The 66,226-nt window shown below is 35.9% G+C and overlaps 3 protein-coding genes across 3 annotated transcripts; 1 reads left to right on the top strand and 2 right to left on the bottom strand.

Moving 5' to 3' along the window:
* Nucleotides 1–6,411: 6,411 nt before the first annotated feature.
* On the top strand, nucleotides 6,412–6,945 carry LOC117905556. The gene has a single exon (XM_034818454.1). It carries the CDS (start codon nucleotides 6,412–6,414, stop codon nucleotides 6,943–6,945), a length of 534 nt encoding a protein of 177 aa, XP_034674345.1.
* A 7,739-nt stretch (nucleotides 6,946–14,684) lies between these two features.
* On the bottom strand, nucleotides 14,685–18,555 carry LOC117906115 (probable LRR receptor-like serine/threonine-protein kinase At1g34110). The gene is made up of 2 exons (XM_034819070.1): nucleotides 15,532–18,555; nucleotides 14,685–15,263 (listed from the first exon to the last, which is right to left on the bottom strand). Exons 1-2 carry the CDS (start codon nucleotides 18,395–18,397, stop codon nucleotides 14,881–14,883), a joined length of 3,249 nt encoding a protein of 1,082 aa, XP_034674961.1. The 5' UTR covers nucleotides 18,398–18,555; the 3' UTR covers nucleotides 14,685–14,880.
* Nucleotides 18,556–22,429: 3,874 nt separating this feature from the next.
* On the bottom strand, nucleotides 22,430–45,962 carry LOC117907215 (protein PIGMENT DEFECTIVE 338, chloroplastic-like). Its single transcript, XM_034820673.1, has 8 exons — nucleotides 45,020–45,962; nucleotides 44,714–44,788; nucleotides 44,566–44,637; nucleotides 37,566–37,646; nucleotides 37,312–37,409; nucleotides 30,984–31,109; nucleotides 23,088–23,136; nucleotides 22,430–22,970 (listed from the first exon to the last, which is right to left on the bottom strand). The coding sequence occupies exons 1-8, from the start codon at nucleotides 45,881–45,883 to the stop codon at nucleotides 22,794–22,796; spliced, it is 1,542 nt and encodes a 513-aa protein (XP_034676564.1). The 5' UTR covers nucleotides 45,884–45,962; the 3' UTR covers nucleotides 22,430–22,793.
* Between the last annotated feature and the right edge of the window lie 20,264 nt (nucleotides 45,963–66,226).

The following is a 66,226-nucleotide window of genomic DNA, read 5'->3' on the forward strand; positions in this document are numbered from 1 at the left end:
ACTATAAAAATAAAAACCATTAACGGGTCACAACTTCTCTTCATTTAAAACTGAAACAAGGAAAACTCCCACTTTTGTATCTGGATCCCTTACCTAGCTTCCTTTAGTCCAAGAAACAAAAAGCCTACCCACTCATCCTCTGAGAAAACAACCTCAGAGGTTGTTTGGCTAGAAAGAAAATAAAATCAAAATGAGTAGGTAAGGTAGGGCAACGCTCTGTATATTTCTTACTAAGATAATTTACAAGTGATCCTTTGGAATTTCTTTCGAGATTTTGAGATATTACAAAAGATATATTTTAACACATATATAGAGAGATATTTTTAACCCCTCAATTAGATATCCAAAATATCTAAAAATATCTTTAGCTGATAACAAGAAGAGAATAGGTAATTACACAAAATATCTTGAGATAAAAATCTAACGGAGTCGGTGCAAAAATATTTGAAGATTACTCATGAAGATTTCACAATGCTTGCGAAAATTTCGCAAGGGGTTGCGAAATTGATTCTCTTCAGCTTTGGTTTTGCAAGGGTGTGAAATTCATTCTTCATAGCCTTGCTCTCTGTCCTACAGCTTGTACTCCTCTTAGGCATTTCGCAAGCTTGCGAAATTGTTGGATGTTAGATTCATTCTCTGATTCTCTTCCTTGCATACTTGATTGATTTAGCAAAGGCTTCAAAGCTCTCCATAACTTGGATTCTTCATGTGTTTGAGCTTCAACTTGCTTTGTCATGGACTACACAAAGTTCTCCCTCATTCTTGGCCCGTTTTAATTATCAAAAAGTTACAAAAAACACCAAAACTTGCCAAAAACTGATCAGTAACACTTGCAAGGGTCCTTAATGTGCCAATTCAGCTAAAAGGTAATAAATACTACTCAAAAGTGTTTAAAAGAGTTTATAAGAAGCTATAAAAGAGCACTTTTTGAGTAGTAATCAAGCATCCCTACAGGATCATGCAAAAGTGCTGATTTTCCTTTGTCATCATCTCCATGAATGTTTAAAAAATGAATATCTTACGATAAAAGACCCTTTTATTCTATAAAGTAATTTGAAGGAAATATATGACCACCAGAAAACTGTGATTCTCCTAAAAGGACGATATGATTGGATGCACTTGATGTTATAGGATTTTAAAACTATTAGTGAATATAACTCCGCACTTTTCAAAATCAACTCTCAATTAAAGCTATGTGAAGAAAAAAAATCATAAAAAAAGACAAGTTAGAAAAAACTTTTACTATATTTCATGCCTCGAATGTTCTCAGCAAGTAGCAATATCAAGATCGTAGGTTTACAAAACACTCCAAATTAATATCATGTCTTGTTGTTACTGAACATAATAATGAGCTTTTGATAAGAAATCATCAGTCTCGTCCAATTGGATCTGAACCATTCCCTGAAGTGAATGCAATATCATCCCAAACTCGTGGACGAGGATAAGGACGGAAATGTACTCATGGTTGTGGAAGGAATCCTTGATACCATGGTTATTATGGTAATAATTCCTTAAATTCACAGAAAAAGAAAACCTCATTGCACCACCAAAAGTGAAATAATACTAAGGCAAAACAAGAAAATAGGAAGTGTATACAAGATAAACCTCCCAAGAATTATGAGAATAATTGTTATAGATGTGGTATAAAGGGGCATTGGTCGCGTACCTATCGGACACCCAAACATTTGGTCGACCTTTACCAAACATCAATAAAGGCAAAAGGAAAAGAGATAGAAATGAACTTTACCAGTGGTGATGGATTGGACCTAACTTACTATGATATTGATTTCTTTGGAGGTCCCAGTGAAAAAACAGACCATTTAATAAATGATGAGAATGTTAACATTGATTGATGTTACTTCATATATCCAATAATATATTATTATATCTTATATTTATATTTGATTATTATATATATTTTTATATTGTTATTTACATTATGCCTTGTTTTTTTTTAAATATTAGTTATATTTAAAATCCTCATGTTATTTGCTCTCAAGATGAATGAGGATGATGTATGTCTCGTAGACTGTGTAATCGTGCACACAATTCTTCGAGATAAAAAATATTTCCTTGAATTGACATTGATAAAAGCTAATGTAAGTACCATATTTAGTACTACAAACTTAATTAAAGGCTCTGGAAGAGCAAACATAATGCTACCAAATGAAACTAAATTTCATATAAATGATGCTTTATATTTTTGCAAATCTACAAGAAATTTGCTATGTTTTAAAGATATCCATAGAAATGGATATCATATTGAAACTATGAATGAAGATAATGTAGAATTTTTACATTATTTCCATTATATCTGGCCATAAACTTATAATGGAAAAACTTCCAGTTTTTTTCTTTAGGTTGTACCATACAACTATAAAGCCTATTGAATCATATGTTGTTGTGAACCAGAAGTTCAATGACCCAAAAGTTTTTGTCCTTTGGCATGATAGGCTAGGTCACCTAGGGTCTTCAATGATGTGTCAAATAATCGAACACTCACATGGGCATCCAGTAAAGATCCAAGATATTTTTTTTGCCTAATGAATACTCATGTGTTGCTTGCTCACAAAGTAAATTGATAGTCAGACCATCTTTTACTCAAGTCATATCGGAGTCACCAATCTTTTAGAAAGAATACATGGGGACATATGAGGGTTTGTCCATCCACCATGTGGGTCATTTCGCTATTTTATTATCTTAATAAATGCTTCTACTAGGCGGTCATATGTTTGTCTCCTTTCTACATGTAATGTTGCCTTTTCTAGGCTCCTTGCATAAATGATTAGATTACGAACACAATTTCCAAACTATCTAATTAAGACAACATGTCTTGATACTGCTGATGAGTTCACTTCTCAAAAATTCATTAACTACTGCATGTCCGTAAGAATAAATATTGAGCATCCTATTGCTCATACCCATACCTAAAATGGTTTAGTAGAATCATTTTATCAAATGTCTCCAATTAATAACTCGACCATTACTAATGAAAACCAAGTTACCTACTTCTGCCTAGGGACATGCTATTATGCATGCTACAACTTTAGTCCGTATTCGACCAATAACTTACCATGAATACTCCCCTTCACAACTTGTGCTTGGAAAACAACCAAATATCTCTCATTTATGGATCTTTAGTTGGCAGTATATGTACCAATTACACCTACACAACGCACTAAAATGGGTTTCCGATGAAGACTTGGGATTTATATAGGTTTTGATCTGCATCTATCATAAGATATCTTGAACCTTTGACAAACGATGTTTTTATAGCCCACTTTGTAGATTTTCATTTTAATGAGAGTGTTTTCCCGTCAGTAGAGGGAGAAAAGCTGATTCTTGAAGAACGACAAGAAATTACTTGGAATGCATTTAATATGTCCCATCTTAATCCTCGTACAAATCAATGTGAATTAGAAGTTCAAAGGATCATTCATTTGTAAAATCTTGCAAACCAATTACCAGATGCATTCATTGATATAAAGAAAATGACAAAGTCACATATCCCAGCTGCAAATACTCCAACACGGATTGATGTCCTTGTAGGATAGTTAACAAATGAATGTAAGATATGCTTGAAGTATGGTAGAATTGTCGGCTCAAAGGATATAACTCATCGGAAAAGAGAACATAAGAGAAACTTGACACTTTAGAAGATGCCATCAAAATGACTGATTAGTCTAAAATTGATAAATCTATAGCCCTAGAAAAGACACAAATAATGCAAAAAACCCTTGAAAGGTACATATTGAACAAGAAGCCCTTGAAGAGACATAGGTACCTAAAAATTGTGAGATATCAGTAAGTTATGTACACATGGAAGAAAAATGAGATCGAAATAATATTGTTATTAACAATATTTTTGCTTTCCAAGTGGTCTCTGATATCATAAGAAATGATGAAGATCCCAAACCACGAAATGTGAAAGAATGCTGACATAGAAATGATTGGCCAAAATGGAAAAAAGCTATGTAGGCAGAGTTAAACTCATTAACAAAACGAGAAGATTTTGAACTTGTAGTCCAAACACCTGAAGATGTAAAGCCTGTTTGATACAAATGAGTATTTGTACAAAAACGTAATTAGAATAATGAAATCATAAGATATAAAACACGATTAGTGGCATAAGGTTTCTTGTAGAGACCTGGTATTGACTATGAGGAAACATAATCTCTTGTCATGGATGCAATCACATTTTGTTTCTTAATTAGTTTGATAGTCTTAAAAATATTGGATATGCGTCTCATGGATGTTATTACAACATATGTATATGGATCCATGGATAATATACATGAAAATCTTTAAAGGATTTAAATTACCTAAAACAAATAGTACAAAGCCTCGTAGCATGTACTCAATTAAGTTGCAACAATCCTTGTATGGATTAAAGCAATCTGGATGCATGTGGTATCATCACCTTAGTGAATATTTGCTAAAAGAAGGGTTTGTGAATAACCCTATATGTCCATGCATCTTCATTAAGAAATCAGAAGCCAAATTTGCAATTATTACAGTGTATGTTGATGACTTAAATCTTGTTGGAACTCTTGAAGAGCTCACAAGAACAACAAATTACTTGAAAAAAGAATTTGAGATGAAAGATCTTGGAAAAACAAAATTTTGCCTCAACCTACAGATTGAGTATTTTCCAAATGGAGTTTTAGTACATCAATCAACATACATTAAAAAAAAAAATTGAAGCGTTTTTATATGGATAAAACACATTCTTTAAGTTCTCTAATGATTGTCTGATCACTTGATGTGAAAAAAGTCTCATTTCGTCCTTGTGAAAAGGGTGAAGAATTACTTGGTCTTGAAGTACCATATCTTAGTGCTATTGGTGCGTTTATGTATCTTGCCAATTGTACACGTCAAGACATTGTTTTTTCTATCAATTTATTAGTAAGAGAAAGTTCCGCTCTAACTCGAAGACATTCCATATCAAACATATATTACGCTATCTTCGCAAAACTACTGATATGAGTCTATTTTACTCAAGGGTATCAAAGCAACAATTGTTTGGATATGTAGATGCAGGATACCTTTTAGATCCACATAAAAGTAGGTCACAAACAAGGTATGTGTTTAATTGTAATGATACTGCTATTTCATGAAGATCTGTTAAACAAATAATGGTGGCCACATCATCAAATCATTCAGAAATACTTGCAATTCATGAAACAAGTCGTAAATGTATATGACTAAGATCGATGATCTACCATATTTGGAAATCAAGTGGACTTTCCTCTATTCAAGGTGACACGACAATATTATTTGAAGATAATGTTACATGCATTGCATATATAACAGAGGGTTATATTAAAGGAAATAAAATTAAACACATTTCACCAAAATTCTTTTATACACATGAACTCCAAAAGAGTGGTGAAATTGATGTTCAACAAATACGTTCAAGTGATAATCTAGTAGATTTATTCACAAAGTCATTGCCAACCTCAACATTCAAGAAGTTAATACACAAAATTGGAATGCGTCAACTCAATGATATTGACATGAGAGGGGAGTATGCTTATAAAAGGGTGTTAGTGTACTGTACTTTTTTTTCCCTATGTCCAGGTTTGTTCCACTGGGTTTTACTGACAAGATTTTTAACGAGACAATCCTAATATACCAAGAGCAACTTAAAGAGTTATAAGAATATTGTGCTCTTTTTCCTTTGCTAAGTTTTTCCTATAGGGGTTTTTCCTAACAAGGTTTTAATGAGACATATTCTTTTAATATGGTGGTTGAGGGAGTGTTATAAATAAGTAATGAATGACCACATTAATGTAATAATTAATTGAAGTTCATTTACTTATCTTTAAGACGAGTAAATTAGAACCTAACATTTTAGGAAAGCCTATAAAAAGGCTTTCCATCTCTTATAGAATCCATCCCGAGCAAAAGAAAGAAATTATTTTCTCTCATTCTCTCTTCTTTTCATTCTCCCAATTCTCTCAATTTTCTTTTTTGATTCCTTCCTCCCCATTATATATTATTATTGACATAATATATATATATATATATATATATATATATATATATATATATATATATATATTTGCTTTTCTACTTTGCATTGCATTTATCCTTGTTTTACAATAAATAAATTATTTTTCACCCCATTTTTTTAATATACATGTCTCAATAAATAAATTATTGATACAAATATGTGGTATAATATTGAAAAACTACACTTTCATGCTAAGGTTGATCCCATGACAAAATATCGTTCTTATTTTATTAAATGGATTTTTTTTTTGTTATTTATTTTATTTTATTTTATTTTATTTTATATTCTTATTTTAATCTAATTTTGGTAGATTAAAAAGGGTTTAAACCGAACTGCAAAACAGGGGTTTGAGATTTTGAGTTTCTCCGTCTCATTTTTGTCTCTGGGAAAGAAATATGAATCAGCATACTTGCAATTCGCTCTGTAAATTGATTCTCAGGCACCCTTTTCAGAAATCTTCAAAACCCACTTCATTGATTAGACTGACTTCCCTCGCACAAATCCCCAATCAACTCGTTTCAGGGTCCGTTCCATCTCCAAAGCCCCAGATTCTCTACACATCTGCCTCCAAGTTCCATTATTTTCGACCCCCAAATGGCTCAAGTTTTTCGACCCAGTTTATTTCGCGGGTGATTCTGAGGAATTACAGTGGCGAGTCTGCGAGCGAGTTGGATAAGGACAAGGTGGTGGACGAGATCAACCTCAAGTTTGCAGAGGCGAGGGAGGAGATAGAGATGGCTTTGGAGTCAAAGGAGACTGTGTATTTTGACGAAGAAGCCAGCTGTGCGAGAGCTGCTGTGAAGGAGGTGGTGGACATGTTTGATGGTCTTTTGGAGAAGTTGTCGGAGAGTGATAGAGGGGCGGTGCAGCGGTCGATGGGGCTGAAGATTGAGCAGTTGAAGGCTGAGGTTGAGCAATTGAATGATTAATGAATAAGGTCGGTTCATGTGGGCATTGTTTCATTTTTGCATTTGGGTTCTCATTGTTTTCTAGTTTAGGTATGTATTGAGGGTTGAACTCCAAGTCGGTGTGTATACCAGCATTGCGAGTTCTGACTAAAACAATTAATGCTAATGCATTGGGGATCATTTTTGAATAATGATTGGTATTGGTAGTCTGTTATTGATGATCTTTGATGTTGGTTGTTTTTGGGAATTATTGTAATTTTTTTTATAACTCCAAATGCATCTTCTTGCTAACTTACCCAGCATACTGCTAAGTAACTAAAGGCTGAGCTAGGCCGTTTAATGATTGGTTTGGTTCATACGGGTCCATTTTTGTCTTGGTTTTGTTTTTTTTTTAATGTTTTTTCTTTTTGTGTTTGGTCATGTGCTATTCTCTGTGGAGGATGAATCTGCCATAGAAGTGTACCTAGAATTACAGGTTATGCCTAAAACGATTAATGGTTATGCACTAGAGATGTTTCTGAATAATGACTTAGTTTTGTTTCATTGAAATTTGATTATTTTGACGTTGCTAATTAGGGTACTGGTGTAGTTTTTTTACTGCAGTTCAATGCTATATTAGAGTAAGTTGGCTTGTCACTGATAGTAATCAAATGTTCATATGGCTATTTTAAGTTTGTTTTGTTCTTTTTCAACTAGATGAAACTCATGTAGTCCATCAGGATTTGCTTGTTTGAGTGCTTCCTTTTTTTCAATAGGCAAAGCCTGGAACTTATATAGGAGAGGGATACCAAGAAAAGGGGTGTATCTTCAATGCCTATTGTGACAAAATGGTGCTCATATTTTCTTTCAAGTTGATGTGGTAGTGTCTCTTACAATGGCTGTGCCTGTTGGAAAAGTGAGTAACATCAAAGGAAGGATATGTTGTGTGTACGGGTTGCTCTGAGCTTCTTACTTTGTGGCATAATCAAATACCCTAACTAATTAGTTTCTTGAGTTGAGCAACCTGCATAAAGGCATAAGGATCTTGAATAAATTAAAGACATGGTTTGAAGGTAAAGAAAACCACCAACACTATCATTACCAAAAAATATATGTGGTTCACAGATAATGCACTCTGTTTGAGGGGCATCTAATTGGGCATAAAATTTATTATCTGATGGCAGACTACAAAACACATTAGTAATAGAAAGCTGGTGAAGCTCAACTAGTGTCTCAGCAACAATTCAACCAAGACTAAAACCAAGTGTTTGATTGAAACTATTTAACCACTTCTGTTTTGACATTTTAGACTCGTTCAAGATAGCATTGCCTAGAAGACACAAATGCCTTTTCAACTAATTTGGAATCAGGATTTCCCTTAACTTATGCAGAGATATGCTAGTTTTTATATAAGCAAGCGAAGCTTTACTATAAACAGCACCTAACAAGGACGTGCATTGAAGTACACAAGACATGTACAAAGGGTGCAAAAAGGCACAACCCAAAAAAGAGAAAACAAAAAATAACTCCCGAGGAGAACCCAACCTATGTATAAAATCTACCAAAGACATTGAACCTTCATCTATTAACATCCTAATTCACATTAAAAGAGTACTAAGAAATATGGATTTGAGTGTCTGCTCCATGTGCTCCTCATTAAAAGAGCGCAGAAAATTTTAGTTTGTGACTAAAGAATATTATTTGAGCTAAATATCAGAAGTAATTTAAATAAGTTGCTGCCAAAAGAAAGTAAGAACGTGATAGGGAGGAAACAACTGTCTTGGTACCCCTCTGTCTACAAAAATATAGCCCCTTTTTTGAGTAACTCTTTCATTATACCTCACTCTGTCTTGTTAACTTGCATAATTTAGACTTGGTGCATTCTTGAAATAACATTCATGCATCTCGGGAAGATTTAAAATTCCTGTTATCATACCCAATAAGTTAAAGACTGATTGATCTAATTACACTGTTGAAAGGCAATCAAAACCAGCATCATTTGGTTGTGATTCATTGATATGGATAGACTGGGTAGATTCTTGCTGCAAATAGTTTGGATGCAGCTCCGTTGTAATCTGGATTCTCTTGGGCATCTTTCATGTGGTGCACACTTGACTGAAGAAGAATTGAGAGGCCCTGATTCAATTCCTACCACCTCTCATCTCCTTTGCCAAGTGTTCATATTACATCATATGCTATACTTTGAGAGGCCCTGATTCAATTCTTCTTCAGTCAAGAGTGCACCGCATGTTCAACCATATTTGTCATATGTTGATATAATTTTCGTTTCTTATTTATTGAGTGATGCTAGGTTTTCCAAATAGTTTAGCCAAAATACTTCTCCAAATTGACCAAGTGTATAAATGTCCCTGATTTAAAAAAAAAAAAAAAATGGAAGAAAGAAAGAAAAAGATATTACATGTTGTGCTACTAAATCTGTTGGAGAAGCATTTGCAAGAAATATATCATTTTTCTTGTCTATTTGAGGAGGCTTTTTAATGTCCTCTCTCTCTCTCTGTTGGTCCACTAGTTTAATTCAAAGGTTGCAAATTCTCTTTATTTTATCATGCTTTTATTAAATCCTTGCTTGTTTTGGCTTATTCCTTATGAAACCACCAACATGTGAGCACCATTGTCTCAATGGATGACTAAAGCAAAAAGGATATAGATTGTCATTATTAGCTGACTGTGTTAATGAGGGTTTGACAATGCAATGATACTGACATGTTGGTCAGCTAACTTCATGTATTTTTAACCTTCCTGATTTCTATTTTAAAGAACTTTTGTTTATTTTTTATTTTTTTAAGTTCAAGAGTAAATTTGACAGTCTAAATAAAGTATGGGATTTTATAGTGCGGTAGAACAAAAAGGGTTGTTACATTTGAGCATGGAAAGCTTAATTGAAAACCTTATCTTTTTTTTTATTTTTATTCCCTCTTTCAATGGAAATGACTTGATGCTATTGTTTTATACTACTTTTTGTGCATAGTATCTTAAAGAAAAAACTCACTTAAGTTTTTGCAATTAATATTTCCTCCCTCTACAGAATCTTCCCTGTGTATATTAAGCGATGAACAGCTTGTACCTCATGGTATTTTCACATAAAGAACATAATTTTTTTTTACATCTGAAGGTCTTGTGTTGAGATTTTTTATTCTCTAAGAACCATCACCTGTTGTGATGCACCACTCTTTGCTTGCTGGAATTGAATGGACATCATTGGTATTGTTGTTAAGGTTGGATGTGGGAGTGCCTGTCTGAGCTTAAACTTACTAGATGAAATGAAAAAGAAAAGTGGATGTCTCAATACCCAGTCATGTTTTGATATGAATGCTATCAATGATGAACTGCTATGGAGGTTAGTTTTATTTTCCTTAGGTGATCAACTTAATGGTTGCCTTCAAAACCATAGTGTTTGGTTACTCCTTAGATTGCGCTGGAGTTATATGTAAGAAAGAGTTCTCCTTGGGTTCCACCAGCACAGAAGGACCCTGACTGATCTTTTTATATTGCCATCTTAGTAAGTTAACATTTGACTAGGTTTAGCATGAATGTGCCAGTAGTCTAGAGTTTGGAGTACCTGGAAAGGTTTTTAATCTCAATAAAATTTATAATCTACTTGCAGAAACTACTATTCTCTAAACATCTTTTGTTTTTTTCCCTATTTCCCAAACAAACATCTTAACTTCTCTCGGAACAACATACCTTCAGGTTTCATCCCTTTTCAACATGTTTGTCACATTTTGGTGGAACTAGAAGGTGTGCCCATTCTGCTGCTACACTGTCTCAACAGGTTCACTTATGATTTTTCTATGTTGGGCATGGAATTATTGTAAGGGAAAAAGCTGGCAGCACATGCTGCTAATGACTCAACAGTTTTTCTCAGAGCCTTAAACAGCAAGAGAAACTACAGAAACTGAACCTCTTTGATATAAACCATCCTACAAATACTGGATCTGAACTTCTTTGAAGTGTATCCTGCTTCATGCTTTTGATTTCATGGCAAACCTCAACCATTCATTTCTCTGAAACTGACTTTCTCCATAAAAGTGAAGCTAGATATGAAATGAATAATGGTGCATTTTTTTTTTTTAGAGTTTCTATTTGTTCTAGCATAGTTTTTTATTAGGATTTTGGACCAACTCCAAACTGATTCTTCCTTTCTTATAACCTGTTATTTATTAAGGCTGTATTTCCAGCATCATCTCAGTTAATAATTCTTCCTTTCTCATTTCCCGCTGTATATTAAGGCTGTAATTCCTGCACTTCTTGTATTCCAGCGTCGTGTCATTTATATATGGTACCAGCTTTACCTATCTGGATTGGAACTATGAACCAGTCATCTAAAGAAAACATTTTAGGTGTTGATTGATACACTTCTCCTTTTCTGTTTTTAAAATTTGAAAATGATAGTAACTTTTATATAAAATACAAGAACTCTTTGAGGTTATCTTAGAAAGATTATGACTTTTAAAAGAGGTATTAAAAAATTTTTACTTCCCCTAATTTTAAAAGTAATTTTTAAGGATATAAGATAAGTTAATACTTGCTATATAAAGGTTACTATATTTTACATAGAATTACTACTATTTTTTGTTTTTAAATTAGAAAACAGAAAGTGCATCCAACAAGTACTTAGTTTTTCTTTTCCCTTTTTACTGTGCTCTTAGGATGAGTTTCTATTGGGAAATAGGACTTTAAACTGATAAGTAGCACACAGAAATCACAAGTGATCAGGCTATAATGAAGGTGAAAATTCCAAGTTCATAGTGAATGCAAATTGTTCCTGTTTTCTCTTTCATTGTTTTTGTTGGTGTTGTTGTGTGTGTTTTTTGGTGAGGTCATATATTTATTGATCTGGATTTCCATTGAAGACTGGTAAAGAGTGTTGAGGAAGGGGCATAACTAGGAGAAGTAACCTGCTAAAGGAGTCATCATCTGCTGAATGGGTAAACTTGCTCTTCATTTGGTTGGCTAGAAAATGACTGAAAACAAAAAAGATAAAATTATCAGAATATGGCCTTCCCTGCAACTACAAGGAACCACCAGATTCGACTCCTTTAGGATGAGTACGTAATGAGGAGCCAAATGATGTTTCACATGTTGGTTTATTGGAAATAAGAAAAGTATGGTTCTACTCCAAAATGCCAGTGGGTCTTAGGGATGATGCCTAAAAAGAAGGTAGAAATGAGGTATGGCTTCTGGATACAAGCTAATATAATTTGAAAAAACTGATAGGCAGTTGAGAATGATGAGGAAACATCCTGGGTTGAAATTCTTGTAATTTTATGAATCCAATTTCTCCTGTTATTATGAGGGTGACTAGTTTGAGGATGTAAACTTTTGAAGCTGTTTATCTGGTAATAGTGAAGTTACAAGATTCTGATGGTTAAAAGGCCAGGTTCAAATGAAGGAACACCAACTGAACAAATCTGATTTTCTGGTTTTGTAGAAGCGAAATTTCTGGTGATTAGGAAGAACCACCGATGAATCTGTCTTTTTCGAACCGAAATCTCTGAAATAACTAGACAAAGACTGAAAGCAGTTGCTTATATATGGATGAACTTCAATAATGAAAAATGGACAGAGTTTCTGATGTGATGGGCATGGCCTGTCGAGTCCTTGTCTTTTGGAACAGCATCTGTTGGATGGGGACCTATAATTTGTCCAGTCTCCAAAACAAACTGAATCAAGGTACATTGCATTTAACATCCTTCTTTTGCTTGTATTGAGGCATGATATTAGATTGAAAGGACTGACTGGACTATTGAAAAGAACAAAAACAAAGTGAAGCTTGATAGGTCTTCCAGTGTATTATTCTTCTGAACCTTAAGAGAAACTGTAAAGAACTGAACCTCTTTGAGATAAACCATCCCACAACCTACCAGAAACAAACTTCCTACTTCAGTAAACCAAATCCTGCATTCTGCTTCTGAAACTCGTTGCGAACCTCAGGAACAGACATATACAGAACTGGTATTCTCCATAAAAGTGAAGCAAATTTTGAGGGTTACCGTTTTATTTACCCTAATTTTTTTAGGCTACATATTCTGCTTCATCTTGGTATATATCCTATCCTATCTTTTCCTAGCTGATATTTTTGTATTCTTTTTCTTTTTTATGTTTCTTAGAATTGAGTTCTCGACTAGGGAATAGGACCTTTGGACTGGAGAGCATAGAAACCACAAGTGATAGACCAACATAAGAAGTCAAATTTTTATATTGAGTGTGCAGTTTCTTTTTGTCTTTTCCCATTTGGTTCTGCTTGTGGTTGGTTTATAGGAATATATATTGATAGATTATTAAGCTTTGAAGTGGATCTTCTGTGATATCCTACATAATTAACCTTGATGCCTCTGGGAAGATAGGTACCATCTGGATACTATACTCCCAAAGGAAGTCCTCATCTACTGAAATGAGTAGAACTAAAGCTTTATTTGATTGCCAAGAAAATGGAAGAAAAGAAGGAAAAATGGGGGAAAAAAAATTTTTAACATGGTCTTCCCTGCAAGCAACAAGAGTTTTATAGTTCCTTTCAGAAGTGTAGGTGTGATAAGGGGCCAAATGATGTTTCACCCGTGCACTTACTGGAAATAGAAGTGACAGTTTTATCAGATAAATGGCAGTGGATTCTTAAAGAAGAAATATATGATGTCAAGAAAAGAGTAGAAATGATTTTTCTTCCTTTTTTCCCCAGATGTAGGCTTTTGGTAGAAAATCATAGTAACAGAGAAAAGAAAGCATATGGCACCACATTCAACAAAAGTTCCTTTCAAGGTAATAAACCTCAGAACACTGGAAAATAGGTTATCACAACTAATGGGAAAGATGAGGGAAGTTAAAAGAAAAACTCATAGGCAGTCGAAAATGAAGGAAATCTCTGGGTGAACTTAATTACTTGGATAATCTGTGGTGATTTGGAAGCAATGAAGCAATGACTAAACCTAAAGTGAAATCTCAGGCAACTAGACAACAGATATTTCTTAAGAAGGCGAAAAGCAAGGCCATTGTTGACTGTGTGGATGAGCATTGACAAAGAGAAGTTGACAGAGTTTTTGATGTGGGGGCATGGCCTGTCTAGGCCCTTTCTTTGGACTACTTCTCTTGTGGAGGGGGGGACCTCATCCCTGTCCAAGCTCCAAAACAAGCTGAATCAAGGTTCATTGCATTTAGCATCTCTCTTTTGGATTGCATAAACAATACTTTAGATTTAGAAGATTGACTAGGCTATCGAAAAAAACAAAAACAAAAAAACACTACATAGATATTCTGATGTCTATTGATCTTCTAACAAGGTTGATACTCTGCAATTATCACTCTTTATCTTTGTATTGATTTGATTTTTTTTACTATAATGGGAATGGAGAGCAACCAATATTGTCATATTGGATCTCCCTTTTGACTGACACAAGAGTATGGACCCAGTGAAGAACACTCAAACCTTGGGAAACAACACTTGTCTGGTAAGGCATGTGGGGAAGGAGAGGGAGGCATGGCCTGCTATTCTGTGTCTCCTTTTGCCATGCAATATAGGGCCTACATATGGGGTGTGTGTGGGTGTGGACTAGGTTGCTTTCTCTCCTTCACGTTAGGCTCCTAAACTGCTGAAAAACTTTATACAGAATTTTAGGTCGGTTTGAAAAGAGAAGAAAAATAAGATTCCCGCTTGGCCTCCCTTCAACTTTGCTCACTTTCATGAATACTTTTCATTATCTATTTCTTCAAAAAGGGGAAAAAAAAATTGATTCTTTTCTTAGGAAAGGAAACAGAAACAAAGGGGAGAAAAGAAAAACAAAGCAAGAGGCAAATAAACCCATTGATGTTTCTAAAACTGTACATAGAACCCAATATGACGAGCCAAAGCCAACAATGATGCCACCTAAAGCTTCCTCCTCTCATTTCCCAGAGTAGACAGGGAAATTAATTACTGATAAAATTAATTACTGATAACCTTAAAAAAGGAAAAGGAAAGAATATTCAGCTCTGGTTTGAAGACCCTTTTATCAGAGGTTGAGAAGTTTTTCCCCATTCTTCAGGTGGGCTCTTCACCTCCATCAGCAGTGCCACCACTTCCTTCATGGTGGGCCGTTCCACTGGCGAAGAGTTCACGCAGAACATTGCTATCCCGAGTGTTTGAAGCATCTCTTGTATCATCTGGTCTGGTAATCCTTGGAGCTTTGAATCAAGTACTGATGCAGCTGGTTCAAAGCTGCCCATTTTCTTTTTCACCCACTCAACTATGTGTAGCCCGCCCCCAGCCTGGGGCTCAACCGCACTGCGCCCGCTTAGTATCTCCAGCAAAACCACTCCATAACTGTAAACATCGCTCTTTTCTGTTATGTTCATCGTGTATCCATACTCTGCAATCATTATAAAAGAAGTTTGAGACTTAGAACAAAGATTTCCATGCTAAGATGAACCACTGAAACTGCATAAAATGAATCAAGAATGCCGGTTCCCTTGGCAATGGAGATTAAAAGAAACTGAAATGTTATTAAGCTTAAAGAATAAATGGCTCAAGTAATAACAACAGGCACCTATGAGAAGCAATTCAGTTAACCATGCAAATTATGAACATAAAATGGTAAAATGCAGAAGAAGAGGCAATGCTTGGTTATAATTGCTTGCCTGGGGCAATATACCCATAAGACCCGGCTACTCTGGAAATCGCCTGGTGGTAATTTGGAGAGATCATCAGCTTTGCCAGTCCAAAATCTGCAAGATATGCTTCATACTTGGAGTCCAGAAGTATGTTATTGCACTTCACATCTCTGTGGAGTATTGTAGGTAAACAATCATGGTGAAGATAAGCAAGACCTTGTGCTGACCCAACTGCAATCTTGTACCTAATTTCCCAATCCAAGTTCCTATTCCCCTGCAGCAGCTGTTGCAGATTCCCATTGGAAATGTAGTTATAGAGAAGGAGCTTAACACACTTGTTGGAACAGTAACCTAGGAGCTTCACAATGTTCCGATGTCGAATGTGTCCAAGAATTTGAATTTCTGAGGCAAAAGAGTCCACTGGGTCTCCATCCTTCATCGTTTTCCAAAGCTTTTTCACTGCAATCAACTCCCCATTGGGCATTTCTGCCTTGTACACCACCCCAGAACACCCTTTTCCAATCACATTTTCATCTTTCAGGCAATCCAGGATGTTGTCAATTGTGAAATTTAGCTTTTGAAATGGAATGAATGTCCAAGGATATGAGAAATCTTCAGCCCCTGATGAGGAAGCTGATGTGCCTGAGGACTTCTCTACCATATACTTGTGATTCCTTGTTACTAGAATCCATGATGCAATAACTGACATGATCACAGAAGCCAGAATAACACAGATCAAAGCTGCAGTTTTAGCTGATTTCATCCCATTTCTTCGAGCCAGACCTGAAGAACAAGTATACCCGTCCACTGACTGACAAAGCCTAGGATTCTCAAGGTATGAGGTTGAAGATAGAGTTCTGAAGAATGTTGTTACAGGGATAGGACCTGAGAAGTTGTTGTAGGAGATATTGAGGGAAGTTAGACTTGTAAGCAACCCCAAAACTCCAATCTTTCCATAAAGCATATTCTGAGAAAGATCAAGCGATTGCAGCTGCGTCAAACCGGACATTGTCTCAGGGAGTTCTCCTGTAAACCCGTTGGAGCCCAAATCCAAACTGATGGTTAAACTTGTAATGTAGCCAATTTCAGGTGGAATTGGACCAGAGAGGCTGTTGAAGCTCAAATCAAGCAGGGTTAGCTTCTGCAAGTTCCGGATGGATTTGGGGATGGACCCAGTTAGTAGATTGTTGTTGAGGATGAGCTTGTTCAAGTAACTGAAGTTCCCAAAACTCCATGGAATTCCGCCTGTGAAGCTGTTTCGACTGAGATCAAGCTGCTCCAAATTCACCAGCTCCCCTAGTTGGGAGGGAATTTCCCCAGTTATGTAATTATTGTGCACATCCAGCAACTCAAGAACTGTGATGTTGGCAATCTCATGAGGGAGGCGACCAGAGAAATGGTTCATGTACAAGTCAAGAAAGACGAGGTTCTGCAATTGGCCTATCTCCTTGGGAATCTGGCCTGAAAGCTGGTTTTCCCCAAGCCTCAATCTCACTAAGGACTGACAATTCGAAACACTTCGTGGCAGTCGTCCTGATAATGAATTCCCAAGGAGCAGTAGCTTGCTTAGCTTCTTCAAACCGAAAATCTCTTCCGGGATTGACCCAGTGAGCTTGTTCCTCGAAAGGTCAAGTGCATAGAGCTCAGTACAGTTCCCAAAAGAGGATGGTATGGTTCCAGACACCAAATTACCCCACAAGAAGAAACTCTGCAGATATTTCAAGTAGCCAACCTGCCATGGAATTGGGCCAGATAGTTGGTTCTTATCAAGCTGAAGAGCGGTAAGACTTGTACAGTTGCTCAACTGCCATGGAATCAAACCAGTGAGCGAATTGTCCGACAGATGAAGCTGCTCAAGAACCACTAGCTTCCCCAAGTCTCCAGGGATTTCCCCGGAAAGTTCATTTGCAGAGGCGTCAAGGATAACAAGCGATGAACAATTGGAAAGGTCAGGTGGGATGGGTCCTGTGAGTGAATTACCCCACAGAAGCAAACTAGTAAGCTTCTGCAACCTGCCCAGCTGAGGAGGGATCGAACCAGTAAGCTTGTTCATATGCAGGTACAAGTTCCTGAGCTCTGAACACAGCCCAAGTTCAGGTGGAACTGACCCGAATACCTCAGTATCATAAAGGGCCAAAGTCTGGAGATTGATTAGGTTCCCAAATGTAGGCGGTATCACACCGGAAAGTCCAGTGGCTGCCGCACCAAACGTGGTGAGATTAGTAAGTAATCCTAACTGGGGTGGAATCTCTCCAGTCAGATAAGGGTTGCCCCCAATTCGAAACTGTTGGAGAGACACCAAAGAGCCTAATTGGAACGGTATGGACCCATTGAGAAGATTGTCTTGGAGACAAAGGACTTGCAATGAAGATAGGTTAGCAAGCTGCTGAGGTATGCTACCAGACAATCTATTGGAGTTCAAGAAGAGAAACTCAAGCGATGAGAGCCCTCCCAGTTGTGGAGGAATTGGACCAGAAAGAGAGTTAGAGGAGAGGTCTAGCAGGCGAAGATGAGAGAGTAGGCCAAAGGAAGGAGGAATTGTACCAGAGACATTGGTGGAGGAGAGGTTGAGGAGTTGCAGAAATGAGAGAGACGACAGTTGAGATGGCAATGAAGAGAGGTTGAGGAATGTGTTGGGTAGAGAGAGTGAGATAACCCTGTCTTGTGGAGAGCATGTAATGCCTTGCCATGCACATGGGGTCGAGCTTGATGGGTTCCATGAGGAGAGCACAGCCGATGATGACTTTGAAGAAGGGTCTGCAGCAGCAAGAAGAGAGAGAAGAGCCTGCCCATCAGGAGACAGAGAGGTGACCAGGGTTTGAGCCATGGTTGCCCAAAGGAAGAACAAGAAGAACAGTGGAGAGGATGTAAGAAAACAGGCTTTTTTCTCCATTTTTGGGCTCTGTGACAAAGATAGCAAATGGGTTTGAAGAATCAGAACTGGTGGTCCTATTAGCGGCTCTGCTATCGGTGGTGGTGGCGCTGAAAGTCCACTCTAGGAGACAACATGCATGTGAGGGAGGGTTTTGTGGAGGTGGGGATGCTTGAGTTTCACACTAGCTGTTGAACCCATGCATGTGAGCAAAAAAGATAGTGCTAGCTTCTCTTAAGTGGAAAACAGTACTGTTGAACACACACAAAGTTATTGCTCAAGAGTCTCAACTCCCTTACCGGAAAAAAGCCCTCCTGCTCCCTCAACCGCCGGATGTTGTGCTAGTGGAGGTGCTGCTAGTCAGTGGTCATACAATGGTGAAGATGACAACCTCAAACTCAAGCCCTTCTAGGGTTTACTCCATGAATGCTGGCCATCATATTCTGTGTCTCATCACTCCCATATGGTGGTGGTGGTGGTGGTGGTGAGTGGTGGCTGAGCAGCTTTGGTTTGAACTTTCAGGGAACTCTTGTACTTTCTACAAAAGAAGAGTTCAAAGGCCATTCATGCATTTAAATACCTCCAATTACCTTAGCCCAAAACTACCCTCATCATCCAATGGGATCATCAGCTCTCCTCCAGGGGCAGTGTTGTGATGTTGAACTCAAAAACAAGCTTAGGCTAATCAGCAGATGGGAAATAAAGGAAAGTGGGCAAATGGGTCGGATTCCAGTGGGTGGGTGGTGCCTAGGGAAGAGTAAGATTTGATGATATAGGAGTGAGGCAGCTTGGGAAATTGTGAAAGGTAAAGGGACTGGAGGAAGCAACCATTTCAATGTCTTTTCCTATATATATTATTGCCTGTTTACTACATAAACAATACACCATCTACCATTGTTTGTTTCTCATATAATTTATACATATGACCTAGGGTTTGGCCCTAAAATTTTGTCACCTCTTGTGAATTTTCCTATCAAAATCCCATTTTACTTCTTTCAAACGCCCAATTGCATAACATATATAGTAAAAGACACAATATTATGTACGGTCCAACCTTGTATTATCAAATGGGTTTTGTACTATGGCCTAAAATTATGTAACATTAACTATAGCCTATGTTTTCGAGTAGAGAAATGATAAATAAAGTTTGGAATTATTATCTTCTTGAGAGTGAAATGGTAAAAATGTGTAAGTAGAGATAGGGTTGGATTTGGTTTCCGAGGAGGAAGCGGTGGGTTTGTTTTGGGAGTGGTGGCAAAGGAAAATGCAGAGTCACATGAAAGAGAGGCTTGTAGGGTTATATAACATAAATTATATTAGGGCACATTTCACGATTAGGGTTTTATTAGGTTTTGACTCTCTTCACTATTCGGCCGCACCACATTTTATTTCATTTAATGAAACCTAAGCTGATTGGGGCACTCTTGGGTGCCACCTCATGGAGCTATTTTGTATGAAATGACCATTAGCACCCTAGCTGAACCAAAGCTCCAAGGGAAGTTTTGGAAACCCATTGGCCTGAAATTGTGTCTCGAGCATCAAAATTGTAGGGTGTGCAAATCACTTTGCTGTGACGTGAGCCAAGTAAAACCCTAATTACTGTAGTCAAAAGGGTGGATAAATGGGCTTGGATTTGGGCTTGGACAGATTCAAAGGCCTCATATAGTTTATTAGGGGGCTTCATTTTTCATCTCAATTTTACTTAATTAATTATACTTATACAATAATAATAATAATAATGATAATAATAATAATAATTGATTTTTAATTGAACCCACATAATATAAATACATCAAAATGAATAATGCAATCATTTTAACTTCATTAAGATATATATATATATATATATATATATATGTAAATTAAATTATTTTAATATGAATTTTAAGATAATAATTTAAAATTAGGTACCATGAAGTGCACTCATTGGGTCAAAGCAACCCCATCATGGGTTCAACCAAATGATGACCCCATTTAGTTTAAAGGATTATTGGCCAACCCCTTTACATATGTGTAACAATTTCTAAGTATTACACAAAATAAATAAATAAAAATAAAAATATAGATTGGGTTTTGCATTTCTTAAGGTTGACGTATCATTAATTCATGCATAGATGAATGTTGAATGTTGAAAAGAGGTTTACTCAAATAAATCAAAGATATGGCACATTCATAAAGGCACCCTTTCATGGATTACACAATCTCCTCACATGGATGAAAAAATTAAAAAATAAAAATGAAAGGAAATGTTTTTAATTTTATAAAAAAAATATAATGAAAGAAATTTTTTTCCCTATGTTCCCAAGAAAAAGTTCAAAAGAATATGATAGATTATGGGTTTTCATAAATAAATTATTTTTATTTTCAAAATATGCAACTTTTTTATTTTTTTATTTTTTATAAAAGTAAAATGAATTCTCTATTTCTTTACCAAACACACCCATCATTTTTCATGAATTTTCAATTTATAAATTAGTGTTCAAGTTGCAGTGGTCCAAAGCAAACTAGGTGAGTAAAATAATGGCACAAAAAGTGTAGGGTGGGGGTCCTGCAAGCTCCCTCTCAGAGGTGCAAGGCCCCCATAAAAGGGGTTCAAATAATACCCTAATGTGGCCTTCAATTTTTCTATGCCCAAAACCCATTATAATATTGAAGCCTGAAGCCGGAGTTTCAGAGTCTAAGACCAAAATCCTAGTGAAATTCAAATCTAAAAGGAAATGAGAGTAGGAAGTGAGTGGTTTGGACAAAAACATAAAAAAGATGTCTCTAAGATAGGAAGGAGATACCAAGATGGAAATTGGAGTCAGATAGGCCTGCCTGCAATCTTTAGTGGTAGGAGATAGGGAACATGCATAGAATTTCTTACCATTCTTCTCATGTCTTTAAGCACAAGCATTTGATATGGCTGCTTCTTGAGACTTGAGCACTACTCTCTCTGTCATTAGTATCTTAGTTTATAGTTCATAAACCTAGACACTTGTATTTTTCCCTTTGAAATTTCATTTTTTTATTAGGGTTACACCATCCATATTGGAAGTAATTTCTTCCCATTTCAAATTTGTTTATATGTTGTTTGGATCTGATTTTCTAGCTTTTAATGATGTTTACCACACTTTCAAACATGATTTATCTATGTTTTGTAGAAGAAAAAAAAGTAAGAAAACCACATTTTTACTTAATTCAGTTATTAAAAATAAGAAAAATAACCTTATTTTTTAAAAACTATCCCAAACAGGCCCTTAGAAAACCAGCAAGATTAGTGGAGATGAAAGACACAACCAAGGACAAGCAGAGACCTAATGTAGTGCTCAAACTCCTGTAAGTAGGACAAGTGATGGGGCTTTCCTCTCTACCTACACTGACTTTAGGGTGCCTTTCTTTGCTCTTTGCTCGTGTCTTTAAATTTCATGGAGCCCATAACCCTATTAATAATAGGGCAGTCTCAACTTAGTTTGCTTTTAGATTCCATCTCATAGGGTAATCTCCCTAAACAAAAGATCAAAACCATAAAGAGACAAATTTTAAAGTCATGATAAGAAAAGCATGAAGAAGACAAAAAGATGGAAACCTTGGAGAAGAGCCACAGGCTCACTTAGTCACCCTGCATAAAAAATAACACATAAAAATGATCATGTATAGGGCTAGGGTTGGTAAGGACTCATAACAGAGATCTCCACAAAAGCATACTTGAAATTAAAAGGCATCATCTTTCTTGGTATCCTGCTTTGAGCTAAGAAAATGGAAGACTTTTTGGCAAGATGACCACTCGGTCAATATCAGATTCTTTGGTGCATAAACATATGCAATTTTCTTAACTGTTCTTGCAGCTTCTCAAAACCAGTGGCAAATGGAGGATCAGTTGTCAATTTGTCAGCATGCAGAGCTTTGTTGCGACTAACACCGAGTAACAAACTCTCAATGTCAAGCAACAAGTGAAGTACATCATACATTGAGATTGTTTTAAAACACTGAACGAGGATTCTTTAAATTAATGGAACTGGTCAACAACAAACTTGAAGGGCAAGGAAAGGGGAGGGATCAGAATCATGGATATAGAATAAATAATGATCACTTCTCATTGATAAATCATAAAGTAACATCTAAGGCAACTGCATAGATGAAAGGAAAAGGAGACACCAAACACAAACTAGAGAAAATTTGATCAGTGGGGCTACTAATTGAATGAGGAAAATCATGTTTGTGTTGTGATCATCATATGCTTTGTTTCGATATATTTTCAGATGGGTTGTGATCTGAAATGCAGTACACACCATCAAGATAAAACATTGATTTTTGTTAACCTTACCAAACAATGGCCTAACTGGAGATTTTACTTTCTTTCCATGCTCAGACGAGGCGTGGCTTGGGCGGTTTCACATTTTTCCAACTATATGAGGTCACTGAGAAACTCTATAGGTCAGTTTGGTCCATCATCCCTTTCAAATTTGAACCATCTCCAATTTGCATACAAACTTGCTTCGTCATGAAAAGGTAGAGCATCAGTTGGAAGAGGTTCTAACTTACGAGTTGCTGTAACTGCTGGCAGCTTTTGCCTATACTTTTTTGCCATTTCTTCAGCATCAGAAAAAACTTTCTGCCAGAAAGTAAAATCTTATGAAAATTGTAACTTTAGAAGTCAAAATCAGAGAATAGCCACACTTAGAAGACATTACAATATAGAAATAGAGATAAACAAGAAGAATATAAGCACCTCTTTGTTTGATAGAAATAGACCAGGCTCACTTTCGAGGTCAGCAATACTGCAAGCCATAATATCAAACTATCATTAGTGGCCATTATTTAGCATTAGCTAAACTTGTCTGATATGAACTGTTCTAAACATTTCCCCATTTTAGCTTCAGCAGGCAAACACAAAGGGTTTTAGCTTCAGGCAAACACAAAGGGAGTTGGCGCGGAAGGGGGGGGGGGGGGGGTGGGGGGGGTGTGGGGAGAAGGGATATAAGAACCACATACATCAATGATACAAGTTATGAAACTTTCATCAGGTGGGTTCATTCCCATCCTAGTTTCATGTAAGCCCATGATGAACTTAGAAACCATCTCAACCAAAAGATGGTGAGATGGAAAGACATGATGAACTATGATATCACATAATTGGAATACAAGCATTTTATGGGCAATTGCTAAATGATAAATGTGATTTTATTGGTTGCCAACCTCATATATACATGCATCATCAGATATCCAAAGTACAAAAGTGCACTATTATCCAGTGATTGTAGTACTAACAGAATCATCCGCAATCATCTCATCTATCAATATTAATGGACTTGGGGCAGAACCAAAGTGACCTTGGATGTCTCATTGAAATGAACCACTCAATCATGTTTTATATTGCGTTTTTGAGGCATACAGTCATCCTATAAAATGGCATCCCATTATAGAAGACAGATCTATCAACACAAATAATAGTCCATTTTCAGGATTTCAATTTTTCTTTCTTTTGTTCCAATGGCACAAGGCATCTGCTTTCTACAATTAACTCTGTTTTGGAATATGATCTAAGAGGATGGATTTGCAGCTTGTTTTGATAGGTACAATGGAAAATTTTCATTTCCATTTGACCTAACACAGTGACATAATGATAGTATAATCATTTTCTTTCTTTTTCCTTTCATCAGAACACAGAAGAAAGCTCCTACAAACTTCAACTTAATAGAGTTAGTAAACTTGCATGACAACCCCTTTGATAACTAGATGTTTTTTTTTTTTTTTGATAAGTAAGCACAGAATATATTGATAAGAGGCCAAAAAGCCACACGTATACAGGGGGTATACAAATTAGCTAAGCCTCACCACCAAAAAGACAACAAAAAACCCACCAGCCCTTAAGTGGAGGCTATCCACTCCAACGAGCCTATAAGAGACAACGACCTCTCTCCACTATACATTCTCGCCCAACACCATAATTTACAGACAAAAGAATTTTTAAGTTTCTGAATATCTATCATCCCTCCCCTAAAAGCAAGCCTATTTCTTTCCTTCCAAAGGGTCCAAAAAATGTACAACGGTATAGACTTCCATATCTTTTTCCTTTTTTTCCCTACAAAAGGGCCCCTCCAGCTTAATAAGACCTCCTTTACAGTTTCTGGAAAGACCCACTGAACACCAACCAAAGCACATATCATATCCCATAGGACTTTTGCCACTATACAATGTATGAGGATGTGATTTACAGTTTCCTCTTCGCAGCCACACAAGAAGCGCCGATTAGGGAGGTGCCACCCTCTTTTCTGAAGCCTATCAAGCGTAAGCACCTTGCCCCAAGTAGCTTCCCAAGCAAAAAACAGAATTTTTGTTGGGACTTTATCCACCCAAATGTTGTTCTTCGGAAAATTATTACCCACGGTATTTACCACCAAGTTGTAGGCTTCTTTTACTTTAAACTGTCCGTTTCTCCCCCCTTTCCAAAAAACAGCATCCTCTTCTAAAGAAGGATTGTACCCCCTCAAAGTATGAAGCATATTACCTACCATCTCCAACTCCCAATCATTGAATCCCCTCACAAATCTTAAATCCCAATCTCCTTGGCCTACATTCTGATCCCACATTTCTTCTACTGTGCCATTCCTATTAGCAGCCATCCCATAAAGGTGAGGAAACCTTTGGGACAACACTGTACAACCGCAACAAAGATCATTCCAAAAACTGATTTTGGAACCATTCCCCATATTAAACGCCATATTTTCCCAACACCAATCTTTTTCCTTCATAATTTCCTTCCAAACCCCTACTCCAAACGTCCCACTAGCCTTTTTGGTCATCCAACCAAGCCCCTCTTGCCTGTATTTCGCCAAAAGCACTTGTTTCCACAGATTTTCCTTTTCACAAGCAAACCTCCAAATCCTTTTTCCCAACAAAGCTTTATTTAGCGGGATTAGCTTCCTTAGGCCAAGCCCCCCCTTTTCCTTCTCCGTACACACAATCTCCCAATTAACAAGGTGCACTTTCCTTTCCAAGTTTCCTCCTCCCCAAAGAAAATCCCTTTGCACTTTTTCTAGCCTTCTCGCAACCGACTTGGGCATACGGAAGAGAGACATTTGATACAATGGTATACTAGCCATTGTGCTCTTAATAAGAATAAGTCTCCCACCTTTGGAAATATATTGACGCTTCCAATGCGCAAGTCTTCTTCTCATCTTTTCTTCCACCCCATCCCACACGGCAGCACTCTTGTTAGGAGCCCCCAATGGCAGCCCCAGATACACAGAAGGCAAAGAGCCCACCTTGCAGCCCAATTCCGCTGCCATCCCCTCCATCTCTTCCACCTCTCCAACTGGGATTATTTCACTTTTATCCAGATTTATCCTTAACCCTGAGGCGGCTTCAAACCAAAAGAGAATCCAACTCAAATAAGTTAGGAACTCCTTCCTGGCTTCACAAAAAACTATAGTATCATCCGCAAAATGCAGATGGGAAACATGCACAGGCTGCCTTCCTCCTCCTCGGATCCTACATCCCGACAAAAACCCCCCTTCAACAGCCCTCCTAATAAGATTGCTCAACACCTCCATTCCCATCACAAAAAGGTAAGGGGAAAGGGGATCTCCTTGCCTCAACCCCTTAGAACTTGGAAAGAACCCAGCCGACACTCCATTCACCAACACCGAAAACTTGGCTGTGGAGATGCAACTCCACATCCAACCCATCCACTTTGGACCGAACCCCATCTTTCTCATGACTTTCATCAAAAATTGCCAATTTAAACTGTCGTAGGCTTTCTCTATGTCCAGTTTACAGATGAGACCTCTCTCTCCCCTTTTTTGCCATGCATCAATTACTTCATTTGCAATTAAGGAGGCATCAAGGATCTGCCTCCCCATTACAAAAGCATTCTGATCAGTTGAAACCACTCTCCCTATCACTTTTTTGAGTCTATTGGCTAATACCTTGGCCAAGAGTTTGTACAGCCCCCCCCAAGAGACTGATTGGCCTGAAATCCGCAAGATCCTCTGCCCCCCCCCCCCCCCCCCCTTTCTTGGGAATCAAAACCAAAAACGTATTGTTAATGCTCTTGATGAAGGCCCCTTGCTCATAGAACTCTTTGAATAACTCCAACACCTCCTCTTTAACCAGGCCCCAGCATCTTTGCCAAAAAGCCATAGTAAAGCCATCCGGTCCTGGGGCTTTGTCCCCATTCATCTCCATCAGGGCACTATGGATTTCCTCCTCAGAGAAAGGGAGCTCCAAGTTCTCTGCCTCTTGCTGATTTAGTTGCTCTAACTGCAGCATTTCAATATCCGCCTTCCAATCTGAATTTTCCGTAAGTAAGTGTTGAAACGCATTAACAACCCCTTCTCTCACATCCTTCTCCTCAGTCATCCACACCCCATTTATCTTAATTCTGTCCATATAATTGAATCTACGATGGGCAGCCACCATGCGATGGAAGTAGCCTGTATTTTTGTCCCATTCCCTTAACCATAATTCTCTGGAATGCTGCCTCCAGTGAGTTTCCTCCAAAGAAGCCCACTTAGCAAAACTGTCCTTTGCTTCCTTTTTTGATATTGTTTCCTCCTCTGAAAGTCTTCTCTCACTTTCCACCATGTCCCAGTGGTCCACTAATTGAAGGGCAACAGCTTTATTGTCTTCCAATCTCCCAAACACTTCCCTATTCCACACTTTAAGCTTTTGCTTCACTGCTTTCATTTTTGTAGCCAACCTATAGCTGGCACTGCCTCTCACCTCCACTCCCTGCCACCAGCTATGGATTAACTCTTGAATCCCTTCCACTTTAAGCCACATGTTCTCGAATCTGAACGGAGAAGGACCTCTTCTCACAGTACCACCCTCCAGCACCACCGGAAAATGGTCCGATACAGGCCTAGACAACCTTTTTTGAGTCACGCTACTGAATTGATCTAGCCAACTAGAAGAGACCAAGAATCTATCCAACCTGGCCCAATACAGATTATTAGGCCCCCTACTCCACGTATAATCTCCTCCTTGCAACGGGAGATCAATCAGACCTAGCTCATCTATAACCTGAGCAAATTTCCTCATTGCTGCAGAAATTCTCCCTTGTCTATTCCTCTCATTTTGAGAAAGAATAACGTTAAAATCCCCCCCTACACACCAGGGTTCTTCCCATAATCCTCTGATTGCCCCAATCTCATCCCACATACAATCCCTCTCATTTTTGGTGAACGGGCCATACACCCCCGTGAACACCCAGACAGCTCCATCTTCCACCTTCCTAAACCGACAAGAAATAGAGAATTGACCCTCCTCCCACTCCAACAGCTCCAGCAGCCTTTTATCCCAACAGACCAGAATGCCTCCTGTCGATCCAGAAGCATCCAAGGCCCTCCAATCCAAGAATCTTCCCACTCCTATGCTTCTGACCACCCACTCAGCCATCAATTGAATTTTCGTTTCTTGAATACAGAGTAAGTCTACTTTCTGACTTTTCACAACAACTTTAATTAATTTCCTTTTAGAGCTATCATTAGCTCCCCTCACATTCCAACACATAATTTTAAGCTTCATTCACTTCTACAATTCGGCACCCTCTGTCCTGTGAAGGACTGCTCTGCTTGCTTCCTCCCTCATAATTTATTGAGCATTCCAGCCTTTTCAACTCCCTTTCAAATTTTGTCTTCTCTAACGCACCTCTACTGTATATCTTTTCTCTTCTTTTTCTGATTTTTGCCAGGAAATTCAAAATCTCCTTCTCCAACCCTTCTGTCGAGAAGCCCAAAAACTGGCTAAATTTGGCCAGATTGCAATCCTCCCATCCATTCTCCCTTTCCTCTCTAGCTTCTTGAGTCACAGCCAACTGTGACCCTCTCTCCCACTCCTTGTCGTTATTATTAACAATGTTGACTTCGATCAAATCCCAGCTCCCACCTCCATTATCAACAGATTTAAACCTACTCAGCGGGGTGTCATTTTGAATCTCCTCACAAACAACCCCAGAATGATCGTAATACTCCCCCTCCGGAGCCCAATCAAAAGGAAGAGAGGAAAAAGAAGAATACCCCGAGGCCCTAACCCCCCTTTGAATCTAAATAGACCCATACCTCGATTCCTCTTCGATTAAAGCCCGATCAGTCACTGAATGAGACGGTGCAATTTGCTGCTTCCATACGTCTTCCTTCTCCCTTATTTTGAAGAAATCATCTTCTCTATTTCTTCCCTCACTGTACTCATCCCGCGCCCAGAGAGAGACCCTCTCTAACTTACCATTTCTGCTCTCAGGCTGGGACGGGCTTAAAAATTCCCCCACCAGACCATTATTTCCATCCAATTTTGAGCTTGCATCAGCCCACCAAACTGGCTTAGAATAGGATGGCCCAATCCCAGGCCCATCCTCCTCAATCACCACCCCTTTTAGTTTTAACCCTTTTAATTGGCTCAATGTCATTTTTTCCCCTCCTTGGGCCTTAGGAGATAGCGGAACCTCATCAGGCCCAGCCCCAACAGACGCCACCCCATGCCGTTCTGGAAAAGGGCTGGACCCATGGGAATCCTTCCTGCCCACAGACGGGCCTGACTAGAGAAGCCCATCCTCCTGACCTAGATCTGCAGGAGACCGGGCCCCAAACCCTGCTCTGGCCCGCTTGCTAGTCCCATCCCCACCCACTCCTCTGACCTGCCCATCAGTCGCGTCAGCAGACAGCAGCAGCGCCTCGGGCCTTGCACTGTCCAACTCTCCAACGCGCGGGGTAGTGCGTGCCGCAGCTTCACCCTTGACCTCCTCTCTGTATTTTCCTTTCACACGGCTGCCCGATGTCACCTTCCTCATCTCCGACCTCACTTCCCACCAGAGATAAAGGGAATAACACACCTCCTCCACCACTATATCTAACCTGCTCGGCAAACTTCCATTCCTTGTCTTGACACGGATGCGAGCCCATTCCAAGTCCACCATCTTCTCCGTCTTGGGATCCATGGCTACAAAACCTCCACACTCGTCCCCCACTTTCCGCAAGATGGACGGAACCCATAATGAAACTGGAAGCCCTAGGATCTTTACCCATACTTCCTTCCTGCTCCCACCTTCATCTTTACAGCCACACCTAGGACTCCATCGTTCCAGCCCTAGCTGGACACCTCCCACCCACCTGCTTCCAGCGGACAGAACACGATCGGCTTCCCCATCAAACTGGAACTCCAAAAGGATCCTGCCCTTTTCCATCCTTGCCAGCCCTAGCTTACCCTGCAACCCCCAGGACCTCGCCATTAACCTCCTAGTCTCTCCATGTCCATTCCATTTACTGAGCTAGAATTCCAGCTACCTACAAGGCAATGCTCCAGTTTACGCAGGTTCCCCCTGATTTCCTCTTCTCTCACTTCCACTCTTATCACTTCCCCCTCCCTGCCATTTGTCCCCTTCACCATTTCCGCGAACGACTTACCCATACTTGTTTTCAACATGACCCTTTCCTCCTGCTTATTCTCCTCTTTGCCATTGCTTCCTACCACCTTCTTTAACATCTCCGCCATGAAGTTCCACCCCCCTCTCTCGCCTCTCCCTTTCGGAATAAAAATATTAAACCTCCTCTTTTCCTATTCGACCACCCCTAATCTAATGAAAGACCCTGCTTTGTTCTCATCCCGCACCAGAGAATAGGCTCTCCCATTTTCCCTCCAACCCCTTTCCCATTTTCCTTTATCCTCTGCCTTAATACACTGGTTCAGGCTATCCAGGAGTATTTTTGCACTCGACAGCCCCAAACGAACCCAAGAAGAAACCCCTCCCTTGCTTTCCTCAATAACGATTTGGGTTTTGCCCTGTTTCTCCTCCACCCCAATCTCGAAAATCTTTGACTCCACCCCAAAGCTCCCCTCTTTCCTTCTTCTCCTTCTTCGCTTTCCTTCGCGAAAACCTCCCTCATCGCCCTCACTCTCTCGCTCCATTTCGCCCATCTTAGAAATGGGAGATTTGTTGAAACAAAATGTCCAGTTTGAGCTTAAGATCAAACAATGAGCTAGGGATTCATTCTTCTTCTTTATTGGATACACCTATTGTTTGCGTTGATAACTAGATGTTGCTGCTTGGTGCTCCTGCACAAGGTTGCAATATAAATAAAACATATTCTTAGGTGCCAACACCAGGATCTTTGTGCAGGTTTCCCAGATAGCTTTGATGTTGGGTGAAATAAAATTTTAGAAAGAGAATATACACCTTGATTTCTGGATTCCAGTCAATTAAAAAGGGAAAGGCAAGGTGCTAAAAACCAGGCTTTGCCAATTTAGTAGTAGTTGTCCATATCCTTACCACTGTAACTGACAGGGGTGATTCAGAAGTTGTCATTTTTATCAACTATTTGATGAATATTCGTTTTTCTATTACCTAGATCAGATATAGCTATACAATTTCCAAGATAATTAAACTCCCCACCTGAAGATTCCACCATGGCCAGGATATTTCCAATAAAGTCTTTTCTTCTAGACATAGAGTTCTCCTTTCTTATGCCTTTTAAGCTTGTATTTTTTTTACCTTCATAACTTGAAGGAAATCAAACACTCAAGGGATGCAAAATTTTGGAAATAAATTAGAAAACTATGAAGAGAGGAAATGAACAATGACCTTGAGAGTCAGAATTGAGGATTACTTGTAAATGCTATAATGAGGGCTTACCTGAGAGCTATTTTGTTGGGAAACATGGACTTTACTACCATAACTTTAACCTTCTCATCAACTGTTAGCAAATCACTGACAGAAGTAACTCGGGCACGAGTGATGTTTGAGATATGCAGCAACCCACTGAAAAACATTAGAGAGTTATTAGTCATTTCTTCACCAGTGATAAACAAAAGAGAATAGGGAACTTGATTTAGCTTATGTGATATGTCTATGGATCATCTCCAAATACATACAATTTGCTGTAAGTGAATAGAAATCTAGAGCAATACTATTCATTAGAGGAGTCTTGGCAGATCTTTTAATTTACTTTGAAAAACTACAATTTATGAGAAAGTTTTGACTAATAAGAAAGCCTACCAGACAATTTACAAAGTTAATGTCCTATTTGTACCATTAAAACCAATTTAGAAATTTATTCAGTATTCAAAAGATGAAGATGTAGATGTAGAAAAGAAAAAAAGCAAATAAAAACAGCCAAAAGAGAAGTTTTCCCTCTATTTTTATTTTTATTTTTCACTAACAACCAATTTGTATAGAAGTTATTTAAAACTTCCTTAGTGGCCAGACTTAGTAGTTATCACGTAACCACAAATATCATCTTCTCCCCTGAAACCACCATTACTGTCACCACCATCGTGGCATTGCCTCTACCTCTACACTGCTGTGCCATTCATCAACACCACTGCCATCTTAGTAAACATAACCACAGCCTCTAACACCACCACACTGCTATGATCACCATCCACCAGGGGGTCGTCCATTCTTGCCAAGAAGCTTTAGGATCTCAGAACAGCCTCTTCCTCCAAGATCCTAAGAAGTGCTCTAGTGTCTAAAAGACCATTGGAGGGTTGCAGCAAATCAGTTATGCTTGAGAAAAGGTCCTTCACAGATGTAGTGAAAAAGGCTCATGGAGTGGTGGGTGAAGTGGTGTGGTTACAGCTAGGGGTTATGGAGGTCCAGCATAGGGAGGAACTACTGAAGTGATGCTTAGTGGGAAGATAAGGGGGAGTCTCCTGGCTCCATTTCAGTTTTTGCCCACTTTGAAGAGGCGGGCTATTAGGAGCAGGAACTTGAAAGGTGGTGTGAGGTTATCTTTGATAAGGGATGCTCTCATCCCTTTTTATTTTGAAGAAGCCTCTAACACAGAGTCGATGTTTGTAAGTTTTAAGAAGGCATGAGAATAAGCCCTTATATCTAGACAGATGGGCTCTAGAGGTAGGGTGTTTTTCATAGAAAAGTATTTCCAAAGGAAGTGTATGCAAGTGTTGTGGAGCTTCTGCCACATTCATGGTGTTGTCAGGTTTTGAGAAAGCTAGGAGAAGCTGTGGTGGATTTTTGGTAGTAGATAAAGATACCGCCCAACAACGAAAATTGCAATGGGCAGCAGTTTTGGTGAAATCAAACAGAAGGAGGATGCCTAAGACCTTAACTAGTGGTGGACTTATCGTGCTTTGCGATACAGCTCTGGTGGAAGTTCCACCGTGGCTATCTTAGGTTGCTCAAAGCTTGGTTGCAGCCAACTGGAGACAAGGGGACAGGTTGAGGATGTGTCACACACTGAAGGGAGAGTGGGGAGCAACATCTGTAAAAAAGGAGTGGCACATGGGACATGTTATCCTCTTATTCAAAGAGTAGGAGCAAGCCTGTGGCAGCTACTATTGGCTCTAAAAAGGGGGTCTTAGGTGGATCAAAAGATGGGTGTAGGTTTGCAAAGGATGAGGGGCCTAAAAGTTTGAGCAAAGATAGCTTTGTTTTTGTTTTGTTTTTTTGTTTTTTTGTTTTATAGGTAAAAAGAAAACATGTATTAAGAAGAGAAGTGCCAAAAAAGTGCCCCAAAGCACACAAAGAGAGTATACAACACCCCTCAAAGAGCCCCTAACCAATCCACAAAATCTACAATAGAGGATAAGCCGGAAACTATAAACAATTTGGACCACGCCTAAAGATTACAAGGAAAAATAAGTTCAATCCCTTGTACAGACAGCTCTTTGTTATCAAGCGCTCTATTATTCCTTTCTTTCCAAATTATCCACAACAAACACAAAGGAACAGCCTGCCAAACCTTCTTCCTTTTCCTACCCACAAAGGACCCGTGCCAACTTAAAAGCAACTCTCTCATTGAAGAGGGCAGCACCCAAGACACACCAAACAAAGAAAACAAAATATGCCAAGCAACCCAAGTTTTGTCACAATGGATAAGAACGTGATCAATTGATTCTTCCTCTTTGTGACAAAGAAAACATTTGATTTCCATTGACCACCCTCTCCTCCTTACAAGATCCAGAGTTAAGACTTTACTCCAAGTAGCCTCCCATGCAAAGAAGCTAACCTTAGGCAACACCCAAGAATTCCAAATGATTGCAACTGGGAAATTGGAAGGACCTCCAAGCTCCAAAACCTTGTACAGGGCTTTAATAGAACATTTTCCACACTTGGCCTAAATTGAGAGAGCGGTAGCTAGTGGCAAGCTCATAAAAGTTGGTGGGCTAAGTGGTGGGTTTGAGGGGTCATACTTGAAGGAGGCCCATTGCCAAAGGGAAGGGAGTAGCATAATGTGCTAAGCCAAGAGAGCCCCATAGAAAGGGATGGGTAGTGGAATCTCTAATCTCTAGAGGGGTTGTGGGCTAGGTTGACAAGTCGTTGAATTTAATGGGTGTGAGCCTAGACTGGAGGAGATGGTGGATCTTCGGGTGAGTTGTAGGCTAAGTTGACACTTTGTTGAATATAAAGGGGGCGGGCCTTGGTTGGAGGAGTGAGTGGGCATAATCTCTTTAGGCTTAAAGGGCTTTGAGGTTCCTTTTGTCTCTAGCTCATCCTTCTAAGTAGGATGTTGAGCAAGAAGAGGTAGGTGGGGGGGTTGAAGGGAGTTCGATGACATCGAGGTAATGGTAGTGCAATCCATATCGTTTTTTTCGCCTTATGATCGCCGACAATGCACTCATGGCAGAAGGGGCTAGATTCCTAGGTTCTCTTTTCTTTGTGATTTCTTTGGGAAGTAGGATTAAATCAGGAAAGAGATGTTTTAATCAAGAAAGAGATGGTCATAAATTAGGGGGGATTCTAGGACTCCAAGGAGAGGGAGGGAGTCCTTTCTCAAGAAGAGGGTTTTTTTCGCCTTATGATCGCCGACAATGCACTCATGGTAGAAGGGCTAGATTCCTAGGTTCTCTTTTCTTTGTGATTTCTTTGGGAAGTAGGATTAAATCAGGAAAGAGATGTTTTAATCAAGAAAGAGATGTTTTAATCAAGAAAGAGATGGTCATAAATTAGGGGGGATTCTAGGACTCCAAGGAGAGGGAGGGAGTCCTTTCTCAAGAAGAGGATGAAGTTAGAAGGATAGCAAAGAGGGGGTGTCACAAGTGGACCCTTGTTGAAAAACCTAATAGAAGTAGAAACAGAAGGAGATTTATAATTGGGGGAAGTTTGAGAAAAGTCATAACGCTACATTTTTTGTGTTCATCCCAAAGAAAGGGGGGCGTGGAGGATATTAATGAGTTTAGGCCTATTAGCTTGGTGAGTGATCTATATAAGATCCTTGCTAAAGTTTAGCAAAGAGATTGAAGAAGGTGGTGGGAAAAGTGGCTTCCAAGTCTCATAATGCTTTTAGAGAAGAAATGCAAATTCTTGATGTGGTGTTAATTGCTAAGGAGGTTGTAGTTTCTATGTTGAAAAGTGATGCATGTGGCATCAAGCTAGACATTGAAAAGACATGATTACATCAACTAGATTTTCTTTCTATTAGTTCTTGAAAAAGATGAATTTTGGTCAAAAATAGATATGATGGATTAAATGGTGCATATTTTCTACAAAATTTTCAGCACTTGTTACTGGCACCCCTTCTAGTCTTTTTCAAAGCTCTAAGGGTTTGAGACAAGGGGATCCTCTTTCTCCTAATTTATTTGTTATGGCAATGGAGGTTCTTAGGTTTCTTTTGAAGTGAGCTAAGGAAAGAGGCTAACTATTGGGATTTAAGGAGAGAAGTAGAGGTGGTGAAGGGAAGGAAGTGCCCTATTTGTTGTTCGTAAATGATACCCTTGCTTTTTGTGAGGCTTTTCTAGATCAAACAGATCATTTAAGCAAGTTGATCATGTAGTTTGAAGCCATCTCATGTTTGAAAATTAACATAGAAAATAACAAGTTGATTCTAGTTAGAAGGGTGGATAATGTGGAGAAGTTGGCCTATGAATTAGGGTGTAAGTTGGGAGAGTTTTTTTGTTCTTATATGGGGCTTCCATTAAGCACTCTTTTTAAATCAATGGCAATTTATGATGGGATGGAAGAGCGGTTTCCCAAAAGGTTGTCGATATGGTAAAGATAATATATCTCTAAAGACAAAATAGGCTTACTTTGATTCAACCACATTATTTAGCTTGCCCATCTATTGTATGTCATTGTTTTCTGATCTAAGAAGAGTTAGATGGAAGCTTAAGAAGATTCAACAAGATTTCCTCAAGGGAGATAGGGCTTTGGAGAGGAAACTTCATCTAGTGAAGTGGTTGATTGTCTGTAGGGAGAAAAGAAAAGGAGATTTAGGTGTTATATGTCTTCACTAAATAAGGCTCTTTTGTGTAAGTGGAGTTGAAGATATGCATCTGAAATGGGAGCTATCTAGAAACAAGTTATAAGTGGAAAATATAGGAAGGAAGGAGGAGGGTGGCGATCTTGTGGCATGAGATATGAGTATGGTGTTAGGTTATGGAAAGTTATCAGTAAGGATTGAGACATCATTAATCATATAACTTCCTTTTTGTGGGGAATGGGAGAAGGGTAAAGATTTGGAAGGATAGGAGGTGTGGGGATGAGCCCTTGTGTGTTTCTTTCTCATCACTATATGCTTGAGCCTTATCAAAAGAGGCTTGGGTGGCAGATTTGTAAGACCTAACAAGTGATAAGGATAACGGAAACCCTTGTTTCTCTAGACATCAAAATGCTTGGAAATTGGATAATGTAAAAAAAACAAAACTCTTTTCTAGACTATAAAGCAAGGTAGTGAATATAATGGAGGAGGACATAGTGGTGTGGATAGATTTGAGGAATGATACCTTCCTTGTGAAGTCTCTATATGTTGCCTTGGAGCCTATGAGTTCAATTCCTTTTCCAACAAGGGTTAATTGGAATCCTTGGTTTCCATCTAAAGTAAGTTTCTTCGAATGGGAGGCTTGTTGAGGAAAGGTATTAACTCTCAATTAATTTTGGAGAAGAGGTTAGGAGTTGGTCAATTGCTATCTCTATAAAGTAGAAGAAGAATCAATTGATCACATTCCTCCTCACTATGCTAAGACAAGGTCTCTTTGTTTGGCATTCCTTAGGTGTTGTCTACCATAGGTAGAGAGAATCTTTTAAGATAGCATGACTCCTTTATGGGCAGAAGACATAAGAAAGTTTGGAGAGTTGTTCCTTTGTGCATTTTTTGAACAATTTGAAAAGAGAGAAATCAAAGTTCATTTGAGAACGAGAAGCAATTTGACCATATTCTAAAAGAGTCTTTTCCTTAATAATATCTTCTTAAAGTTGTGCATAGATGAAGGCTCAATGCTTTGAATTGATTTTGTTGATTGGTTGGATCCCCACTAAGGGAGAGAGTTGTTTCTTGTGTTCTCTCTTTTTTTACTTTACCTTTGGCACTCATTGTATATGTCTTGTGTTTGTTTATAAAATCTTATTATTGCCTATTGATATATATATTGTTTTGCTTGCTTGTAAAAAAATGTATTTATTTTAAAGCAAAACATATAGAACTGTTTAAAATAAAATCATAAATATCAGTTACACAATCTTTTACTATACATTTTATCTCATAACATTTATTGCATATATCTTGTACACAGAATTCAGATGAATTGAGTTCACTTTCTGAACTAGCCAACCTGGACCTCAACCGCATGAACATAACTGATAAGTGCATCATAGGGGATGAAGTAAACATGGTTTGTGCTAAATTTTCAGCATTCTTAACTTTCTCAGAATCATCTCCCCTTTTCTGCACCAGTCCTAACAAGTCATTACTTAGAAGTAAGGCACATGCATATAGAAAGCATCCAGCTAGGTGAAAGTAATACAAAACTGTCTTGGTGCTATATGTTGGCATCTTTATTTCCTTCCATTCTTTTCCAAATTCATATAATTTAGCTTCTACTAATGTGATAACTCTTTATCCAAGAAACAATGTGATTTGTTTCCTTATTTTGTTATTCAGATATCAGCTTATCCCACATTCACAGCTTTGTTTCTGCTTCTTGGTAACAAACTTCAACATGGCATAAATCAAGGAAAAATTAGATGTGCAACTAGAGACCAGGTTATAGACCCAACAGTATCTCACCTTCTATTACTTTCACCAATCATTATTTGAGCTCCATATGGAAAAATTTTCTTAACAGTTCCTTCTACAAGTGTTCCCTCTTGAAGGTGAGACTTTTCCTGCAACATTAAATAGCGATTCAGGAGGGCTCTGTTTATAAGGAGGAGACAAACAGACAAAAACTCCCACTAATATTTTAAGTGTCATGCACACACACACACACACAAGAGAGAGAGAGAGAGAACAACAACACAAAATCCCAAGAGAAAACTGACCCAAGCATCCTTCTCACTGAGTATTAAGTCATTCTTTGCTTCATCTATTCTAGTAATCTGCACATATAGTCGGCGTCCAACCTACACCATCAAGAAACCAACAAAATGAAAAGAAAAATCAATACAAAATGGGTTAGAAAATGTGAGGAAAATGACTTAATAAACATGGAGATGCTAGAACTAAATTACCAGTTTAGTCAAAGTGTAAGCCAGAGAACCATTTGCTTGGCCATACAGACAATATTCAGTGCCTAGACTCAGAAACTTGCCAGCAGTTGACCAGGTGAGACCAACGGTGGCAGCTCCTTAAGGTGTGTTATGACGGTTATTTTGTACATAAAGTATTTTATGAATAAAAGGAATCTTTATTTTTATTTTCCATGGGGTCTAACTCAAATAATAGTTGAGTGCTCGCCTCTCAATAACATTCATGCTGCAAGCAAGTCAATTTTAGATACAGCTCTCAATTTGCAATAATGACACTTCAACATACACTGGTTTCTCTCAACTTAAGTGAACAAAGCTTTTAATTCAACCATTTGGCATCAGCTACCCAAATCCTATTTTAGGATTCCATTCTATGCATGTCCATGTTTTTGTCATATTGTCCACCATGATGTGTTTTGTTCACTGTGTCAACAAACATTCTTTTTTCTTTTTTTTTTTTCTCATCCTCAAAGCATCCAAAAATTGAAAATTGTAAACCACCTACATAGTTTTTGAAGGCCTTTCACAAGGTGCACCTCCAAACAAGAGAAGCATAAATAAAATGGGTCCCAAAAGATTTACTCCTCTGTCAGAAAGGTGTCTGCCTAGCATGCTTTTTCACACATTGTATGCCTCAGAGGAATAGACAAATGCTTATGCCTCGCAAAGTCTTTTTACACCATAGCATGTAAGAAATATGCCACAATCAAACATGCTTATGTCTTTTCTCATAGATACTAATTTTCAATATTTGTGTATACTGCTTATGTTGTATATCAGCTATTTCTTTAGCTTTTTCTTTCTTGATAAATTTTATATAAAGAGAAAATGGCTTATGCTTCATGAGAATAAACATTTTCTCTTTTCATTTTTATATCTAAATTCATCTATTAATTTTTATATATATTATAATCACTGTTAAGAGAGAGAGAGAAGAAAACCTTGATTCTCATTCACTGTGTCTACTTACAATTAAGAAAATATATATATACAAGGCTAGGAGTCCTAACTACCATACATGTGACCATATTAAAAAGGAAAGATTGTACACTATAAATTCATTATATTCAACACTCCCCCTCAAGCTGGAGCATATACGTCATATGCACCAAGCTTGTTACAAATGTATTTAATCTTAGGACCTCTGAGAGATTTAGTGAAGATGTCTGCTAGTTGATCATTTGAATTAACAAAACTTGTAGCAACACATCCTGATGCGATCTTTTCTCTAATGAAGTGACAGTCAACTTCAATATGTTTGGTCCTTTCATGAAAGACTGGATTAGATGCAATATGTAATGCGGCCTGGTTATCACAGATGAGTTTCATCTGTTCATCCTTTCCAAATCTCAACTCTCAAAGAAGATGTCTCAACCATATGAGTTCATATGTTGCCAAAGCCATAGCTCGACACTCAGCTTCAACACTAGATCTGGCCACTACATCTTGTTTCTTACTCTTCCAAGATATTAGATTACCTCCAATAAAAACACAATACCCTGAAGTGGAACGTCTATCTGTGGGTGAACCAGCCCAATCTGCATCTGTGTAACCAACAACCTAAGTATGACCTCTGTTCTCGTACAACACACCTTGGCCTGGTGTACTTTTGATATATCGAAGAATGCGGATTACGGCATCCCAATGGCTATCACATGGTGACTGTAGAAATTGACTAACAACACTCACAGGAAAATAAATGTCTGGACGAGTAATGGTGAGATAGTTCAATTTAACTACGAGCCGTCGATATCTCCCAGGGTCTCCTAAAGGCTCCCCCTGTCCTGGTACAAGTTTGACATTCGGATCCATAGGTGTGTTTATCGGTTTACAATCTAACATACCAGTTTCTTCCAGGATGTCTAAAGCATACTTCCTTTGGGAAAGGACCACATCGGAACTGGATTGAGCTATCTGAATTCCCAAGAAATACTTGAGTTTCCCCAAGTCTTTGGTCTGAAAGTGGGTAAAAAGATGTTGCTTTAGTTTCTGAATACCATCTTGATCACTGCCAGTAATGACAATGTCATCCACATAAACAACCAGATAAATACACTGCCCTAAGGAGTTATGATGATAGAAAACTGAATGGTCTGCTGTACTGTGAAGCATGCCAAACTCTTGAACAACAGAACTAAAACGGTCAAACCATACTCGAGGAGATTGTTTCAAGCCATATAGAGAATGGCATAACCTGCACACTAAACCAGACTCCCCCTGAGCAACAAAACCAGGAGGTTGCTCCATATAAACTTCCTCAGCAAGATCACCATGAAGGAAGGCATTTTTAATATCCAACTGATAAAGAGGCCAATAACACATAGCAGCCATGGAGAGAAGTAAGCGGACAGAAGCAATCTTGGCAACAGGGGAGAATGTGTCACCATAATCAGAACCATAAACCTGAGTATAGCCTTTAGCAACTAAGCGGGCCTTAAGGCGATCAACCTGACCATTAGGACCAACCTTAACTGCATAGACCCAACGACATCCAACTGTAGATTTACCAAAGGGTAAAACAACAAGATCCTAAGTACCATTAAAGTGCAGAGCATCCATTTCATCCACCATTGCCTGTCGCCAGCCTGGATGGGAAAGAGCTTCATGGGTGCTCTTTGGAAGAGAAACAGAGGATATAGCAGAAACAAAAGCAGAATAGGGTGAAGATAATCGATGATAACTCAAAAAATTGTAAATAGGATGAGGATTACGAGTAGAGCGAGTACCTTTCCGAATAGCAATGGGTAAATCATCAGGAGAAGGCAGAGCCGGGGCAGGAGAAGCCGAAGTGATAGAAAGTGAGTCAGCAGGTGCCTCAGCAAAAGGGAGAGGAGCAGCGACACGAGGGCGACGATGATAAACCTGAAGTGGTCAAGGAGGCACAACATCAGATGGGGAGACAATGGGAAGAGGCAAGACTTCAGAAACAGGAAGAGACTCAGAAGTGGTGGAAAAGAATGGTGAGTCCTCAAAGAAAGTGACATCAACGAAGATAAAGTATCGATGAGTCTTAAGGGAATAACAGCGATAACCCTTCTGAAGTTTGGAATATCCCAAGAAGAGGCACTTCATGGCTTTGGCGGAAAGCTTGTCCTGTCCAGGAGTGAGAATATGAACAAAACAAGTACAACCAAAGACACGAGGAGGAAGGAAATAAAGTGGTTGGTCAGGGAAGAGAATGAAATAAGGAATCTGATCATGTAAAACAGAGGAGGGCATACAATTAATTAAATAACAAGCGGTAAGAACAGCGTCCCCCCAAAAACGAAAAGGAACATTACTATGGAGGAGGATAGTACGAGCTGTCTCAACAAGATGTCGATTCTTGCGTTCAGCTACCCCATTTTGTTGAGGAGTATGAGCACAAGAAGACTGATGAAGAATCCCATTATGAGACATAAATGAAGTAAATGGAGCTGAAAAATATTCTCTGGCATTATCACTGCGTAACACACGAATAGAAATATTGAACTGGGTCTGGATTTCAACATAAAATTTCTGGAAAATAGAGAATAACTCAGCTCGATTTTTCATTAAAAATAACCAAGTACATCGAGAATAGTCATCAATGAAAGTGACAAAATACTGAAATCCTAAAGTAGACGCAGTCCGACAAGGACCCCAAACATCAGTGTGGACAAGCTCAAAAGGAGACTTTGCTCGATTATTCAAACGCTTTGGGAACGAGACACGAGTATGTTTCCCAAGCTGACATGACTCACACGAAAGCGACGACAAAGTGGAAAAATGAGGGACCATCTTCGGGAACTTGTAGAGACTAGGGTGGCCCAAACGACTGTAAATGAGAAGAGGAGCATCAGTGGAAATGCAAACTGTAGGAGATGAATCCGAGGTGAGGTGATAGAGGCCTTGAGACTCACGTCCTATGCCAATCGTCTTCCCCGTACTCCGGTCCTGCAAGGTCACAAATTTATCAGAAAAGGTAATAGAGCAATTAAGAGTACGAGTGATTTTGCTGATGGAAATAAGATTAAAAGGACATTCAGGAGTATAAAGGACAGAAGTGAGAGGTAGAGAAGGCAGAGGAAGGGCCAAACCAATACCTTTAGCTACAGTTTGAGAACCATTAGTTAAGGTAACAGTAGGTAAATCAGAGGTAGTAGTAATAGAGGAGAAAAAATCCTTATTACCAGATAGGTGATCAGAAGCTCCAGAATCTAGAATCCAGGGTCCGAGAGAAGATGTGTGGGTAAGGCAGGCAGAAGCATTACTAGGTTGGGCAACAGAGGCAATAGAAGCCTGAGATGCCTGAGATGCGGAGGAGCTCGGAGGCTGAGGCAGCTGAGAATCAGAGGACTGGGCCACATGGGCAATGCAAGGAGGCCATCCATGTAACTGATAGCAACGATCGCGAGTGTGGCCAAGTTTATTGCAATAGGTGCAATGAGGACGTTGGCCTCTACCTCGGTTACCACTGCGTCCTCCTCGAGAGGTAGTGTGAGAAACTAACACAGAAAAATCTGAAATGCTATCAAATGGCAAAGTCTGAGTGGACGAGATACGAAGGAGGCGAGCAAACACATCATCCAAGGACGGAATTGATGAACTACCAAGAATTTGATCGCGGACAGGCTCAAGATCTGGACGGAGGCCAATAAGAGTAAGGACCATGAAGAATTTATCAAGCTGTGTTTGTTGAGCCCCAACATCAGGAGTAAGAGGCATCACAGTCAAAAACTCCTCCTTAAGAGAGGCAATCTGACCAATATAAGTAGATAGATCCAAGTCCTGTTGGCTGATATGGACAATAGCAGAAGCCACCTTATAAAAACGCTGGATATCATTTGTGTATAATCCTTTGGCCTGAGTCCAAAATTTAAAACAAGTTTTGTAGGCTCGAAGATGAAGAAGGATCTTGGGATCAACGGATTGTCATAATACACTACATAACTGGGCATCTATCTTTCTCCACTGTACGCGCTCAACCTCAGGGATATCTGCCTCCTATGTAACCAAGTGATCCTCATATCCTTGTCCCATAAACCAAAGTTCAACAAAGGCAGACCAAGAAAGATAATTTTCACTGCCAACCAATTTCTCCGAAGTAATCATAGGAGATCCAGATATGACCGAGGAAAAAAAATGGAAGTTTTAGTAGCCATATCCACTTATCTGGAGAATGAAGTATATTTGGATCGAAGAGAGCCCTAATACGGCTTCAGATGCGGCTGAAGAAGGAAAAACCGAAGAATCGCCCGTGTGAGAAACCAAATGGAAAAGAAAAACAACCGTGGCACCACTGGAAAGGTAGAAGAACACTTCCCAAGGCACGTGCAGGGATTGGGGTTGAGAAAAAATAGTCGGAGGACACCGGAAAAACTGTTCGGAGGGCCGGCGGAGGCAAAAGAACCCCAAAAGAGGCACGTGCAGGGCTCGGATGGCAGAAACAGGTATGAAGGGTGGCTAGTCGGCGTCAGGCGAGGCTGGAGGAGGAAGCGTGTCGCCGGAAAGTGGCTCACACGCCCTCACGCGTAGGCGCGTGAGATGCAGTCGCTGGCCGGAAAAACGCGTGTGGCCGGCGCGTGGGTGGTTTTTTGGCTCCAGTGCTTTGGGAAAAATTGGAGATCTCCTCCAGGCACTCCTTGCGGTGTGGGAAAAAGACGTCGCCGGAAAGTTCATCGGCGGTGAATGTTTTCTAACGATGATTCGACTGACCGGAAAGCTTTGGGGTCTGGGGAAGGTGACCGGAATGAAACACGGTCACAGGAAGGTTTCCCGGAATTGATGACACGGGGAAACTAAAAAGAATTAGGTTTTCTCCCTTGGCTCTGATACCATGTTAAGAGAGAGAGAAGAAAACCTTGATTCTCATTCATTGTGTCTACTTACAATTAAGAAAATATATATATACAAGGCTAGGAGTTCTAACTACCATACATGTGACCTATATTAAAAAGGAAAGATTGTACACTATAAATTCATTATATTCAACAATCACCAACTTTTTACATACCTTTAAATATAAAGATAAAAAATCAAAAAGCTTACGCTTCATGCCTCAATGCTCACCTTGCTTAGTAGAAAGGAAAATGTTTTATTTATGTTCTAGTTGATCCTGATTTGATACTAGGAGTATATTGTTTTTTCCCCAACCACATTTTAACCATCTCATTTTATGAACAAAAGTTTTCATTCAATTTGTTAGGTAATACACAAACCTACAAGAGACATAAAGCCTTACTTGACTCCATTCATCCCCTCTAATGCTAAGGGCAACATCTTTTTCGATCTCTTCTGTGTCATAAATTCCCTTTCAATTTATCTATTTAGTCTTCCTTTATTTTCCATAATTCACCATATTACTCCTCAATACCCTTTATGCTTATCCTATGTCAATAATGACCATACACAGGTCTTCTTCTACCATATATACCTTCACAATCTGACACCTGAACAATAAGATAGCTTCTATTTGATTTCCCCCACAGGGATCTAAACTAATGTCCTTGTACTCTTCCTTCAAGTAGTAGTCTTAGCCTAATCACTCACTCCCAAAGTCTCATAGTATGTAAACATTTGCATATCTCCTCTTCTCTAGTAAATCCTAGTTCTAGATTAAATAGTCAGTATCCATCTATTATGAACGCTAATCTGTTATCTTGACACATTCTAAACCATTGTCACCATGGAAATCTCCATCTGATGCAGTACAACTATATTAAAGTTGAGATTAATGCAACATGTATACATATAAACAGAATCAATGGTAACCCCACAAGTAACTAATATTAGAAAATTACCCAGCCTGAAATCCCAAGAAGTTCTAACTTACATTTTCTTTCAACTCGGTAAAGCTTTTAACTCTATTCAACAACTCAGCCTTAGGAAGAAAAGCTCGTAAACCCTGCCAAAACCAAATTCCAAATTTAGTAACAAACACTTACAAGGACCAATCAAAGGGAGTGTGTATGGAAGTAAACCTCAATTCTTGTCAGAAGACCACCAGTATTCCACTCTGTTATTCTAACCTCGATAGGTTCATTGAGTTGTTTTATCTGCCAAAAACACAAAAAATTTCAACAAAACGTTTGAATCCCATTGACAGATATCACATATAAGTTCAAAGTTATCATAGGCAACTAAAATCATGATCTTAGATTCAAAAAACCGGTAATAACTGCCCCATACAGTGTTGAATACCACTAAGAGGCCAAGCACCGACTCTATAGTAACAGCAAGAAAATATCAAATAGACGTTTCACCAAAAGAAAAAGTAAGAAAAGAACCTGCCTCACTCGATGCCAGGCAATCCTCCGAAAGAACCGCCGTGTAGAAAGCAAAGGCCGGCCACTGAGCGTTCTTCCAAGAACCTCAGCAAACAAAACGGTGCCAGTCTCCACAACAGGGCTCCCTTGCATAGGTACCCTACTCAATGCATCATCATTCCTAACGATGCTCATTTTCCCATGAACCATAAACTCCTCAGCATCTTTCTCCACATCACACAACAAGTATTCCATCTCTTTGTCATACAAAGGAAGCACCTCCTTGGTCAGCATTGTGCCCAGAAGGTCTGACCCAACATTCACATCAAGCTTGTTCTCATTCCCTGAAACAACCACACCCACTACAAAATCACCAGGTTTTGGCTCATAATACTCCACAGACACCAGTTTAGTAGACCCGCTCTCACTTATCTCACTGCCATCTTCCCCAGATGCTCCGTTGGCCTCCTCTGAACTCTCCCTGGGCTTAAAGAACTTTAAAAAAGGTGCTAATGCCTCATCTTTATCAGGCTTTTTCAATTCAGAATCAACATCTGAAGCAGAACCATTGTTTAAAGGCACCGGAGAAGGCTTACCCAACAATTCAAGCTCTTCAATATCTTGAACCCCATCAATTTCTGGGGTTTCCGGCAGCTGGGTACTCGAAATATCATAAAAAATGTCGTTTGGAGAGCAAAAGGAGATTTGGGTTGTTCTCCAAACGGGCGAATTCTTAGGAGAAACTAGGGTTTTTGATTGGGGTTTTCGAAGTGGTAATTTGGGTGTGTTGTGGAAGGAAGTAAACGAGATGTTGGAATTTAGAGGTGAGTGAGATGAGAAGCGGAAAGAGAGGGAATTGGAGGGATGGGCAAGGACTATTGGCATCTCCTTATCTGAAGCAGAAACTCATGAGCGTGAGCTCTGTCTGTTGGATTCTTTCAGCTTGATTTTCCTTGACGGTGTGGACTCCTCAACCATGAATTTGTCTAAAACGTAATACCCGTTGTTTTATCATTTTTAATATTATTATTATTATTATTATTATTATTATTCACTTATATGAAAAAAAAATTAACTTTTAAAAAATTAAATTAAATTAAATTAAAAAAAAATTAAATTATAATTTTATTGTTGAGATAAGAATCAGAACTTTTTATACGAATCATTTTTAATATCAATTTAATAGTTTAATATTACTTAATAACTTAATTTAAGTTATTATATTGATTAAATATATTTAATAATTTAAATAAAAATAATTTTAATTATTACGTCAATTAACTTATTTTAAATTTTAAATTTTTTTTAACTCATTTATCTATATTTAATAATATTATATTTTATGATCATGGCTTCATATCTATGTACTATTCATTTTTCAAAGTGGTTTCTTAATAGTTATTTTATAAATCATTAACACTTTTAATATAGATGTTCAACAATCCAATTTATTATTATTTAAAATTAATTAAAGTAATAAAATTAGACATAAAAACAATTCAAAAACATTAAAAGATAAATTCTGCATATGAATCAAAATGATAATTATTGTCTAATAAAGCATAAAATTGAACACAAGAACACATAAATTGAATATGAAATAAAACTTTGTATTAAAAATAAACCTTGAGTACAAGAGAGTTATTGATTACAAACTGACTTGTTAACGATAGATGGATTTGATTACAAAAGAAAAGGTTTTTTAAAGGAGAAGAATTACAAAAGTTAAGAGAAAATTTTGGAAAACACTCTTACTCACTGTGGTCTTTGTTTTTTCGCTTCTGTCTTGTGATGAACTTCATGTCTGTATTTATAGAGAAAATTGATGGACTTGAAACTTGTTGGAGTCCACGACATTGAAGCTTATTTGAATCCAAAAATAATTTCAGTAGACAATTGACTAGTTTCTTTCTTGATTCAAACCAAGGAAATTACTTCATATCAAAGAGGCTTCAAGTAAGTATGCCTCGTTTCTTCACGTGTTTATTTGAAAATAAAAGTTGTCATATGAAAGACAACTTTCTCTATTTGAGTACTATTCAACACCATTTGAAACTATTTGAGTACCATTCAACACTATATGGATAGTATTTGATTTGATTATTTCTTTATTTATTTATTTTTATTTTTACTTAGGGCTTCCAAGAGGATTTTTACAAATTCTCTACGAGATTACTTTTCTTGTATGTACTCTTTTTTGTACATATCTACAAGATAAGAAAATTGAGTCTAAAAAAGGAGAGGGATTTTTGGAAAGATATTTGTAGAGATGATTTTTTTAATGTTGTCCTTAATAATGAGATTATAGTTATAAGAACTATAAAACTCATAATCTAGGTCTCTGGCAATCATTATTGATCTTCGGCAATCATCATAGGGTCAAGGGTCCTTTGTACCAAATAATTGATGCTTTTAGTAATTAGCTTTAAGAAAGATGATATATTGGGTTGGGTAGACCCCTCAATGTTCAACCACTCTGAAGGTTTACTCTTGATAATGAGTTCAATGGACTTGAATTCTAGAATAAAAGCATTTAAAATTTATATTGCTAATTTTCTTCCAAATCCATCGACTTGCTTAGGATTGGAGAATGTACAAAATTATAGTGTACAAAAGATTCTTGAAATCTTTTAGCTTAGGGCTTCCAAGAGAAGTTTTACAAATTCTCTACGAGATTACTTTTCTTATATGTACTCTTTTTTGTACATATCTACAAGATAAGAAAATTGAGTCTAAAAAAGGAAAGGGACTTTTGGAAAGATATTTGTAGAGATGATTTTTTTAATGTTGTCCTTAATAATGAGATTATAGTTATAAGAACTATAAAACTCAGAATCTAGGTCTTTAGCAATCAATATTGATCTTCAGCAATCATCATAGGGTCAAGGGTCCTTTGTACCAAATAATTGATGCTTTTTGTAATTAGCTTTAAGAAGGATGATATATTGGGTTGGGTAGACCCCTCCATGTTCAACCACTCTGAAGGTTTACTCTTGATAATAAGTTCAATGGATTTGAATTCTAGAATAAAAGCATTTAAAATATATATTGCTAATTTTCTTCCAAATCCATCGACTTGCTTAAGATTGGAGAAAATTAGTTGATAAAGTAACCCATAATCCATGAGGAGAGCAGGGGTTAATTCTATTGACTCATTATTGCATTTGATGACTGTTAATTTAAATATGTCTAAGTTAATATTGGCCTTACAAACACTGTAAGGAAGGGCACACTTGCAGTCTTACCTTTCTAATGGAATTTCCCTATACAAGGGATTGAGCTTTGGACACTCATTTTTTGGGTTGCCCTAATGATTTTTCCAAATAACACTAATTCCTTAAATAGTAACTCCAAAAGTGCTACAATCAGCAAGGAATTACATGATGTGTTTTTGTTTTGCTTCGCCTGTAGCTTGAACCTTTAAACTTGTAATCTGTCTAAGGTCTTGAGGGAGATTTAAAATCTTTTGTTGACAAAAGGAAAATCTTGATTTTTGAAATTCTTGATCTTCTTTGGAAAGTTTTGCATTTTGAAATTCATTTTGGAAATTTTTTGAAAATGCAATTTTTGACTCATCTTCAAAAATTTTCCTTTGTTTCCTATAATTGAAACTTTCAAGACTTATATCCATTGGAGCGTAATGTATATCATAACTTGAGGGGTTAGAAAAACTATCTAAACTGTTATTAATCTATTTAAAATAAAAAGATAATGCATTTAAAGCTTCCAACTTTTGAATCTCACTTCGTGCATTCCAAAGGTTGTCTAAAATGCATTTCTATGATTTGTCTAAAATTTCTATGTCTTCATGAATCTGAAATGACAAATTACTTTTAGGAAATACTAGAAGAGTAAATTTCCCAAAATTAATCTGTTTTTGCTCCATCTATAGAGAAAATTTAAATGTTAGTACAAGCTTTGACACATGAATAAGATAATTAAGCAATTTATCTTTCATATACCAAAATTGAAAATATATTGAATTTATGAGTGACAGATAATTATGAATAAAAATATTTAAAGGAGTTTTTGAATATTTTGAAATCAAATTTATTGATTTATAAGAACAAACACAAATACCATCACAATCTTTTTGATTGTTCGATTCATCTTGACTTAACTTTTCTCTTGATATTTCTTAAGTTATTAATGTATGATTTTCTTCTTTTGATTCATAATATTCAAATTGAATCTTCTTCTTCTTCTTTATTAATCATTAATCTCATCATTGAATTTTTAAGTTTATCACTTATTTTTAAAGAATTAATTTTGTTTTCTAATTGACAGTATTTTGAATAATGACCTACTTTTCCACATTTATAACAAGTTGGTGTTTTCTTTTTGAAAATTGTTTTATTGAAAGATTTTGATTTATTAGTAATGTTTTTTACAAATTTCTTTTGATATTTTGACTCAATCGATGTCTTTTTCCCCTTTATATTATTTTGTTTACTTCTCCTTTTTGAAGGGGCCACTATAGTGTCATACCATAATATGAATAAAATTTTCCTAATTCTTTCTTACTATTTGTTTTCCTTTTTTCATTTGACTCTTTAATTTGAGATATGTACAGAGAGCTAAACCTTTATTATTAATAAAAGTAATTAATTCTCAATATGTTAATGACTCATAAGAAATTCTTCTATTATAAACGTTTCTAATTCTTTGTCTAACATTTTCAGCAAATAAAGTGGGTAACCTTGATATAAATTTTTCTTTCTATTAATGACTTCCACAATCAAGTCTGGTCATGACTTTGACTAAAAACATATCTTTATACTATTTGACATCTTGAAGTATTGGAAATCTAAGATTATTGAGAATTTAAGAGGTTCTTTCTTGAAAATATACTAGATCTCCTGTAAAATGTTTTGTTATTACAAATATTAAAGTATTAACAACATCTTCATAAGTTTGAACTGATGTTCCTTCATCTTTAATCATTGTCTTCTTTGCACTTAATATGTATTCTCTATCAGTTTAACTCAAATAATGATCCCACCATCCTTTAAGTAAACTAGTGAAACTTATTACTAAGGCACCAATAGCATGAAAATCAGAATTATTAGTCTTGATTCTATAAGCATTAGCAACCATCATCATTTCATGAAGTAAATTAATTATTTGATATTCACTTATACCACCTATATTTCGTTCGTAAAAACTACTACCATCATAGCTTGCAACTAATTGATAATTTCTTTCTTCTAATTGTACATCAGGAAAAGAAGGTTTTGAATAATAATTTTTTCTACTTACAAAATTATTAGATATTGCATTAATTGTTAAAGAGGGTGTAACTATTGAATCTAGAGACATTTTGAATTGTTCTTCTATTTTATTGATTCCTGATTTATCTTTTGTTATGGTTTGAATTTGATTCATATTTTGATTAATACCATTAATACTGAGTTTATCTAATTTAAGTTGTATTTCTTTTAATATTGTTTCTGTTGGAGTAGAGAGTTGTATTTTTTACTTTGCTGCATTTCTAGGAATAGTGAAAGATTGGTCTAAAGACTTTGCAGAATATGATGATGATGATAAATTTGAGGAAAAGGTTGAAGAAAAAGTTGATTTTGATGTTTCTCATTTCTTCCTTCCTAGGACAAAAGAAAACAAAAATTGAGAAATTGTTGTTGTTTGTTGATTTAAATGTTGAAGAAAATGGTTTGTATAATTTAATTGTTGTTAAACTTGTTTAACATCTTTATAAATTATGGGACATTGTTTATCTTTTGTTCTTGGAATTTTGAAAGGTAAAATAGTAATTGAATTATTGTCAAAGTTAAATTGATGATTGTTTAGGGACGATTGAGAACCTAATTCTGAGGTTATCATTGAAATTCTTTTTTGAATTATTTCTATATGTTTTAATGCTAATTGATGTCCTTCTTCATTTGTCAAAGTTATGAGTTGTTTTCATTTCTTTCGAAGTTTGAAAAACCAATGGAAAAAAGGAAGTCATTTAATTTTGATTCATAGATTTTTCATATTGTTTTCTTATAAAAATAAGTATGTTAATTTAATAATTTAAAATTTTAAAATAAAGTTTAAGTTAACTTTATCAAATAACTTTAATATTTAAAGTAAAAATGAATAATAAGTTTAAGTAATAACTTAAGAATAATTTGATTTAAAGTCGATTTAAATCATTAAATAATAAATAGCACCATCTAAATGGATGAAATGACACTCACGATGTGAACTCACATTTTTTCATGTGTGTTTCTACTTGATGATGAGACTCGCTAAAATTTTGATTTTTAAAAATTTAGAGTCGTTACTTATTTTAGTTTATTTTTTAAAAGGGAAACAAAATAAGAAAAAAAAAATCTTGTACTTATTTTTTTTAAAAAAAATGATAAGTTTACAAACAAAAAATGAATTGGGGGTCAAATTGGAAGGTAGGGTAATAAATCGTAACACCCTTTAAACTCATATACTTACACTCTTTACTAAATAAATAGAGAGAATTATGACAATGAGTTAATTAATTGTTAAATACCAATACACATAAATATGTAAGATAAAATAAAGACAAGTTACAAGAATATACAACATAAATAACGAGATAATTACACAAAGCGATTTATTGGATTAATTAGAAAAAAACAAGTTTGATTATTTCTAAATATTATAAGATTTTCAAGAAATTTCAAAAGAATTTATTTATGTTGAAAACAATTTCGTATTGATAATTTCAATTTATTTACTCAAAAAGATACAATTTATTTACAAAAGATTTGATTCTTATTCATGTTCAAATTTATTTCTAAAGAATTTCTCTTGTTTTTAATAAAAATAATTTATTAATTCAATTCCACGAAAAAAAGGGGGTTCAATTTGATTTTATTAGAAAAAATAATTTTGTATATAAAAATTTTTTTTTTTACAATTCTATTTTAAAGAAAATATTTTAATTCAAATTTTATTTTTAAAAAAATAAAAAAAAAATGTGACAAATTTATTTGGGAAAGAATATTCGAATTTGATTTTATTTACAAAGGAAGTGATCTTTTTATTTTATTGAAAACTAGATTTATACGATTTTAAAAATCATCAATTTGAGTATTATTTTAGAAAAATGATTTTACAAGGAAAAAAGTTTTCACAAATTTATTAAAAGAAGAAAGAGGCCAATTTAATTTTTTATTTAAGGAATATGATTTTTATAAATTATTTAAAAGAATATTCCAATCCACAAGGATTTTTTTTTACAACTTCTATTTCCAACCAAATTTTTATTAAAGATTTTATTTTATTTTTTACAATTTCTATTTACAAAATTATCTCCAAATCCAATTTTTATTAAAGAAAATTACTTTTACAACTTTATTTACAAAAATAGTTCTAAACCAATCTTTATATTAGGAAAGTGATTTTTATTTAATTTCATTCATGAAAATTTATTTCCCAACCAATATTATTTATAAAAAAGATTTTTTAAAACTTCTATTCATGAAAATTATTTTCAAACTAAATTATTTTATTTAAGAAAAGAGTTTTTATTACAATTTTTATTCTCAATCCAATTTTTATTTTGGAAAATGAGTCTTTAAAAAAATATTTCCAAATCCAATTGTATTAAGAAAAGTGATTTTTATTTAATTTTATTAGAAAGTATATATTACCAAATGATTTTACCCTTATTTTTTAAAATTTTATTTTATTTAAGAAAATATTTTTTCTTTTTTACTTTTATTAAGAAAAAGATGATTTGTAAGTTTATTTTAAAATTATTTCATATTTTCATTCAAAGGAAAGGGTTATACAATTTTATTTAAAAAAAAAAACAAATTTACCATTTTATTTAAAAAGATGTTATAATTTTATTTGTAAATGCAAAAGGATGGTTAAAGAAGGAACTTACTTCTCTTATGGATGTATATATATATATATATATACACACACGCATGTATGTATACTGGGCTGTTGCTAGAATCATGGAGTAGAAAACAAAAACACAGGACTTTTAAAATACAAATATGTATCTTTATCTTTATCAATTGTACAATATATCCTTATCCATTGCATAGCCTTATCATTATTTAGAAAAAATGGTTTTACCTTTTTTATTTGGAAAATGATTTTACAAATCTTATTTGAAAAAAATAATTTTACCTTTTTTTATTTGGAAAATGTGATTTTACAAATTTGTTTTTAAAAAAGATTAGATTTATAGATTTACTAAAAAGAGGGTTTCTAGATTTGTTTTTAAAAAAGGTGATTTTCTCATTTTATTTTGAAAATGATCTCATAGATTTTCATTCAAAAGAAAGGGGTTATATATATATTTTTTTAATTTTACTATTTTTTTTTTTAAATTTTACCATTGTATTTTAAAAGATTTTATGATTTTATTTAGAAAAAATATTTTTACTATTTTCTTGTGGAATATGATTTTACAAATCTTATTTGGAAAAAAAAAATAATTTTTCCATTTTTATCCAGAAAAGGTAATTTTATAAATTTGTTTTAAGAAAAATTAGATTTATAGATTTATTTGAAAGAGAGTTTCTAGATTTTTTATTTATTTAAAAAGGTGATTTTCTGGATTTATTTTGAAAATGATTTCATAGATTTTCATTCAAAAGAAAAGGATTATATAATTTTATTTAAAAAAACCATTTTATTTAAAAATATTTTATGGTTTTATTTAGAAAAAGTATTTTTACCATTTTTATTTGGAATATGATTTAAAAATGTATTTTTACTATTTTTATTTGGAAAATGTGATTTTACAAATTTGTTTTAAGAAAGATTAGATTTGTAGATTTATTAAAAAATGGGTTTCTAGGTTTGCTTTTTTTTTTTTTTATTTTAAAAAAGGTGATTTTCTAGATTTATTTTGACTTACAATGGTGTCATGGTAACAGGAGTGTTAGGATTTATTTGTTTTGGTTGCAGCATGAGTTTCCAATGGTGAGTGCACTAGTATGTGATGTATATTGAACATGACCTATAACGAATCATGATATAAAACTATCAATTGTCATGATTCACTAAGCTACTATACTTAGAAGTTTTTATACCTAAAAAACCCCTTTAAAAAATTTTATTATCTCAAAAAAAAAACCCTCTATAGACCCTCTATTTTGTTTTTTTAGCACATTCCATCCAAGATTGCCTTTCTACGTCTTCTGTTACTCTATTGTGCACTTGTGACCTTTTCTGAGCTGTTTTTGAGCTTTCATCTATGGTCCACTATAACTCTTTTGATCACTATTTTTAGACTTTATCTAAGGGACGTCTTGGAAGGATCATGTGGATCCCAACCTTGATTTTAGTGACCTTTGATTCTTAGTTTAAGATTTTGTTTTTGATTGATTTATAACACATATAGGTTTGTTTAGAATTTTAAAACTTTAATTTCATAAAATAGATTTAGGATTTGAATTAATTAATAATTGATTTCATTCTCCTTTAAAATATAAAATATGATAAAGGGCTCATAATGAATTCAAACAAAACTTTATATGAATGAGACTTTTATGTGATCCAATTATTCTATTAAAAACCACCTTATAAATTATAAAAATGAAGAAATTAATCACATTTGTTAATATGTATTTTTAAATTGATAAATCATGATGAAATTATAATCTTTTCAACATTTTATTACTTATAAATTAAAACATCACTATAATTATTCAATCCATATCTCGAAATACAAAATGAGTTATTTTTAATAATAATAATAATGATAACAATGATAATAATAAAAATAATAACTAATCATAGTAGAAAAACCTACTTTGAATAACATTTCATGAATTATATATCAAAATAAAGCTTTATGTTTATCATATCCCATGTTTCAAAACAAAATAATATTAGTTATATTTCCATTCAAATGTATTTACATATCTACCTTCACAACCCATTGTATTAAAATAATCTGATTAAACACAGTATCCCATAACCAGTCAACAACACAGCTGCTCCTAGCCTTTCTTCAAATTGATAAATAGTAGTTTTTTTCATTCATACTTTCATTCGTTCATGTACAAAGTATATATAGAGGGTAATCACTATTCTAAGAATGGGAAAGAATGATACAAGGAAAGAATGATATAAGGAAATAACAACTAATATCCTAATATCTCAACTTTCCTAATATCTCAATATTCTTAATATCTCAATATTCCTAATATCTCAATATTCATAATATCTCAACTTTCCTAATATCTAAACATTTCTAATATCTCAACACTAAATGATATAAGGAAAGCATTCATAATATCTCAACACCCCCCCTCAAGTTGGTGCATAGATGTCACACATGCCCAATTTGTCTAAAAATTTTGAGAACACTTGACTTGAGATAGCTTTGGTAAGGATATCGGCCAATTGATCTTCTGATCGAATCTTAGGCAATTCCACAATCTTATCATCCAACTTTTCCTTAATGAAGAATCTATCCACCTCGACATGCTTTGTACGATCATGTTGTATTGGATTATGAGCAATATCACATGCGGCTTTATTGTCACAAAACAATCGGATTGGTTGCCTAAATAGGTAACCTAAATCCTGTAAGAGGAGTCTTAGCCATAATGCCTCACAAAGTCCTAGAGCCATACCTCTAAATTCCGCTTCTGCACTTGAACGAGCGACGACATTCTACTTCTTACTTTTCCATGTCACAAGATTACCACCTACAAAGGTAAAGTAACCAGATGTAGATCGCCTATCATCCATTGCACCGGCCCAATCAGCATCAATAGATACTTCTATACTTTGATGATCAACATTTTTAGCGAACAAAATTCCCTTCCCGGGAGCATTCTTCAAATACCTCAAAATACGCATGACTGCATTCATATGTTGCTCTCCAGGATTATGCATGTATTGACTCACTACACTCAATGCATAAGCAAGATCTGGTCTTGTATGAGCTAAGTACATTAATCTCCCTACAAGTCTCTGGTATCTTCCCTTATCGGTTGATACTTGATTAGACTCAACACACAATTTCAGACCTTCTTCTATTGGTGTATTAACAGGTTGACATCGTGACATTCCAGTCTCCTGTAAAATATCTAAGACATACTTTCTTTGAGACAAAAAAAATTCCTTCACTTGATCGAGAAACTTCAATCCCAAGAAAGTATTTCAGATGACTTATATCTTTCATTTCGAATTCTCTAAATAGATAATTTTGCAGAGTTTTTCTTTCTTCAGGATCATTTCCTGTAACTACCATGTCATCCACATATACGATGAGCGTCGTAATCTTACCATGTTGCTTTTTTAGGAACAAAGTGTGATTTGAATTACTTTGACGATAGCCAAAAGCTCTCATTGACTTTGTGAACCTTCCAAACCATGCTCTCGGGGATTGCTTCAACCCATACAATGACTTCTTCAATTTGCACACCTTCTGACATTGCTTTTCTGACACCATGCATCATAGTGGAAGATCCATATATATTTCTTCAGATAACTCGCCATGCAGAAAGGCATTTTTCACATCGAATTGTTGTAATGGCCAATCTAGGTTTGCAGCTAAAGACAGTAATACTCGAACTGTGTTGATCTTAGCTACAGGTGCAAATGTCTCTGTGTATTCAATTCTATAAGTCTGAGTGTACCCTTTTGCTACCAGTCTTGCTTTAAATCGTTCAATACTACCATCTACCTTGTACTTCATAGTATAGATCCAACGACACCCAACTGGCTTCTTTCCCGGTAGACATTCTACGAGTTCCCATGTTTCATTCTTCTACAATGATTTCATCTCTTCATTCATGGCTACTTTCCACCTTAGATCAGCTAAGGCTTCCTGCACACTGTTAGGAATAGATATAGTAGATAATTGATTTACAAATGACTTATTTGATTCAGACAAACGATGGTTAGACACATAGTTACTCATGGGATATTTGACTTTGGTAGACAATTCCGGTTCATATGTGGGTTTAGGAATACCTCTATTATGACGGTGTGGTAACTGATTCGTACTCAGTCGGGTATTTTAATAAAAAAACATTTATAATCCTATGACCTCATACTAGCGTAGCAAAACTACTATAGTATAGCAGCTCTAGGGTCGAACTCTGGGATGAGTTTTCATTCTACCAGTGATATACTCAAGATTAGAAACTGAGTCTGATGAGTTCCTTTGTCAAAAACTTAAAGTTTAAAAGAAAATAAAATTTGTTTTGAAAGTGGTGTTTGAAACTAAACTAATATAGAACTAGATAAAAATGGAAGAAAGAAAGTCTCCCGGAGCTAAGGGTTGCTAGGATCAAGTTTAGAATGCAAAGTGGAAATTCCGGATTTTTCTTCTCGCATTGGGGACAACAACATAAAGGATGGTTGTTTCCCGAACCGGTATAGGTTTAACAATGAAGATTTAATCCATAAAAAGTCAATAGAAATGGTAGTTAAGTTCCATTAATGGCTTTAGACACTGTGGGTCTTCACTTTGAGCCACTTTCCAATGGCTCGTACATGATAACTAATGGACTGATATAGATCTAGCAATAAGCATCCACAGAGACCTGAAGCTTACCATGTATTGGCCATTCAAAGTGATTCTAAGGGATTTAAAGCAAAACTTTAGATTTAAAAGCCATTTATGAACTCCAACTACTTGTATTTAATGCACAAGAGTTTTCCACCTTTGCATCTGGACTTTTCACCTAGCTTCCTTCACTCCAAGAAACCAAAGGTTTAGCCTCTCATCCTCTGGGAAAACATCCTAAGAGGTTGTTTGGCTTCCAAGAAAAAAAAAATAGTAGAGAGAAAAGGAAAACACGAGAGCCCTGTATTTCACTAAGTGTAAAACATAACATATGGTAGAGAGATGATTTCCACCCCTCTTATAGTCTTTACAAAAGCAAAGCCTGTGATTGGCTAGTTACAAGGATAAGAAAGGAATTTACATCAAAAAATACATAAGAAAAGATCTCATGTGGAGTCGGCAAAAACAGAGGAGATTTCACACTTGCATGGGCTGCTGTGCGAATTTTGCACAAGGAGAAGGTGTTGTGCGAGTTTCGCACAACAGGAAGGTGTTGTGCGAATTTCGCACAAGCTTGGGCTGTTGTGCGAATTTCGCACATGCTTGGAGCAGTTGTCTTCCAAAGGTCATATCTTCCTCATTTCAGCTCCAAATCGTACATGGTTTGAAGCGTTGGATTCTTGACTTCCTGAGCTTTGAAATGGTATATAGCATATAGAAAATAGACTTCGGGAAGTGCTCCAAAAGTGCAAAGGAAGACTGCAGCTACTGTCCTCTATTTTCTTCACTCTCTCTTTGCTTCTCTCATTTGCTTGACTTGTCTTAATGATCCAAAAAGCTGTCAAAATACTAAAACTAGCCACAAATATGATTAGAAGTCATTGCTAGGTCCTTAACATGCCAATTGGGATAAAAATGGAGAGCTACTACACAAAAGTGCTTAAAACATAATGAATTAAAGGCGCAAAATGACACTTTTTGGGTAGTAATCAGTAACCGTTTCATGAATGGATCAGGTTCCAAATTAAGAACACCCTCAACAGACGACGATTGGTTTGGTATTTCAGTGAAGACATATTCAGGCCCAAATTGTTGACCACTCATATCCAACTCACCCTCTTCCTAGTTCACTAGTTCAGATTGTCCAGATTCATCTTCCTCAGAGATATGATAATCATAATCGAGAGTCTGAATTTACTTATGGTACTCCCCCTGAAGTTCAGACTCGGATGAAAAATACATTGAATCTTCATGAAACACCACATCCATTGTAATATACATTTGTCGAGTTGGAGGATGGTAACATCAATATCCCTTTTTGTGCAATGCATATCCAACAAACACACATTGCAATGCATGGAAAGTTAACTTAGTGCATTGGTGCTTGTGTAGATGCACAAATACCACGCAACCAAAAACACGAGGAGGTAGATTTGGGACGGTTGGGGCAACTACGACATTAGTAAGAGCTTGGAGAGGTGTTTGAAAGTTAATTATGTTAGAAGGTACCCGATTGATCAAGTATGCGGCAGATGTGATTACTTCTCCCCAATAAGATATCGGTGTTTTTACTGCTATCAAGGAAGCACGAACAACCTCTAACAAGTGTCGATTTTTTCGTTCAGCAACTCCATTTTTCTGGGGTGTATTGGAACAAGTAGTCTGATGAATGATGCCATGTCCTTCCAAATACTTTTGAAGATCAGAACTTTGATATTTTCCACCATTATCACTACGCAGAACCCGAACCTTTGCATTGTACTGAGTTTCAATCATTTTATGAAATTTTTGAAACAACAAGTTCACTTCATCTTTGGTCTTCATCAAGCATAACCATGTCATTCTGGTACAATCATCAATAAAAGTAACAAACCAACGTGAGCCACTCAAAGTTGGGACTTTGGATGGGCCCCAAACATTAGAATGTATAACCATAAAAGGAAATGGACTTTTATTCAAAATTAACTGAAACGAAGCACGATGACTTTTAACCAATTCACAAATATCACAACGGAAACCAGAAATATCACTCTTTGCAAACAAACTAGGAAACAATTTTTTTAAATAACCAAAGGAAGCATGTCCCAGATGTTGATGCCACAACCAAATTTCAAACTTTTTCTTCTCCCCCTCAGATCCATCTGCCATCAAGGCTTGTTGCAACTTATTTGAATCATTTGACTGCAAGTCCAAGTAATAGAGTTTTCCCCGCTTAATACCACAACCAATCGTCTGTCTTGTTTGGATGTCCTTAATCACACAAAATTCAGGCCAAAAATTGACAATACAAGATAAGGTTGCAGTGATTTGAGAAACTGACAAAAGATTGTACTCTAAAGATGGAACAACTAAAACAGAATCCAAATTCAAAGTATCAGTAAGAGTTAAGGATCCTTCCCCAATGACTGGGGTTGTGTTACCATTGCCTATGGAAACAATTTTTTGTGAGGAAGGTCTAAGGGGTTAAACCTATCTAGAATCAAAATTCATATGATCTGTAACACTAGAATCAATTATCCATGCACTATTAATAACAGGTGTAAAAGTATTTAAAAACTTACCACCATGATCAGTAGTGGCTACCAATGCAGAGGCTTTCTCAGCAACATTAACCTCTATTTTAATTTCGGCAACAGTTGTAGTCGAGGTTTTCTTGGAATTCTTCTTTCGTTGATCACGATTATTATCATTAATAACAAAGTGTTGATAGCCTAAACATGATCTAAAGGTCCATGGTTCAAACCCTCGGTTCCTTATTGTTTTCCTGGTCATACCAAGAGTTGTTGCTTTGAAATTGTGGGATATCCAGACTAGTGGGACCAGTCTTATTGCATTGAGTGCATTTGAAGGTTGACTTATCAATATTAGGGCTTGTCTTAGGATGGTTGATCGTTGTTGGACTACCATAACGACAAAATATCCAGGATTTCAGTTCTATGGTTCTTATACCATCTTCAAATTGATAAATGGTAGTTTTTTTCATTCATACTTTCATTCGTTCATGTACAGAGTATATATAGAGGGTAATCACCATTCTAAGAATGGGAAAGAATGATACAAGGAAAGAATGATATAAAGAAATAACAACTAATATCCTAATATCTCAACTTTCCTAATATCTCAATATTCCTTATATCTCAATATTCTTAATATCTCAATATTCCTAATATCTCAATATTCATAATATCTCAACTTTCCTAATATCTAAACATTCATAATATCTCAACACTAAATGATATAAGGAAACAATGATATAAGGAAAGCATTCCTAATATCTCAACAGCCGTGTCCCCTTATAACTGCAATTAGCTATCCCACTCTTTGTTGTAGTCCAGCTTTAGCCACTTAAGACATACATCTTTTCACCTATCAGCCATTACCTTTGCTAGAACTATTACTTCCCTTTGAGTTGCCCAAAGTGACATCAACCCACCTACTAGCTAATTTATCTCCACAAACCATACCTTACAACCTGCAAACCATCTCTTCAGCTACCCCTAATAGCCCTTTGCCAGCCCATAACTTAGCAATAAGACCATAGTTTTAAAAATCGGACCGGACCATCCGGGCTGACCGGTCCAACAATTGGCTAGTCATGGTTTTGGTTCGATCCGGTGAGTTAAGCCATCTAAGGGGTTGGACCAGTGACGGATCGGGTGAACCAAAGGTCAAACCGACAAACCGGCTAGTTCCCTCCGAATTGAAATTTTTATTTTTTTTCATTTTCATCAAAATGACATCATCTTGATCAATATAAATAGTTGCATTTTTTTCTTCGCCATTCCTCTTCGTCAACAAACCCTACTCGGTCGCCTCTTCCCATAGTCTAGCTCCCCAGCCATAACCACTCTTCTTGCAACACTATTGCTAGCGTCGGTATTGTCACCATTGGTGCAGTCGCCGTCGACTAGAGTCTGAAATCAATTTTTTTAGTGGTTGTGACTGTGAGTTCATTAGTTTAAGTTGTTTAATAGTTTAAGTTTTTATTTTTTAACTTTAATATTGAATATTTTTATATTTTATGTTTAATATTTAATGCTTTAATTTTTTTTTTTATTAAAATTTGTTATCCTTTATTTATTTATTGCATATTAAAATTTGAATTTATTGAATTTATTTATTTATTTATTGCAATTGAAATTTGAATAATTTTCATATTTTATTTAGTTTAGATTTTAGATTATATAATATAATATAATATATATATATATATACTTTATTTTTATTTTATTTATTTTAATTTTATATTTACTTTAAAAAAGTTTATTTGAGTTTAAATAAATTAATGAAATCATTGAAAACATTAGGAATTCAAACAATTGTATAATTTTCAAATAATTTTCTGATTTTCAAGTAAAATTATGATTTTTAAATTTTGAATAAATTTTTTATTTGAAGTAAATTTCTGATTTTGATTTTGATTTTTTTTTTTTTGTAATAGTTAATAAATTTCAAATTCTTTAATTCATTGATTTTTTTAATTGTCGATGACTTGAGTCTTTAAAGTAATGTGGGGTTACTTTAAATTGTTGATGACTTGATTTTTAAAAAAAAATTAAATTGTTGATGGCTTGATTATTTAATTTTATGATTGAAATTATGATTTTTGTTTACAATTTGATAGAGAAATAAAGAATGGAATCAAACTTAATCTCATCCTCCAGTCAAGATGCAATTGTAAATTCACAAATAAGTAGAGGCAAGACCAACCCTGAATGTGAGCATGTTTCTGAAAAAAGATATGCAAGTGGAAAGAAAATTCTTGTTGTTTGTATTGTGAAAAGTTACAAAAGGTGGGGATATTCATAGAATGAAGCAATACCTTGTTGGTATGAAAGAGGATATTGGTCCATGTAAATCGGTTTCTCCTGATCTTAGATTTCGAATGAAAAATTCTTTATAAAAGTTTGTGAATTCCAAGAAAGCAGCCCAAGAAGCATATGAGTATAGAAATCATTATGGTTCTAATGTGTCACAATTTGAAGGGGATATGCTATAAGGTAAAGAAGAGGTTGAAGAAATGCAAAATCCTATGGCAACTAGTAGTAGAAAAAGAAAAAAAAATCAACAATGGATAAGATTTTATACCAAGAAATACTCAAGGAGCTCAACCTTCCATTATAAGTTTATTAGCTAGGAAATAAGTTGTTTGGAGAGCAGATATGATTTGGGGAGATTATTTTATGATGTATGTATTCCTACTAATGTTGTGAATTCCTTCTACTTCAAGCCATTGTTGGATGTTATATATGCAATTGGTCCTGGATATAAGGGTCCAAATTACCATTAGTTATGTGTTAATCTTTTAAAGGATGCTAGGAAGAAAATTTAGTTACTTGTGAACTCTTATCGTGAAATTTGGGCAAAATTTGGGTGTATAATGATGGGTGATGGTTGGACAGATAACAAACAAAGAACACTTATCAACTTCCTTGTTTATTATCCTAAAGGAATATTGTTTGTGAAATCTATTGATAGTTCATATATTGTCAAGGATGCAACTAATTTGTTTCAACTATTTGATGAGGTGATTGAATGGGTTGATCCACTCAATGTAGTTCATGTAGTGACTAATAATGCAACAAATTGTGTGGCCATAGGAAAATTGATTTCTTATAAGTATAGACACATCAATTGGTCACTAGTGTAGCTCATTCTTTTAATTTGATCTTTAAGGATATTTATTGGTAAGATGGACCATGTTGCTGAACTTATAAGACTTGCATCAAAGATGACAATTTTTTTCTATAATCATGTTGCTTTGTTAAGTTAGTTGACAAAAAGAGAAGAATGGATAGAGATTCTCCGACTTGGTGCAACTCACTTTGCTACTACATTCATTATACTCAAGAGTCTTCATGATCATAAACATGACTTGCTAGCTTTAGTGACTAGCAAGTTCTTTATAGACTCTAGATATTCAAAGGATAATAAGAGTAGAGTTGCAGTTTCTATCATTTTGGATAACAAATTTTGGAATGATTGTTTGATAGTTGTGAATCTTATGGCCAACTAGTGTGCTTATTGCGTATTGTTGATTGTGATGAGAGACTTTCGATGGGATGTGTATGAAGACATGCATAGGGCTCATTTGGGCATCAGGAAATTATTTAACCACAACAAAAGACTATACAAGCTTTATACAAAGATCATAAAGCAATGTTGAGATCAACAACTAAAGAAAAGCATTCATTCAACAACTTATTGGTTGAATCCATGTTTCTAATATGATCAGGAAAACTTTTGTAATAGGCCAATAGTTATTGGAGGTGTAATGGATGTTTTTTATCAGAAAGTTCTAAAAGGCAAGCATGAAACTTTGAATGAATTGAAGTTGTTTCATGATCGATTGAGAAGTTTTGGAAGAGACCTTGCTTATTCTTCATGTGAAGTACTTCAAATCGGTAAAAGATAATTTTAATTAGTTTATTAGTGTGTTTGTTCTTTTTCATTAGTTATCTACTTACTATTTAATATTTACTAGTGTGTTTTAAACTTGCTAATGCTTTTTTTTTTTTTTTTTAATGTGAAAATGGTAACTAGATGAATGGTAAAGGCTACATGGATATAGTGCACCACATTTGCAAAAGTTGACCATTCAAATATTGAGCCAAATTGCATCGTCTTTTGGATGTGAGAGGAATTGGAGTGTGTTTGAACGTATACATACCAAAAAATGAATAGATTGGAACATCAAAGCTTAATGATCTTGTATACATTCATTACAATTTGCGGCTAAAAAATCGGTTTAATGTTTTCTTAGTTATTTTGAATTTAAATTTTTTCATTGACAATTATGAATAATTATATGTTTTTTTTTTTAGGTTTTACAACAAGAAAAGAACCTATGATCCCATTGACTATGCATGCATTAATGAAACTAATTTTTGGATAGTTGATGAGGATGAGTCAAGAAAGCTAGATGTTGAAGAATTGGAAAATCTTCTATATAAAGAAGGTTTAATTCCAATAATTGAAGTGGAAGGTTCAAGTTTTCACATTGGTTAGTAGAATATTTAAACATATAAAAGTTCAATAATTATATTTTTTTCTTCAAAAATTATTTCTTGTTGATATATATTCAATATTTTTGTAAATGACGAGGATAGTGGTGGTGTGGCTCTAGAAGGGCTTGATGTGGAGAACTTTGGTTTTCTAGATGCTCATTTTGAATCTCCATATCTCAATTTTCAAAATGAATAAAGACATGAATTTTATAGTTATTAGTATGGAAATTTTTTTATGGTTAGACAAATATTAACATATATTTTGAGTAACTATTTAAGTATTGTGGTTGACATTTGTATTATCTATTATCGATAATGTGTTAAAAACTCTTTAATAATTTGGTCATTGTTGGTTTATTGCTCATATATGGATGTAGGGTAATAATGGTTTAATTATTAATTTGATAAATATTGAGTTGATTTACATTATGAATGCATAACATCTTATATTGTGTTAGAGATATGATATATGAAGACTTTTATAGGTTAAAAATATTGTGAAAAAACTCAAAAAACAAAGTATATGTTGTCAAAATTTAGATAGAATTTATTATTTTTATTTTTAATTTTTAAAATTTTAATAATATATAAAATATATATTTATGACGTCACCGATTCGACTGTCAATCTGACTAGTGAACCATGAACTAATAACTTTTCTAGTTCAATGATCGGTCCAGTTTTAAAAACATTGAATAAGACAACTACCATAACCTATACCCCATAACCTAATATATGACTCTCACAACCAGCCTTTGTTAAAGTCACATCAAAGCCAAGTTTTTTTATTTTATTTTATATAATCCCTGCACAACCTCATCAGACCACCAAGTCTCCTGATCTCATCTCCAAGCCACTCCTGCAACTGAACCCATTCTCGTAAACCCTTTTTCCATAAACCTCTTGACCGACAACCTCGATTATATGAAGTTTCTATAGTAGTTGTTGATAATCATTGGAATGGACATCATGGTCATCTCTCTCGCTAGCTTCGCTGGAACTCATCACCTGAATATCTTCCTTATGTAGCTTTACCTTTGAGCCATGTTCTTCATCAGTGATCTCTAAGCAACTTCGTGATCTTTGCCTATGCTATTATAGACAAAGGTTCAAGTTGGGTGGAACCTAACCAAGTTTATCTGGGTCATTATCTATTGGACCATTCTAGTGATCGAAGATGAACTTTTTGGACGTCGATGATTTCTTTTCCATTCTCTGGTCATGGAGTTCAAGCTTGTTGCTAATTTTAATGCACCATTTGGATGTTCTCATTGATCTTGCAGGCCATGCATGTTGCTTTTTATCCACTTTATTCATTATGTTTGTTTGTTTTTTTTTATTGTTCCATTTTCGTTTTGATTTTGATTTATTTATTTATTTATTTTTATTACTTTGCATCTTTAAGCTATGAGAATGACGTGCAAGGTAAAAAAAAGTAAGTGATCAAGTGATACAAAAAGGATGGGAAAGTTAGTTTTCTAAGGCCCTATTTGGTCGAGAATATAGGGGAACAATTTTAAGAGTCATGTTGATTGCATTAGGTCGAGAAAGTGAGATCATGTGAAAATAGAGTTCTCTGGATATTTCTGAAGGCTATAAGGGAAGCAGCCTAAAATCATGCCAAATATTCTGTCATTCAATTTGTAACAGTAGCATAGATTTAGTCTTACAATTTCTTCTAAATTTGACTGTCATTCAATTTGTAACAATAGCATAGCCTCCTTACTGTGTATAGCTCTGTCATTCAAT

Source organism: Vitis riparia, chromosome 18 (genome assembly GCF_004353265.1).
Source record: "Vitis riparia cultivar Riparia Gloire de Montpellier isolate 1030 chromosome 18, EGFV_Vit.rip_1.0, whole genome shotgun sequence".
Taxonomy (NCBI): Eukaryota; Viridiplantae; Streptophyta; class Magnoliopsida; order Vitales; family Vitaceae; genus Vitis; species Vitis riparia.

Excerpts from the sequence above, each read along its gene's own strand:
- LOC117906115 (XM_034819070.1), bottom strand. The coding sequence starts at position 18,397 with ATGGAGAAAAAAGCCTGTTTTCTTACATCCTCTCCACTGTTCTTCTTG. Across the intron at positions 15,264-15,531 it reads TTATGGGTATATTGCCCCAG|AGTATGGATACACGATGAAC; the intron begins GCAAGCAATTAT and ends TAATGATTGCAG.
- LOC117905556 (XM_034818454.1), top strand. The coding sequence starts at position 6,412 with ATGAATCAGCATACTTGCAATTCGCTCTGTAAATTGATTCTCAGGCAC.
- LOC117907215 (XM_034820673.1), bottom strand. The coding sequence starts at position 45,883 with ATGCCAATAGTCCTTGCCCATCCCTCCAATTCCCTCTCTTTCCGCTTC. Across the intron at positions 37,410-37,565 it reads TCAGTGAGAAGGATGCTTGG|GAAAAGTCTCACCTTCAAGA; the intron begins GTCAGTTTTCTC and ends TTAATGTTGCAG. Across the intron at positions 22,971-23,087 it reads TATTTCTATCAAACAAAGAG|AAAGTTTTTTCTGATGCTGA; the intron begins GTGCTTATATTC and ends ACTTTCTGGCAG.